This window comes from Sarcophilus harrisii, chromosome 2 (assembly GCF_902635505.1).
Source record: "Sarcophilus harrisii chromosome 2, mSarHar1.11, whole genome shotgun sequence".
NCBI lineage: Eukaryota > Metazoa > Chordata > Mammalia > Dasyuromorphia > Dasyuridae > Sarcophilus > Sarcophilus harrisii.
The window spans coordinates 424245685-424317773 of NC_045427.1; the positions used below are offsets into that span (position 1 = coordinate 424245685).

Here is a 72089-nt window from a genome sequence, read left to right on the forward strand (position 1 = left end):
TTTGCTTTTCCCATTTTTTAAACTTGTCTTTTACAAATGAGGTTTTGGGTTTCTCACTATTCTGCCCACCCCGCTTTGAATCTACTCCAGTTTGACTCCTATTAGGGGACATCCAGTACTCCAGGTAGGGTCTAAGTGTCACAGTTCAAAAAAAGCCCTGCCCTTCTCATTTTGGAGACCTCACCTCTATTCATCTGACAAGATGTCTTTGCCCCAGTCACTCCTTCTCCTCTTGCCTTGTTTTCTGGAATCCCTAACCTTCTCTGTTTGAGAAGGGGCAGGTAGGCAGCACAGTGGATAGAATGTTTGGCTTTGGAGTCAGGAGGACCTGAGGTCAAATTTGGCCCCAGACACTTATTACTTGTGTGACCCTGAGCAAGCTACCTAACCCTATTTGTCTCAGTTTTCTTATTTGTAAAATAAGCTGGGGAAGGAAATGGCAATACACTCCAGTATATTTGGAAAGAAAGCTCCAAATGGGCTCACAAAAAGTTGGACAAGACTGAAAATGAATGAATGATAGCAACAAAATTGATGAGGTTACGGTGATGACATATGAGATCCCTTATAGTTTTAAATTTATGGTCTTATGATCTCCAGTCTACCTGGTTATATATCCCTTCCCTGTTTGGCTTTGGAAATGTCGGACCTAGCCCCACTATTGGGACTGCTCTACATTAGATATGTCATCATTTAGGTGAATGATTCTCTTTTGGTTCTTGCCTTCTCTTCTGTCCTGCCTCAAGTATATCCAGTTAAGCAACAATGGCCTTTCTGTAAATGTATCAGGTAGAAAGTCTTATTATTTTTGGTACCGATTGGTTCATCTGATCCTTCAGTCAATAAATAAACATTTATTTATTAAACACCTTCTATGGTCTAGGTATTCTATTAATTCCAGGGATGTAAAGAGAAATACTAAGCAGTTCCTGCCCTGGGAAGGCTTACTATTTAATTGAATGGCCTCTTTTGAAAAAAAAACCTCATTAAATCTTAGCCACAGGCCTCAATACTAGGTCAGAACCTAATCTTCTTTGTTCTGGTCCTTTGGTTCCTATCTATGGTCCAAGATTCATCCTAATGACTTTCTTGAAAGGCAAATTTAATAGGGAACTTCAATATAGATTTTTCAAACCATCTCCTGAGACACCAGATCCCTCTAATACACGTATGGAAGCTCCATATACTGGGGTCTTATGGGAAAGTGAAATGGACAGTAGTCTTCTCTTACCTGTATTTATTTCTCAAGTGGACAAGAAATGATGATACAATGGAAAGTATAGGATCACTTTCCTCTTAAGTATCATAAGGTAAGTCTCAATCTAGGTCAGAAGCAAAAGGATGTAGGATGATACCCAGCTCTCAACCAGGTGTCTTTTTTTCCTATTAGATCGTAAGAGTGAGGAAGGCAGCATGATGCAAAGGAAAGTGCCACTGGATTTGCAGAGTCCTACCTCTCTCATTTATTACTTGTGTGACTTTGGGGTTTATATACATTTATACATTCTGGGTCTTAGCCTCATAAAATAGTGAGTCTGGACTGGATGGCTTCCTTCCATCTGTGAGTTTCTGATCTCCAAGAAGGTCAGGCCTATGTTAGTTTGACTCAGAATCACCTCCAGTGCCTATCTCATGTAAGTGTTTAATACATTGTCATAACTGTACCAATAGAACTTGAGGAAAATGACCTGGAGACCCACATCCAGGTCCAGGCTCCTCGAGCTTAGCCCTGCTTGGGGAGGATCATCCACCACAACCATCTTTGAATCCTCTGCCTTTTTCAGTTTCTGTCTCAGCCCCTCAGGAACATCTGTTTTGGCCGCCAGAAGGATGTTTCCTCCACCCTGTCAGGCACATATTGTTCTCCACAGTCACTTCTTGAGTTATTTCTGGCTCCCACTGAAAGTGTTGGAGAAACTCTTTCCATTTAAAAACAGCGAGGATAGTGATGAAGATCGTGCATTTCTCTATTCCCCTGGAAATGCTCCATCAGCCTCTGCCCAGGGGAGGAGGCAGCACATCCTATTAACCCTTAGTTCTGTTAACAGGGAAACAAATGAGAATGGAGCCTGCCCCAAGTCACCAGAGAGACTTTTTTTCTCTCTACTCCTCAGGGAAATTCTAAGTTCATGGCAGCTCAGACTTTTCTTGTTAACAATAATTACAACAGTAACAATAATCACTAATAGCAAATACCTATAAAGTAGAGTCAGCCAAGCCACAATGGAAAAAGTTGACCCCAGAGCTGGGAAGACCTGCTCTGACATATACTAGTTGTGAGATCCTGGACAAGTCACTAAATCCCTTAATTCTCAAGCTAACTAAGATCTTGGTTGTAGAGAAAATGCCAACCTGGATTAGTAGAGGAAATTTCATCACCTGAAGCACAAGTTCAGTTGCCATTCTTAACACCCTTATAGAAATTTAAGGTTTGTAAAGTAATTGATGTACACAAACTTTCTTAATCCTCACAAAAATCCTAAGATGATATTTTTAATATTTATTTTAGAGAAGAGGGAACTAAGGCAGAGTAGTTATATAATCCAGTATGTGTTGGAGAGGGGAACTTGAACCCAAGTTTTCCTTACTGTAAGCTCAGTATTCTATCCACTACATCACGTAACTGCATGTTTGTTACCTAGTGCTAGGTGATACCACAGTACATAGAGCACTGGATCTGACATCAGGAAGATGAGTTCAAATCTGTATTCAGACACTTACTAGCTGTGTGATTCTTGGGCAAGTCACTTAAACAGTGAGATATAGAAAGCATAAAGGTGGGTTACATTTTTTCACCCATGTTAGGAGGCAAAGTCCTCTGAGAGGGAGGAGGAAAGGAGTTGTGTAGGAGACTTGAGGAGGGCAGAGCAGGTTTGGAACAGCTGCTGTGGGAAGTGTGATAAACAGCTATAGGATAGATATTGACTCATAAAGCCCTAAGATCATAAGATCTGAGATGAGGGAAACATCTGGGTTTAAACTCCTTTATTTTACAGATAGCTAAATTGAGGCCAGAGATGTTACTTAAGTCACAGATGTGACTTGCCTCAGTTTTCTCATCTATAAAATGGAAATAATGATAATATCTTTATCCCAGAGTTGTAAAGTTCAAATAAGATAATGACTAGTGCAGTTCATGGCATATGGTAAGTGCTACATAAATATTAGCTAATGTTATTAAAGTTTAAGGGGGACAGGACCCATCCCACCTGTCATTCAATAATCCTATGCTGGAATTGAGGGCTATCTTCAAACATATGAATAAAAGTCTATTCTGTGGAAAGAGATAGTAAGTGCATTCTTTATGGCCCCTGGGGGAAAACAAGCAGTATAGATTGATTTATTAAATGCCTGCTACATGTAAGGTACTGTGCCAAGTACTGACAATATGAAGACAAGAACAAAAATAACCTCTGACCTCTAGGAATTTATTTCCTCTTGGAGGTAAGGGCTGTTTAAATATTTTCATGGATATGCATTCATAACATAGTAGGGGGATCAGGAAAGTCTCTTAAAAATAATGCCTGAAATGAGCCTTGACAGAGCTAAGGAATCTTAGAGGTAGAGATGAAGAAGGAGGAGTGCATTCGAGGCAGAAATAACTTGGGAGGAGGTGAAAGATGAAATACTGAATTTGACAAACAGAAGACGGGCAGTTTAGTTGGAAAATAGAGTATGTAAAGAGGAGCAAAGTGAAATCAATCAGGGAAGGTAGACTATATTGTAGACTTGTGGGCTTTATATGTCACAGCGAGGACATGGTAATTGTCTTTTATTTTAGAAACAATATGAAACTCATGAAGATTCTTGAGAGGAGGTATATAATCTTATAATGGCTTAGGAATGCTTTTTTGGCACCTATGTGAAGGAAGGTTTGGAGAGTAGGAAGTCAGAAGTAATGAATACTTGAACTAGGATGATGGAGGCTGTATGAATAAAGAGAGGTAGCAGATGTGAAGGTAGAATTGACAAAGATTGATGACCAATTATATCTTAGGGTTGGGAGAAGAGGAAGAGTGAAAAGTCAAGAATGACTCAGATTGTGGACATATTCCTGAAAGGATGATTATGGCCTTGAGAGAAATAGGAAAAGTTAGAAAAGGAGTTTCAGAAGGATAATTAGGAGCTCCATTTCAGACATACTGGGTTTGGTATGCATACTGGTAATTCAATTGAAGATGTCCAGCAAAGACAGTTGGCAATAGGGAATGAAGGCTAAATATTCATGACTTACCTTCAAATAGATGATACATAAGCTCATAGGAACTGATGTGATCATTGATAGATGAAATAGATATGAGAAGAGGATTCAAGAGAGAATCTTGAGGGACACCCATAGACGGGAAGAGAGATAGATGATGAACCAGCAAAAGAGACTGAGGAGCAGTGAGATAGGTAGAAGGAAAACCAGGAAAGTTTCATAAAAATGAAATGCAATGGTATTTAGGAGGAGGGACTGATCAACAATGTCAAAAGCTGAAGAGATCAAGAAGGATAAGGACTGAAAAAAGACCATTGAATTTAGCACATAAGAAGTCATTGAATAATCTTAGAGAGAACAGTTTTCATTGAGTGGTAAAGTCAGTAGCCTTACTTCAAGGAATTGAGACATATGTGAGAAGTAAGAGTAGTAAGTGAAGTATAAATGACTTTTTCTAAGAGTTTAGTTTTTTAAAACAACAATCATAATAACGGACATTTATATACAGCACTTGAAAATTTGCAAATTACTTTATGTTCATTATTTAATTTTAATTTAATATTAACTTTGTGAGGCAGGTAATACATGTATTATTATTATTCCCCTTTTCAGCTGTGGAAACTGAAGAGAGGCCACTATAGTTACTGAAACACAGAATATGGGATGATTACTTGAAGAGGAAGACCAAGTGATGATTTTTCTTTAATATGAGGAAGACCTGGATATGTTTATAAACCCTAGAGAAGGAAATTGTAGATAGTGATATATTGAATATGATAGAGTGAGGGAGAAAAATAAAAGGAGAACAATAATAAAAACAAGAGACAGAGATAAACAGAAAAAGAGTGCAACTTGCTAGGGAATTTGAGACAGGATTGGGATCAAGGGCACAAATAGAAGAATTGACCTTGACAAAGAGAAAAATCACCTTTTTCTGTCAAAGACTATGGCTAAGAAGAAGAGAATGATGTAAAAAATTTTGAGGTATAGAAAGCATTCAAAAATGGGTTCTATTTTTTCAGTAATGTAGGAGGCAAAATCCTCTTCTGAGAGGGAGGAGGAAGGGAGTTGTGTAGGAGACTTGAGGAGAGCAGAGTAAGTTTGGAACAGCTGCTGTAGGGAGTGTGATGAAGAGTTATAGGAAAGACATTGACTCATAAAGCCCTAAGATCATAAGATCTGAGATGAGGGGAACATCTGTGTTTAAACTCCTTTATTTTACACATAGGTAAATTGAGCCAAGGAGGTTATTTAGGTCACAGATGTGACTTAAGAAGCAGAAAGAGAACTTTAACCAGGGTCTTCTGGCTCCAAATCTGCCACCCTTTTTTTGTAATAACTCTTAATAGTACCTTCTTTTCTCCCTTCCCTACAGTCCCCTTTTATGTATTTTCAACCCACATTAGAAGGTGAGCTTCTTGTGAGCTCTTTCTTTTTGCATGAATTTGTATCAGTTCCTGGCTTATACTAAGCACTTGATAAATGTTTGTTGACTTGACTTGTAGCATCCTACCATCTGTCTCCTTCTGTACAATGACAATATTAAACGCTGTCAACTTCTCGAGGTTGTTGTGAGCTTTCAGTGTAGTAATGTATGTAAACTACTACATAAACATGGGCCATTGTCATCATCATTATTATCATTACTATTGGATAAAGTCCAAAAAGTCTAATCTTTTGATGATTCAGCCTGTTAAAACATCTCCCAGAATCCCAGACTTGGAAGGGATTTCAGAAATCATCTTAAATAACCCCTCCTTCATCAAGAATCTCTTCTACAGCATTCCCAACAGTTGGTCACCTAGTCTCTCTATGAAGGCCTTCAGTAACCGAGAGTACTACTTTTTAAGGTATCCCACTCTGCTTTTAGTCAGCTTTAATTATTAGGAAGTTTCCCCCTAATATAAATTCTAAATCTTCCAGTTCTATCCATAGCTTTTAGTTTTGCCCTCTGGGGCCAAGCAAGACAAGTGTAATCCTTTTCCCATATGACAATCCTCCAAATATTTGAAGATAGATATCATATCCACACCCCCTGTCTTATTTTCTCTAGGCTTAACATTTACTGACCCTTCAAGTTTTGCAACCATTTTTTGGTATAACACTCATTAAAGCCTTTTTTCAGTGTCCAGAAAGATTACAATTTACTATTTCCCTCCTTATCCATAGTCAAACTCCTGTGAAAAAATGAATAAATTAACCAAGCATGATTTCTCCCTTGGAGAAATTATGTTGCCTAGGCACGTCCCCCCTGCCCCGACGTTTCTGTTCCCAGCTAGAATGAAGCAATTAGGATACCATCACCTGGGCTGAATGTCCCTGAGGCAGGAGAGAGTGAGCCACAGGTGCCTTTGCTAGGCAGCCAGAAGCAGGTGAATGTGCGTAGGAGGGCTTTTCAGTGAGCTCTAAGGCTGGTTTCTTGTCTTTGGGAGCTGTCCAGCCAGCAATTGGCTTGGAAATAGGGTTCCTCAGGAATGCATGACAAATGACCAAGAAGCAGAGAATAACAGTCATGGTAACCACAGCACAGAGAGGGAGTAGACAGAAAGCATACAGAAAGAGGAAGGATAGTGGAACTGAAGAACTCAGGGAGCTGTCCAGCAGTCGGGACCCAGAGGGCTGGAAAAGAACCCCCCTTGAATTCTTAAAAACCAGGACTAGGTTATCCCTGTGATAAAGGGCAGAGTAGGCAAGGATGTAGTGATCTATAGAAAAGACCAAAACTGCAGAGAGGGAAAAAGGCAAATTTCTTTAAGTAAGATATGGTGTTAGTAGAAGCTCTGAGTTTTAGGCATTGGCAGAAAAACCCAACTTGGTATTTTTCCCATTGGGCAAAACCATTACTAGGCCAGCTTACTTTTGGCATTATCCCAGGGTGTGAAATTTCAAGGGTGCTGCCAGTAATATCCCAAGATATGCTCTTCTTTCTGCCCAAGTAGTGATTACTTCTTCAGCATCCTAGAAGCCTTTAGTTGTTCCAGGGTGTGCTTTTCCCCCCTTCTGGTGATTATGCCCTAGGTGAGATCTTCCCAACCCCTGAATCCTTGCCTCAGAAACAAAAAAGTCCCAGTTATAGCTTTGTTTCTCAGGCTATCTTCAATCAGAGCTGTTTCTGTTTGAAATCAAGGGCTTTCTCTCCTCCTTCCCATTATTTACCTTAGCTTGTATTTATGGGGGAATTTGCATGTGAATTTATAACCTCAAATCATTTTTGCAGCAACACCTTGTGATGGTCTAAATATAGATGGATGACTTCAGCCTGAAATTGGAGACAAAAAAAGGGGCCCAAATACTATTCTATGAAAGTTCTGCAATGAAGGGACAGCTTGGACCCTGCTCCCAGGGGAAAAAGATTTAACGGATTTGTAGAAGGATAGATGATTCAGCAACCCTATCCCATACAGGTTAAAATGGTAGTTGGTGTCATTTGATCAAATTCCACAGGGGGTCCATATGACACTCTAGTAAGCATTGTAAAGCTAACAGAGCCGAAAGAATAATTCATCCATTCATTCAAGAAATAATTCCTCAGTACTAGCTATCTTCTTTGTGCTGAAGGACAGAATGATGACTGACACACTGTCCTTATTCTCAAGATACTCATGGTGTAGAAGGGGAGGAAAAATATGGACATATATCTTTACAAATATAACATGCCAAAATATAATATATGGCCTTTTCAGATCCATCCTCTTCAATATAGCTTTAAAAACCCTACCAGAATGTTTTGTTGTCTTTAACTTCCCTTGACGGTCTCAACTCATTTTGAGTTTTAGCATGTCTTCCACTGTCCTTATAGAATTGTGGCACACTTTTGTGTTCTAGTAGGTAGGTGATGGAGTGAATAGAGTGCTAGATCTGAATCCAGGAAAACTGGAGATAAAGATGCAGTTTCACTTATTGACTGTGTGATCCTAAGCAAGTCACTTTCACTCTAAGCCTCAATTTCCTCACCTGTGAAATGGGGATAAGAATAGCACTTACCTCCCAGCATTGTTGTGAGGTTCAAATGATATAATGTATATAAGGTGTTTTGCACATCCCAAAATGTTCCATAAATACTATTCTTGTTCTCCCATTCCTTTTCCTTGTTTCTATTTTCTATACACATATTAAATGTGAAATGATTGGTGAATTCTCAGTTAATCAACACTAGTCTTTTTAGACAGCTCCTCTTTTCCTTCCTCATTGAATTTGTTCCTTTTTTCTGTTTTCAGAATTTCATTTTTTGAAAATTTTTCATTCTTCCACAGCTGATTTTGATTACAGAATTTTAGTTCATGGAATCCTACCTATTTTTCTTCTGAACCTTTTGAAATATACTTTTCTAAAATATGCCAATATATGCTTGACTTTTCACTCCTATTACAAAGTATAGAAAAGAGTAGTCATCTTCTTCCTCAAAGTTCATTTCATTTCTAACCCATAAATCAGTTTCTCCCTGTCAGTGAGAATAACATTTAGAATATAATTTCTTTTTACTCATTCCTTCTTTTTTTAATGATAAAATTTTTATTAAAGCAAGTCAGAGAAGTTAGCTCTTTTGTTAACCCTGCAAGCACTATACCATAAAATTCTAGGGATGTGGATAACCTTCCTGTATTCAATTGTCAATGATTAACAAACTCCCTCACTCTTACTTTACCCAACACAGTAATTCTGAAACTCTGGTTGTCATTATTCATATTCCTGTCTCCAAATCCCACTTCTGTCTAATGTCTTATCTACTTCTATCTCCTAGAATTGTTTTGAAGATTAAATAATATGATATTTGTAAAGCACTTTGCAAATCTTAAAGCTTATATGATTGTTGTTGCTGTAATTGTTATTATTATTTTTTGCCTCTTCCTGTCCCAACAAAAGTCTCACTCTAAAGCTACTCACCTCTTCCATTATTTTCTCTAGAATGCTTGCTTCATAAGTTAAAAAAACAAAAACAAAAACTTTCTTTCATCTTAAATGTTTTCCTTTCCTACTCCTTCCTTCTCCTGGTTCTCAGTAAGACTTAGTTTCCTCTTGATGATTAGTCAAGAGTATACCATTCCTTTTGTCTTGCAACCCCAAGCCTGTTTTTCATTGTCACTATGGTCCCCAATTTCTTGACCCCTTAATTCCTTCCCAGAACATTGCCCTTGCCTTAACTATATTCTTGCCATCTTGGTGAACCCAATTCAACAGTGTCCTCATCTCTTGAATTCCTTGTCTCCCTCATCCTACTAACTGATATTTTCCTGCCAAATTTAGTCTTGGATTTCTTTTACCATTCAGGGCCTTCACTTTTATTCATTTGCTGTTTAATGAAGTGGGAGAAAATAATGAAATCACACTACAAATTTATTTTACATAATCTCAACTGGGCCCTCACTATAAAAAGGCTCTTCTTTTATATTTCCCTCATTGACTCACCATTCTATTTACCCTAATGGCTGTTTAAATCTTTTCAATCCTGCTCAAATCTCTCATAGCTCTTCTCCCCCACCCCTATCATCTCAAATGAAAACTTTTCCTTATATCTAACTGAAAAATTAAGGCCATTCACTGAAAGCTCTCTCTTTCCCCTTCCTTCTCATTTCATATCATTCAGATGTCTCCTGCCACTATCTCCTCTGTCACATTTGCTTTATATGAAAAGGCAGATCTTCTCCATGACAAGGGAAATGCATTGACATGCACATGATTCCATTCCATCCTATCTTCTACATCAGATTCCTTCCTCTCTCACTTATTTTTATCTTCCTTTATACTGGCTACTTCTCTATTTCTTAAAAATCTTACACTGTCTCCTCCACCTCCAAAAAAAAACACCCTCATTTAATCCATTCATCCCCATTAGCTACTATCTTTATGGGTGAATTCCTTAAGATGTCTGGCTTATAATCAGTATATCATTTTCTTTATGCTCATTCTCTACTTAACTCTCTACATTCTGGCTTCTTATCTCATCGTTCAATGAAACTGCTTTCTCCAAAGTTATCATCAATCTCTTAATTGTTAAATCTAAGGGCCTTTCTCAATCCTCATCCTTTTTAAACTCTTTGTAGGTTTTGACACCACTGGTTATCCTTTTTTCGTTGATACTCTTTTCTCTAGGTTTTCATGACTGTGTTCTTGTTTGAATCTCCGTCTGTCTTTCTGATCATTTTTTGCTGGTTCTTTATTCAGGTTACTCCTTTAAAATTTTTTGTATTTATTTTTGTTTATAGAATAAATCAAGTGTTTCCATAAGAGTATAATAAAAAGATGATTGCATGTGAAACTGCAGATCTATTATGTACATCTTGTTATTCCTTTTAAAGATATACTAAGTTATTATATGTTTCTTTTTTCTTTTTTTCTTCCTTCCCCCCTCTCTAGAAATAATTACTATTAGACACAAATATATTATATGTATATGTATATATATACATACACATGTATATATATTATACATGTAAAATCATTCTCTATATACTCCTATTTATCAATTCTTTCTCTGGATGCAGATAATATCTTACTTCATATGTCCTTTGTAATTAATTTGACAGTAGGTGTCTCATAAGGTTCTATCCCGGACCTTTTTCCTTCTCTCTCTACTGTTTCACTTGGTGATCTCATCAGCTCCCATGAATTCAATTATCACCTCTTTATAGCTGGTTCTCAATCCTACCCCAGTCTTTCTCCTGACTTCCAATCTTGTATCTCTAGCTGCCTATTATACTTTAAAAGCTGGGTGCTCCTAGATATTTTAAATTCAATATGTCCCAAACTGAATTTATTATTTTTCTCCTCATCTACTTTCAAACTTCTTATTATTACCAAGGACACTACCACCCTCCCAGTTACCCAGGTTTGCAAACTAGGTGCCATCTTTCACTTCTCATTCTCTTCCCAATCCCATATCCAATCTGTTGTTAAGGTCTATTGATTTGGTCATAATATCTCTTGCATACTTCTAATCCCTTTTTTGCTTTTGATATTGCTACTACTCTTGTGGAGTCTCTCAACTGTAATGGTCTGGTGGTTGATTTCCCTGCCAACGTTTTTCTGCCCTCTACATATCAAGCCATACTGCTTCTCTTTCTCTATGATTGTCACCCAAATGCATGCTATCATGCATGTTCACTCTGATTTTTGGATTTTCTCATATGATGGTACTTATTTTCTTAATATAAACTATTTTCCCCTCACTTTTTTACCTACTCTTTTTAATTTGAATACATCATATTAAGAAAAAAATATATCACAGGCAGTGGCCCTCTTCTTACAAATTTTCAGTAATGCCTCTTTACCTTGGAACTTTTGATTCTTCTAGCTGAAGGCTTAAATTATGCATAGATATTTAATGTCATTGGTTTTTCTACTGGATCCTTGGGGAGCTTCTGAGTATGTCAAAAGCAATTCTTCTTATATTGCAGCTTCTCTCTTTGGTAGCAATCTTGATAAATTTCTCTTTCCATGTATCCTTCCCCTATCTTTTGTCTTCTTATCTCTCCCATCTTTTTCATGATGATAACTAGAGAGATCCTTCCTCCATCCTTTTTCTTTTAAAGTAATTTTGATTAGGTTTACAAGACATCAGCCAAATACATTCTTCACATTCTTTGTTAGGTGTGTTTCAGCTCTGGCCAGGATCCTATCATTCCTATGCTTTCAACTGTTCCAGAAATCCAAATACCATTCTCAGACACCATCTTGTTAGTCATCTGTTTGCCTCTAAAATCAGCTTTTCTTTTTTGCTATCCCTTACCTATAATGGGCAATCGCAACAAAAAACACCACCTGTGTCCTATGGGTTTTAGTTTCCTGCCCAGAACTTTTCAATCTTTGGTATACTTTACTGGGTTCTTCCTGGCAGTTGTTTATGCCACATAACTCACCAGAAGTGGGTGATAGAAAGATAGCCATCCATTTAGACACATTTTAGAAGATTCTGTTATGTCTCAGATACATAACCTGAAATGGACCTTTTTATTGTTGTTAGCAGATTGATGAATAGCTATCTCAATGACTCTTCTCTCATTTCTCTAACCCTTAATGGATGATCTACTACCTGAGTGCATGTGTGAATCTCCATTGTCACTTCTCAGACAACAAGCAGCAGAGCTTCTCCCCCAGGGAATTTAGCCTCTCCCTTTCCCCTTCACAAACAGCCTTATATTTCTTTCTTCCTTTTTTTTTTCCTGAGGCAATTAGGGTTAAATGACTTGCCCAGGGTCATACAGTTAGGAAGGGTTAAGTGTCAGAGGCCAAATTTGAACTCAAGTCCTCCTGACTTCAGGGCTGGTATTCTATCCACTGCACCATCCAGCTGCCCCTCATATTTATTTCTTAGTTTGAAATATGTAATGATCCCCCTTACATTCTTTCTCTAGATGATCTGAAGATGCTAAGCTATCCATTGCATCCTGGACCATCATCAGAAGTCTAGACTTTTGTCTTGTCACTGGATTATGATGACTCTATAACAGAGTGAGACTGAACACTTTGTACTATCTTGCCTTATTTAAATTCAATTTATGTACAAGTCAAGATATCATCTGTGATATCACTGGTCTTTTTCAAAAATGAAGGACAAACAGCAACAACAACAATTTTTCCATCCTCCAATTTCCTAACACAGATATGAATTTAATTTTTAGATAATGGTTTTCATATGGAATGCATTCTTTCCATATTTTTAATAGAACACTTCACTGTCCTGAAAAATTGGAGTGTGGAAAAGCATTCCTTGAGTCCCTTTGCCCCCTTTTCTAAAATGGAGACCAGGTGGCACTTTCTGAATAGATAGTAGTTACTTGACTGTAGAACAAATAAAACCATTATTTGCTCATTGCAAGTGCAAATCAAACCCACTGCCACTTAGACTAGAAAGAAGTGGACCCATTTTTGAACCTTTGTAGACACCCACACTTAATAATACAGCGAATGATCATTGAAGGAGATTGAGAAGGAACAATTAGCCAAGAAGGAACAATTAGCCAAGTAGGAGAACCAGAAGAGAAGAGTGTCATGGATACCAAGGATGCTATCCAGGATGAAGAGGTAATTGGTAATATCAAAAATTACAGAAAGAGCAAAGACTGTGAAAGGTCTAATAAAAAGACATTAGATTTAGTAGGTAAGATATCTTTAGTAGCCTTAGAGAGATTGGTTTCAATTTAGTGGCGACTAGTGGAAGAGACTAAAAAGTGAATGTGTGGTAAGATAATAGAGCAACTGAATGATAGACTACTTGTAGAAATTGATAGCATAAAGGGAAAGAAGCTTGTGAAGAAGATTGATAGCTTGTGAGCATAACAGGGTCAAGTGGAAATTTAAAGATGTGAAGATCTGAGCATATTTATAGGCATCAGAATGGGGGAGAGTAAGTGTGGAGAGATTAAGATGAGTAAAAGATTGGGAAGCAAAAAGAGAAGGAGAGGGAATGAGATTGAGGATATATATGAAAGGGGATAGTTTTGACAATGAGAAAGGCCTCTTGATTCTCAGAGTCTATAGTAAAGAAAGCGCATAGGGGAAGATACAGAGAACTTGTGAATAAGGGAAATGAGGGATTTAATGATCGATGGTCTTGATATTTCTCCAGTTATTATCATCAGCTAGGGCAGCGACATGGCATGAAGATGAAGTATTGGTCCTGGAGTCAGGAAGACTCATCTTAAAAAATTCAAATCTGGGCTCTGATACCTCCTAGCTGTGTGACCCTAGTTGTGTGCCTCAGTTACTCATCTGTAAAGTGAGCTAGAGAAGGAAATGGCAAACCATTCTAGTATCTTTGTCAAGAAAATTCCAAATGGAGTCATGAAAAGTTGGACATGATTGAAATGACTCAATACAAAAACATCACCTAAAAAAATGTAGGGGTTGAACTGAAGTTTAAGGAGACAAGGTTTAGAACAGTTGTTGAGGGAAGACTATAAAGCCAATTAAGGGAAGAATAAAATTAATCAACTGTTATTTATTAAGTGCCTATAACACATAATCACAAAGCTATCCTACCAATGCAAATGAAGAATAGATTTAAAGTCAATGTGTAAAAGGGAAATGAAAATATAGAAAATTATGAACAGAGAGAATCTGAGGTTATGGAAGTAGAATAGTTATGGATGATGGTGAGGTCTAAGATATGTGACTGCTTCCTTTACCCAACCCTCACCCTCAATCCCCAAATAACCTAAACCTAAACAATAATCATTTGTTTTCTCTTACGGCCAGAAACTTTGAGGTCTTTTACCTCTCAGATTGATATTTTTGTAATGGTAAATTGGTCTATCTTTCGTCTTAATTCTTACTAAGCCCTTAGTCATTGAATGAACATTGCCTTAGACAAACTGAGACCTGAGAAAGCCCTTAATTTAGAAAGACCAAATCCTGCATCCTGGTCTGTAATATTCTCTCTAAAATGTAATATTCTCTGTTGAGGTTTTCTTGAGGTCTCTGGGAGCAGCCTTAGTTTTAGTTCAGTAATCATCACACGAGTAGCCAGGTGTTAAAGTCCAAATCCTTTATTGTCTCTTTCAAAGTCTTATCTCCTTTACTTGGGCCTCGGCTAGTTTTCTGGAGGCCTTCCAGAGTCTTGGTGTCAGTGGAGAAGCAAAGGAGGAGAGCCTGCCACCAAGGTGGTGTGAGATGGGATGAATCTGTCCGAGACCAAGGGCTTGTGCTCCAGCCTTCAGCCTCCAGCCTTCTGTTCACTTGTCTCTGAATCTCCCTGGCTGAGGCTTCTAGTTTATATGCTCCACACTGAGTACAAACCAATCATTATATCACTAGGAAACCATTATTTGTTGTAGGATTAATTCAATGCTAAACTAGATTTAACCATTGTCTCAATTCCACTCAGTACCTTGTTTCAAGTTCTGGCCCATAACATCTCCTTGTAGGATTAAATCAATCATACTGAACCATACTAAATTAGATAACTCTTGTCTCTATCAATTCCACTGACTTAGTGTAAGTACTGACTTGTAAGAATCCTTTGTTTCAAGTTCAGAGTTCTGGCCCATAACACTGGTCTTTTTCTAAACAAATTGGCTTTTGTCTTGCTGCTGGACTAAATGATTCTGGAAGAAAGAGTGAGGTTGATGACTTTGCACAGCTCTGTCTCATTTAAATCCAAATCATGAGCAAGTTAAGACACTCGCTTGTGATATCATTGGTCCTCTTTGAGAACAAAAGGTTCTCAACAACAGCAACAATAACAACAATCCTCAACTCCTGTGCCTTAGACACATTGGAGATGGAGGTCACAGGAGTTGAGGCAGTTGATGAACACTGAAATCTTCCATGAGAGTGGGAATTGGAGTGAGCTGGACAGAGAACTCCTTGGGAAAGTGAGTAGAATGCCCTAAGGCTGATAGATATTTGGGTAGGTGATACAAGCAGATGGAGTGATACTCAAAGGAGGAAAGGTTGTTGAGGGATGGGGATCTAGCAGAAGTCTAATAGTGACAAGAGGAAGCAAGAAAATATCAATTCCTCTTCCTGACTTGACATGTTTTGAAGACTAGCACCCTCAAATGTAAATGGACTTTCTGTGAGCACCAAAAGATACATAAAAGTGCACAAACAGAAAAGAAATAAGACAAAGTGCAAGAGTTGTGGTTTCAGGAGCTAGAGGAGGATAGGAACTGAGGAACATAGGGTTGAGTAGAATAGGTATGTGGATATAGGGATAGATAGCAGGAAATAGATTTTTTTTTTGTCATAACAGATGGTGACTGTGACTCACAAGGATTAGGAGAGTAGGAAGGGACAGTTTGCTAGGTACAGGGTAGAAGGAGCTTCTCACTTGATTCAGGGCAGTAGGTGGTACAAAAGATAGCATACTGGGCCTGGAGTCAATAAGACACATCTTCTTGAGTTCAAATCTGGCCTGAGACACTTACTAGTGGTGTGACCTTGGGCAACTCACTTAATTCAGCTTGCCTCAGTTTCTTCTTTTGTAAAGTGATCTGGAGAAGGAAATAGAAAGCTACTCCAGTGTCAAGAGTTGGACATGATTGAACAACGACTCAGTTGGCTGGAGCAGAGACTGGAGAGTTAGCACATTTGCTTCATTCTTTTTGTCTCTCTCCATAAACCTTTTAAGGGGCCAAAAGGTTAATATTAGTAGTGGTCAAAGGGTTGTATGGTGAAGGAGGCCTCTAGTGTAGGATCATGGCCATTTCATTCTCCCATCCTTCTTCTGACATTTTCAGTGAAGGATATGGACCATGTATTATAAGGTCATAGTTTGAGAGCTAGAGATCATGTAGTCCAAATGCTTCAATTTACAGGTGAAAAAACTGAGGTCTTTAGAAAGTAAGTGACTTTCCCAAGATCACCCAGGTAAGAAGTGACAGAATTAAGATCTAAACTTCAATGACTTTAGGGAGTTAAGTGGTGCAGTGGGCACAACCAGGCCTGAAGTCAGGAAGATTCTCCAGTTCAAATGTAACTTCAGACCCTTGCTAGCTGTGTGACCTTGGACAAATCACTTCACCTTGTCTGCCTCAGTTCCTCATATATAAAAGGAGCTGGAGAAGGAAATGGGAAACCCCTCCAGTATCTTTATCAGGAAAACTCCAAATGGGGCCATGAAAAGTCAGATATGATTGAACAACTTCCACTGCACTAACTGCTGAAGTTAGGGTTGTGTTGTTGATAGCTAACCAACAAGCATTTTAAAGTTATAGGTCAGGTACTGTGCTAATAATGACTATATGTACAAATAAAAATATAAATATAAACAAAAAAGACAGTCCCTAAACAAAAAAGATAGTCCCTACCCTTAAAAAGGCTTATATTCTGATGAAGGAGGTCATATTCTAATGGATTAGATGGTGAGTGAGAATGAGTGTGAAGTGACTACTTATTTGGAAGAAGCTGATATAATAAAGGACATGGTAAGACACTTACCGTGGAGCAACCAGGACCGGTGTAGGGCTACCCTTAGCAAGGGCATCTGTTGTCTCTTCAGTAGTTCCTCCTCCCTCTTTAGAGTCTGTGGCCCCCTACTTGACTATACTGATTAAAAGTAAAGTAGGTGCCAATTCAGTAGCCAACAGTAAGGAAGAGTACAACCAAATATATTGTACACATAGACCTTAGGATGTCCAGTGGAACAAAGAAGGATTTGGGGATAATAGATCTTGGCAAATTGGGAATCAATATCTATGAGTATAAAAGGAGCCAAGAGATTAGATCAAATGGCTTACTGTGGCATCTGGATCACATGAATGGAGATAGTACTCTGGAGCTGGAATCAGGAAAACCTGCGTCAGATTAGTTATGTGATCCTGAAAAGCCTCAGTTTTCTTATATATAAATTGGGGGTAATAATAGCACCTTACTCCTAGGGTTTGGGGGATAAAATGAGATGATATTTGTAAAGTTTCCTGCCAATCTTTTAAGCGTATTGTTATCATTATTGTCTCACCTTTAGTGACATCTTTTGTGGCAATCATTATGCTGCCCTTATCTGTCTACATCCTTCTTCCTCTCTTATTGAGTATAGGATAACTGTTCATTCAACAAAGACATATCTAGTACTTATTACATAGTAAGGGACTATGCTGGGTCTGGGGGTATGAGCCAAAAATTAAATAGCCCCTGGCTTCAAGGAACTTATATTCTCCAGGATAGGAAAGACATGTACAACAATAATTTCAGTGACATGAGTACTAAGGGGTAACCAGGCAAAAAGCAAAAGGAGATTTTATGTGTGTGTTTTTGTGTGTGTGTGTGTGTGTGTGTGTGTGCATGTGTGAGAGAGACAGAGACAAAAAAAGAGAAACACAGAAAAACAGACACAGAGAAAGCAGGGTAGACTTCATAGATATGGCAGCATCTGATTTAAATCTGGAAGGAAAGAAGGATCCTCAATAGCTGAAGAGGAGAAGGGGAAGAATATGGGTGGTAGCCTAGGCAAAGCATGGAGATGATGAGAACAGGTTGGACAAGAATAGGTGCTGGAGAATCCATCAATCTGGCCAGACAATATAGTATGTCAAGGGAAGTATTATGAACTGAGTTAAAGCAAGTTTGTAGCAAAGAATTGAATGCCTGGAAACATCATTTTGTTGGTAACAGGGAGCCAATGAAGATTTTTGAGTAGAAGAGTTTAATTGAGGATTTTGATCAGAGCAGTGGTTTAGGAAGATTCCTCAGGGAGGGCTGTGAAAGGAAGATTGTAATAAATGAGACTGATGGCAGGAAAATCAATTAGGGGGCATGTACAGTTGCGTTGGCAAGAAAAGACAAGAATTATGTGAAGACATTTTCTATTTGCAGGTCAAACATTTTTATTCTTTTATTTAAATATGGTGAAATAAAACTAACTTAAAAATAAACATAACCATTTAATTTTTTTCTGGAACTTGAGGATTTCAGGGTCTGAGGTATTGATAAACCCAAGATATTGTTCAGGGAGGGATAGGTGTCAATCATAGTCAGCAGGTCAGCACTGAAGAACTGTTAATTGGAGGCATCCACGTGCTTAGTGTTGATCTGAATTCAAAGTACAACTCTGGATCTTATTGGCTGTGTGACCTTGAACAGATTATTTAACCTTATCTGTAAATGAAAGCATTGGTCTAAATCAGTGGCATCATACTTTAAAAAAAGTCCAAAACTTAAAAAACTAAATATTATTATCATCTATATCCTATTGCATTTAAAATTTATTATATGTATCTATATTATATAATATACATATATTATATAAATAATAAAATATATTATACATTTTAATTTAGTTCAGGCCACACTCAGTAGTGTTGGAGGAAGGGGAGGTGAACTCCTCTGGTTCAAATGCTTTCTAAGATAGCCAGGCGGTATAATGCCCAGCTTCTTAAACTGTAGTTTATGACCACATATAGGGTCTTATAACGATGTAGGAGTCAAGAAATTATGATTTATTATCAATAAATGTTTGATTTGTATAGCTATTATATATATTATATATATATACCTTGGGTGACATAAAAATTTCTTAGGCAAAAAAGATTCATGAATGGAAAAAATTTAAAAGGCCCTGATGTAGTGGATAGAAACAGAAAATCTGAGTTCATTTTGCCTCTGATACTTACTAGCTGTGTGACCCTGGTCATTTCACTTCCCTTAGCCCCAATTTCCCCATTTGTAAGTTGGGAATAATTATAACGCCTGCCTCACAGAGTTGCTGTGAGGATCAAATGAGATAACATATGTACAACATTTTGTACACTTTGAAGCCCTTTATAAATGTGAGCCATTATGGTGATCCTAAGTAATGGACTATTTTTCCTAACAATCTGTTTCCTCTAAGACCATCCTGGAGTGGGCGGCCAGGGCTGACAACCAGATGACAGATTGAAGCCAACTAAGTGAGCATCCTCTCATCCAGCTTTCCTAGGGTCACAGAGGGAAAGGGAGATGAACATTTCAAATAACAAGATCAGGAGGAAATTCCAAGAGAGAAGCGAAGAGCTGTAACTTGGGCCCCCGTAGGGAGTGCAGGTGTAATAGGATTGGGCAATTCGAAGTGCCGGAGGAATTGTAGGTCCAGGGCCCCCCTGAGGACCTCCAGGGACCATGTGTTTAGAGAGGCTGAGTGACCCACTCTGCATTAGAGGGGGGGTGTCCTGGCTAGCTCCTGATCACCAGCATTAAGTTTACAGTTTCTGTTCTTTTCTCATTTCTCCCCTTAATGACACTTGTAGCTGGAAATGTTATTTCCAGAGACATTATGGAAAAACACAGCAACCAACAAATATATTTTAGAGCAAAATGTGCCCCTATGAGCATGGGAATCCACAGGCCTTTTCATATAGAGCTGGGCACTGACTCACTGACAAGTGAGCAGAAGTCCATGCAATAGCAATACATCAGCAAAAATGCCTCAGGTTGGCTGGTCTCCCCCTGAGAAGAGGACATTGTCTCTGCAGGCTGTCATGGTGCTTCTTATACATCACATCAAGGGAGACAAAGGGAGAATTGGAAATTCTGGGAAATCACTCAGCCTAGAGAATGGATTTTGAGATAATTGGGAAACTGAAACCTTTTCCTTTTAAGAGACAATCTGGTATAGTGAATGGAAACATGCACTGTGAGTTTAGATGTCTAAGTTCTAGTCCCTTTTCTGCCACTGATTTGCTGGATGATGTTGAACAAATATTGTCTGGGCTTCAGTTGCTCCTTGGTAAAAAATGAGAAGATGCGGTAGTTCGTTTCACAGGATTTAAGATATAAACCTGGAAGAGATCTTAGAGGCAATTAAACCTAAAGCTCTTATTTTGCAGATGAGGAACCTGTGGCACAGAGAGGTTTTGACTTGCCCAGCATATGTGTCTGAAGCAGAGATTGAACCAAGTCTTCCTGACGCCAAGTCCAGCACTCTATCCATTAGACCAAGCTGTCTCTCCACAGTCTCCTGTAACATTTCTGTGTCCGGAATGTTTCTTCTTGCCCAACCATTCTATAGTACTACCATTCATTTGGGTTTTGACAGTGCCAAGAACCACCTCTTCCTTCTGGTTTAGGTGATAGGTTCAAAGTGGGAAGAGAAATGATATTTAGTCCCATCTTCCCAGGGAGAGTCTTGGCACTCACTAAGCGTGGGCATCATTAAACATTTAAAGCTTAGTTTGTCACTACACCTGTTACAGGTGCAATGTAATGATGACAGTTGAATCAGATTCATCATTTGTTCTTTGTAGAGCCAGATAAAATTGCCATCGCTCATCCTTCTGTTGAAAAATAAGTGTGTTTATGAAGGATGTATATATATGTATGTGCATGTATCAACGAGCATGTATTAAGCATCTACTAAATGCGAGACACTGGGATATGTCCTATTCTCAAGGGGCTTCTTTCTATTGCAGAGAAAAGCACATATGACAGAATAAAGGTAAAGAAAATAAAGACAAGGGGGTCTGACACAGAGGATGCTAACAATTGGGACATCTACCTTCATGTAAAAGGTGGTACTTGAGGTTGGTCTGGAATGAAGAAAGGGATTCTGGGAGGCTAGACTGAGGAAGCAGTGCTGTCTAGGCATAGGGAATAATGAATATAAAGGCGTGGAAATGGGAAATGAAGGCATAGAAAACAAAGACAAAATGTTATGTATAAAGAACAAAGAGGATTTTGTTTTGTCTGGACAGAAGAATGTACAAAGGAAATAATGTACTGTTGTGTGTGTGTGTGTGAGAGAGAGAGAGAGAGAGAGGGAGGAAGGGAGGGAGAGACAGGGGGGGATGGGATAGGGAGAGAAGAAGAAGAAGAGGAAAAGGAAGAGGAAGAGGGAGGGAGGGAAGGAGGGAGAGAGAGAGGGAGAAAAAGAAAGGGAAGGCAGAAGAGAGAGAGGGAAGGGAGAGAGGGAGGGGGAAAGAAGGGAGGAAGAGAAGGGAAGAGTAGGAAAGAAGGAAGGAAAGAGGGAGATAACAATATTATGCTGTTCTGAATGAACACCATCAGTCCAGAAAAAAAAATTACATGTTCATAGAAGATGAAAGTTGGAAGGGACCTCAATCCTGTCTAGCCAGACAAGACAATGAAAAGCATCCCCAATTATAACCCGTCCATCCTCTATTCAGGTGATAAAATAAAACAGATCTGCCTGTGCCATCCTCATCCCCCATTCAATAAACTCCAGTGGCTCCCTGTCATTTCCAAGATCAAATAGAAAATCATTTGCTGGCATTTAAAGCCTTCATAACCTTCTTCTTCCCCAACCATTCTAGATTTTTATACCCTACCTCCCACTTCCCCCCAAGAATTCTGTGTTCCTGTGACCCTAGTCTCCTTGCTTCTCCTCAGAGAGGATACCTCCTCTAACACTGCATTTTCACTGGCCATCCCCTATGTCTGGAACTTCACCAGTTCTTTCCAACCATTCTGCTAAATTACCTGAGTCGTAGCTCTGGACACATAACATGTTCTTTTTTTCTTGGATATTAGGATTGTAAACATTGGCAATTATGAATTAAGCAAACGATCCCTTTGTTCCCTTATGCCCATATTCACAGTGCTATGACTCACATATACCAGGTGGGAATGGGAATGTCAGGGAGAGCTATACAAAGGCTATTTGGGGTTCTGAATCACAGAAAAGAAGAAATTTCTCCCACTGCTTTCATAAACAAAAGTTTCTTATTTCCAAGACTGGTTTCTTCCATTTAATCAATTGAGTAGAAGATGACATCCAATCTGGTTATGGCAGGAGTGAAATTCTGCAATTGGATGCAGAGTTGAGCTAGAGTCCATGACCAATGCTGCAAGAGGTGGGAATGTTTTAAAAGAGAGCTGACATTTGTGAATAAATTGGCAGGAACAAGTCATGATATAAGAGCTGGCATTTAATAGTTATGAATCCATTTTAAATCTTCATCTCATCTATATAGTCCAGTGCAACACATCTGTTCAATATAATAATTGTACTGTGCTGGGGACCAGGCAAAATACAAAACTTTGATAAGACATATTTCCTGCTTTATGTAGGCAAGAAATGAGAGAATATTGGACTTAAAGAAAGGAAAACCTGAGTTCATATTTCACTTCAGATAATAGCTTTGCAACTCTGGGCAAATCAATCAAATTCTCTGATCCTCAGTTTCCTTATCTGTAAAATGGGAATAGCCTTTACCTAAGAAGGTTCTAGTGAGGATCCACTGAGATAACATATATACAATGCTTTGGAAACCTCAAAGTGTTTTATGAATGCTAACTATTTAATTATGGTTATTATTGGAAATGATATTATCTTTATCATCTACTTCAACTCCTGAATCAAAAATCTTCTTTCCAACATCCCTGACATGGGTGGTCCAGTTTGTATTTGAAAAGCTTTAGTGCTAGGGAAGTCATTACTTCCAAAGGCTGACCATTTCTGTGACAGAGAGCTTTCTTTGTTAGATGGTTTCTCATTATGTTGAATCCAAATTACTTCTACCTATCAATCACAGTTCTATCTGCCCAATGGAAACACTCAATCAAACAGGCAAGAAAACCTTTATTGAATGTGTACTTGGTGCCAGTCATTGGGGATATAAGTACAAAGAATGTAATAATTCTTCCTTGCAAAGAGTTCATATTCTAATAAGGGAGATAACTATGTATATAAATGTATAAAAATAAATAATTATCAAGAGAATACTAAGCAATTATATACAACATAGCTTGTGAAAGAGTGAAAACCCCCTTGCCTATGAGCATCCTTTGGATATTTAAAGTTAATGATTATCATACTCTCCCAAGTCTCCACATGAATTCTCTAAGATTGCAGACGAGCTCCCCTTGTAGACACAAAGGATTTTAGATTTCAATCCTTTGTTCTGGTCATGTCTAACTCTTTGGGATCACATGTGGGTTTTTTTGGCAAAAATTCTGGCGTGATTTGACTTTTCCTTCTCCAATTCATTTTACAGATAAGAAAACTGAACAACCCTGGTCAAAATGTCTTGTCCAGGGTCTCATAACTGGTTAGATTTGAATTAAGGAAGAGGAGTCTTCCTGATTCCAGGCCTGATGCTCTATCCACTGCATCACCTAGCTACTTAGGTTTTTAGTTTCTTCCCCCTTTTCCTTCTTTATTAGAATTATTCACAATTGTATTTTAAGACACATTTTTGAGGGCTCCCATCAACTTGGAATTAAATTCCTTCCAATCAGAATCTCAGTCATTTGGATCCTACATCTCCTCACACTAATCTTGTGGGGGTAGACACTGTAAGCAGTATTATATCCATTTTGTAGATAGAGAAACTGAGGCTCTAATTAAATGACATAAAAGGTTACACAGCTAGTGAGAGGTAGAGTTGGTATTTGATCTCTGGTTATGTGACCACTACACAACTCATACAATCCTCTTGCCAGGAACAAATTTGTGTTCCACAAAGAGCCTTGCTGGGTTTCTGCCCCCTTTCTCCCCCCCAGCCCCCTTTCTGATGTTCAGTGAAGCTTTGAAGCCAGCAGGGAGTTTTGCTTTGCTTGGAATTTGAGGCATATCAAAATTAGATTGTTTTAAAAGCTTTTTTTTTTTACTTCCAAATCTACCTTATCTTTAAGCTATTTTCATTAAGAATGCTAATTGTTCAGACCTTGACTAATTCAGGCTTATTTTGATCTTACAGGATTATTCTCCTCAGCAACTCTCTATGTCAGACACAGCAAAAATTAACACTGAACTCCTTCCTGCAAACATCTCTGGAAGTCTAATGTCCTCAAGTTCTGTTATAAATAGACATTTATATGGATACATGATGATGAAAAGAGATTTCTCCAAGAATAATCACAATTAGCAACATTTGAATAAGTGGGCAAAAATCTTTCTCAAATATGGACAAGGTGCAGCCAGAATTTGATAGCCTCAGGACAATGGTAATTGGTGTTTACAATTCAGGGAAGGCCCGCAAGATCAGTGCTTTCTTTTTAAATTTAAATTTAAATGTTCTTTTTATTATAAACTTAATAAACATCAATAAACATGAATATTTCAATATGAAAAGAAAAAGAGAATTGTATATAATGGTGGATTGGTACATATTTTAAAGTGTGTATTACATTTAATTTGACAATGACAAAGCTGCTCTGCTTGTCCTTGTCCCCTTCTGAGCTTCCTTCTGTATTGTGGATTTTAAAAATGTTTCCTTCCTTCCTTTTCTTTTTTTCTTCCCCCCTCCCTCCCTTCCTCCCTTCTTTCCTTCTTTCATTTTTTCCTTTTTTCCTTCCATCTTTTCTTCTTTCCTTCCTCCCTCCCTCCCTTCCCCCTCCTTTCCTCCCTTTCTCCCTTCTTCCTTCCCTCTTCTCTTCCTCCCTTCCTCCCTTCCTCCCTTCTTCCTTCCCTCTTCTCTTCCTCCCTTCCTCCCTTCTTCCTTCCCTCTTCTCTTCCTCCCTCCCTCTCTCTCCCTTTCTTTCTCCCTCTCTCCCTCCCTCTCTTTCTCTCTCTCTCTCTCTCTTTCTTTCTCTTTCTTTTCTGCTTCCTCTTTCCTTTCCTCCCTTCTTTTCTTTCTTTCTTCTTTTCATGCCATCTTTTCTTTCCTTCTAGTCTTTCCTTTCTTCCCTCTTTCATTCCTTTCTTCTTTCTCTCTCTTCTTCCCTCTTTTCTTCTTTCTTTTCCTTCCCACAAAAGTGTTCCATTTAACGGAGAAAAATAGCAAAGCCAAACAAATAAAAACACTGGCTATGTTAGAAAAAAAATGTCTCATTCTGCTCCTCTTCTTTGCCAAGAGGTGGAAATCACGCTTCATCATCAGTCATTACATCAAACAAACATAAAAGTCTTTCAAAGTTATTTTATGGTATTGTGGTTATGTGGTCATCATGTAAATTGTTCTGTTTGTTCTGCTCATTTCACTTAGCATCATTTTTGCAAGTTTACCTAGATTTCTTTGAATTTGTCTTAAATGATTGATTAAAAAAACAAAAACAAAAACATTTATTGGGGTAGCTAAATGGAGCAGTGGATATAGAACCAGCCCTGAAGTCAGGAGAACCTGAGTTCAAATACAGCCTCAGACACTTAATACCTACTAACTGTGTGACCCTGGGCAAGTCACCTAACCTGCCAATTGCCTTTCAAAAATATAAAAAAATTAAAAAGTATTTATTTAATTCTTACTATGTGCCAGGTGTTTGATCATCAGGAGTATAAATTCAAAAGAGTGACAGTCTCTGCTCTCAAGATATTATAAATTTCCATTGGAAGAGACAACAGAATAGACTGGTGGCCAGGTAAGGATGTAGTCACAGAGAAACCATAGGGTGGCTTCTCCTTCCACAGGCAATGAATTGATTTGAATGCTGTTGTTTTTTGAATGCAGGAAAGATATATTTTACATTTTTGCAAGAATGGGTGACTAGCTTAGTAGACACTATTGTTTTCAAAAAAGGAAGTGAGAAGAGATGATGATAGAGAAGGTGGAAAGATGGTCTTCACATGGAGCTATGGCAGAAAGTCTTTAAGGGCCTGGTCTGGGGCTGGCTAGATATAGTGAATTCTCACAAAACGCTAGAGCCAAAAGGGCAGGAGCTAAAGGTCCAGATAGGAGGTGAACTTGACAGAAGTTGCAGCTCTGGGCAAAGTAACTGGGACTGGCTAGATATAACCAGTCTCTTTTAGAGACCATTTCATTATTTTAATGTACTGTATTTTTATTTAGATTTTTCCTTATTGACAGGTAACCACTTTGTTCCAGTTGTTTGTTACAACAAAAAAACAGTTTTAATTTGTCTGTATATATGGGCTCTCTTTCTGTTCTAATTACTTTGGAAGGTGTTTCTTTTTAGGTTGGTCTTCAATGAGTCTTTCTCTTTCACCTATCTTCTCTCCCCTCCACTAAGCAGTCTACTTTATGCCTAGAATCCCTTCTTTTTGGCCTTGCAGAAACTTTTTTCTTTCTTCAAAGCTCAACTCCCTTTTTTTCATGAAGCCTTCTTTAATCATCCCTAGTTGCAAGTGAATGTGCAAACATCAAATCTTGGAACAACAGGAAGGAAATTTTAAAATGTTCTTTTCCTCCTCAATTTAGACCAGTGCTCTCGATCTTTGCCCCCATCACATTGGGCCTTGAAATATATTTAGCTGTGTATATTCTGTATCTTCTCTGATAGACCTTAAACTCCCTGAAGGCAGTGCTTATCAAATTTATAGCCCCCAAACTCAGACACAAGGCCTTGTGTAGACTAGATGCTTAATGAATGTTTCATGAATTGGATGAAACTATGTTACTCAAATGTGTTGATGGATAGTGTTGACTTTGGGGGTCAAAATGAATGAATGAAAAACAGTGCTGTGTTCAAAGCACTGTGCTAAGCAAGGGGGATACAAATAGAAAAGTAAATCAATCTCCACTGTAAAGGAGCTTACATTCTATTGCAGTTGAGGGGGACAACATTCAACTACAAGTCAGATGGAAAGGTTCTTAGAATCCAGTGACAAAGGAGATGCTACTGTTTCCTCATTAATATTATTTCCACTGATAAAATCCTATGAATTAATTTCTTTTGTTCACCTAATTGACAGTACCAAAAGTTTTGGTGACAAAACCCCTTTTTCTAGATCTTCAGTAGTTGTGGTTTCTTATATAACCTACAGGAACAGTTGTGAGGTTGCTTTCCGGAATGACTGTGAGGAGTGAGCAGGAAGGCTTTTTCTTCCCAAGTGGGGTTCAGGGTCCTAGACTGACTTCTTTGGGTTTCAGGGGAAATGGTCATGACCTGCTCAGCATATGCTACCTCCTGTTTCTCTCTCAGGGTGCCTTGCTGCCATAGTTTGACTGGCTGGCCAGCCCCATGGGTAGTAATTGTTGAAATCAGCTGGTTTCTTCTCTACAGGAGCTGTTTCCCCAGATTATGGCTATGAAGGCTGGGCTGGAAGTAAGGTCAGTAGTTGGGGAGGGATGGGTACTGCTGCCATTCCCAGAGTGCTTGTTCTCATCTGCCTGTGGTTGGAACTGCTCACCAGTTATTAATAATGAGGAAAATGGGCCCCTTCTTCATAATGATTTCTTTCCTCAGTGATGTCGGGAGGCAGTGGGGCTGCTTTGGAAGCAAGTTTGGCGGTTGGGAGGAGAGGGCTACGGCTAGTTCCAAGACTCTTACATTCAAGGTTTTGTCTCCAGTGAGGTCTGAATAGAATTAGTTTGCAAAGAGGCAATAGTGACTTAACTTGCCTGGTACATACTGTCTCCTTTCTCTCCATCAAGATAGGAAGGTTCTACTCCTCTTTCTGGTACTTCCAGGCTGTGTGACCATGGTTCTCTCAGGTCCTTCAGGCACATCTGTAAGCCTCTATGTGCTAATAAGTTTTACATTTCCATTGGTGGCAGGAGTTTCCTGCCACCACGTCTGGATATAACCACACATCTACTCCTTCAAAAAAATTCCCATTGCAGTCTTAGTGTGACATTGTGCTTTAAATCTTAGAAAATTGGTACTTCATGTATAGTTCTCTCTGTTACCTAATTCACAGAGTTGTTGAGAAAATAGGAGAAAATATGTGTAAAACTTTAAAAACAAATAAGTATCACTTATTAGCAACAATGTTAGAGTAATTAAAACTCATTTCCCATCCCAATTTCATGTGGTAGTCAGCATGACATAAAGGATGGACACTGAATTTGAACTCAGGAAGACCTGGATTCAAATTCTACCTTAATACTTAATGATTGTGTGGTCCTATATGAATTGCTTAGTTTTTTCATCTTCAAAAGGAGGAGGTTAGACTTGATGATCCTTTAAAGTTTTTTTTAGTTCTAAATCTATGATTCTATGATCCTGTGGTTATCATAGAAAAGAAGTTATCTAAAATAAATATAAAACACAATATGCATCCCATAATATAATCATAACATAACACAATGCTATATAACACATGTATACATACATGTCTCTTTTTAGGTTGGTCCTCAATGAGTCTTTCTTTTTTACCTATCTTCTCTCCCCTCCACTAAGCAATCTATTTTGAATTCTACTCTGAGAGAAGATAGGTGAAAGAGAAAGACATTTCTACTTTGAAAAGGGTGAAGAGTGTATCTTCAAGAACAGGGACTTTTCTAAAGGTTGCTTTGCTTCTCAACCACCAGGATTCATCCCTTGATTGACTCCAAAATTGTCCAGCTGGTTTCTTGATATTGTCCCAGGACTTAGACATCTGAGCTAATCACTAGACTGCCTATGTGCTACTAGTTCTCTTCATTTAGTGTACAAATCCTCTCAAGTTGGTGAAACAATTCTTCATGTCGTTTCACATGCCTTCACACTGACCAATTAAAATTGGGCATGCTCTGTACAATTTTTAATTGGTCACTGAGAGTATGGGCCACTCAAGATGTTATGTCCTTTATAACCTATGAATGGTCAAGCCAAATTTTGCACCTTTTAAAATCAATGACTGGGCTGTTCAGAATAGTTAATTAAAATCTGAAAAGTGGAAAATGTAAAATAAGCTTTGCCTCACACCCATATAGACATGTAAGTGTATATGTAAATCTATATACATATAGTTTACATTATTGCATCTTACATGTACCTGCAATATTATTCAGTGTTAGGTAAAGTTAGTAGTTAGTAAAGTAAAGTTAAATTAGTTAGTAAAGTGCTAGTTATACAGTCAGTAAGCTACAATGAATGTAGCTTTGCATTTAGGGACAGAGCACCTGAATTTAAATCCTACCATCACATGGAGGCAGCTAGGTGGCTCACTGGATAGTGTGACCTTAAGGCAAGTCACTCAATTCTGTTTGCCTCAGTTTCCTCTTCTGTAAAATGAGCTAGAGAAGGAAATGGCAAACTACTCTAGTATCTCTGTCAAGAAAATACCAAATTGAGGTTATGGAGAATTGGACACAAATGAAACGATGGAACAACAACAAAAACCACCACTTGATGTTCTAAAAAATAATCACAATTTTCAAAATTCAATTTTCTTATCTAATAAAAAGGGTAAACTGATTAGTCTTAAATGCAGCTTTTTAAGCTACAAACCTCTATTGGTGCAGGGAGTTTCCACTTGAGAAGTTTTCTTATACTGATAGAATCAAAGTTATGAATTTAAAAAAAGGGAAAATGATAATTTCATTCCCTACTCCCCAGGGCTATTGTCAGCATCAACTTATAATCAGCCACTATAAGGCTGGCCTTATAAAGGCAAATCTTGAAGTGATTGCCAACATCACCAAGAGAAGTATTTAAATTTAATCCACTTCCATGAAGAGATTAATTAAGAAAGATATAGTGCATACCCTACAGTCCCTGCTGCTGGGGATGATGAGGTTTGGTGGATCACTTGAACTCAGGAATTCTGAACTGCAGTAGAGAGGGTGTGCAAGTGAGAGAATAATCATTTATATAACATCTACTATGTGCCAAGAACTTAAACAAAAGAAGTATTATTTCATTTGTACCTTACAATAACCACAAAAGGCAGATGCTGTTATTATAGTTGAGGAAACGAGGGAAACAGAAATTGTGTCTTGTTAAATGTTACACATTTAATGTGTATTTATACTAATACTGGCATGTAATAATGGCATGTAAATGGCTAGTAAATAGTGTCTGAAGTCACGTTTGAACTCAGGATTTCCTGACTCAAGCCCAACTCTATCCACTGTACCATCAAATATCTCTATGTCTGTAGGGCTAAAGGAAATTAGGAAGCCGCACTAATACTAGTGTAGCAATAGCGTAATCCTCTGGGAAAGAAGGCAGGTCTAGGTCAGGTTGGAGCAGATCAAAGCCTTTGTGCTAATTAGCAGTAGGATCACTTTCTTGTGGCCACTGTGATTCCACCTTGGGTGATACAAGGAGAATCAATCTTTAAAAAATTACTTGAGGGCATCTAGGGCAAGAGAATTTGTTCATTAGTTGGTCAACTTGTAACTTAAATTTATGCCCCCAATTCATCTCCATTACCTTGGGATCTATGAGGCAAATCCTTACTAGACAGAATTATTCATTGTATTTCTGAAAAACATGTAACATTTCACTAGCTAGCAGTTTTGTTGAATATTAACTTTAGATATGACCCAAAATGTCACCTAGTTTTTTATGTTTCCCCCCAAAATGAGTATCTTCCCAAATATTTCCAATATATGCCATTATTCATCCTCTGTTTAAATGTTGGACAATTTGCTGGAGAGAAACGCTAAAACATTGGACTCTGGGACAAAAAAACCTGAATTTGAATCCCAGTTTGGATCTTTTCTAGTTATGTGACTGTGGGCAAGTCCCTTAACTTCTTCAATGTCCTTATCTGTAAAATAGGGATAATAATTTCTGCTTTAAGTACATCAGAGTTGCTGTGAAGAAAATTTCTTGCAAACCCAAAAGTCTATAACTGTGTGGGCTGTCACCTGTAGCTAGGGGCAGCTAGATGGCAAAGTGGATACAGTGCCTGGTCTGGGGTCAGGAAAACACCCTCCTGAGTTCAAATTTAGCATCAGACACTACCTATGTGACTCTGGGCAAGTCACTCAGCCTTGATTGCTTCAAGTAAAGTTCCCTATCTTTCATGGCAGACTATTTCATGGTTGGACAGTCTTAATAGTTAAGAAGTTCTTTCTTATGTTGAGCAGCAATCTGCTGTTTTATAACTTCCAGTTACTGGATTTTGATCTCCCCTTTACTCTTTTGTTCCTTATATATTGAATCATTCATCTTAGTTGATGATTAAATTCAAAATAGAAAAGAAAAATTTTAAAATACTCGAGTAGAGCACTTTAAAACACTATTGAAATGTCAGCTATGCATGTCTATTTTTACTAAGCTCCCTTGTTAAAATGTGGTGTCCGGAACTGAATATGATACTCCAGATGGGGTCTGGGCAGGGCAGGGGACAGTGGGACTATCACCTTTCTCATTTTGCATCTTGGGCTTCTGTTAAAAATGGGCTTGTGACATTCTGTGGGGTTTTAAATGATTTATTTAACTCAACTTCTATGCTGTTCTTCTCAGCAAGTCACATTATCTTAAAGAGCCAAATGCAGTTAGTCATAAATACGTCAGAGATCATTTCTAAGCAATGTTGCTCGTTAGTGGGGGACCCTTGCTCTTTCAGACATCCCAGTACTTCACAGTCCCCTCCCTGGTAGAACTCATAGTCCTAAAAGAGTGAGCACTTTCATTGCTAGTGAAGGAGTTGAGTTGGGATGGGGGTGGAAGAGTGTGAGAGAACAGTTAGATCTCAAAGCTGCCTTGAACGTGTTTATTTCTAGTTCTTTGGAACAATTGTTTTGGGCTCTTTGATGATAAATTTCTGTTTCAATGTCACTGCTAGACAATGAATTGACATCATAGTTACTTTGTCAATTATTGCTAAAACCAAATCTGCTTAGCTAATCCTTAAAAAAAATCTTCCCTTGCCTCTGCTAGCTCCTCAAGCTATTATTCTATCACTTTCCTCCTTTTTTACTGCCAGGTCCTCTTGAAAGAGGCATCTCCTCTCTGCTCCTATTGCCTTACCATTCACTTACTCTGTCACTTCTCTCTATCGCAATAACTAGGGGCAGCTAGATGGCACGGTGGGTAGAGTACCAGGTCTGGAGTCAGGAAAACACCCTCCTGAGTTCAAATTCAGCATCAGACATTTACTACCTATGTGACTCTGGGCAAGTCACTCAACCCTGATTGCTTCAAAACCAAACAAAAATATTTATATGCTACTCCAAGTTCCTCTATTGGAACTATTTTCTCAAGGTAATAAAGAACCTCTTAATCATTCCATATAAAGACAGCTTAAAGATTTCCTCCTCTTCTTTTCTGCATCAATTGACTTTGTTGGGACCCTGTTCATCTGGATACTCTCCTTTTTGATTTTTGAGTAACTGCTGTAATCTTGGCTCTCTTCCTACCTCTCTGACCACTCTTCTTGGTTTTCACTAGTTCATCATCTTTCTCTTACCTTATAAATGTAGCTGTCCTCCAAGGCTGTGTGCTGGTTCCTCTTCTTTCTTTATATTCTCAGCAAATCCTAGAGGTTCAATGAATCACTTCTACAACTCTCAGTACTACAGAGCCCTAAATTTCCCCCCAGAATTCCAATATCCCCATCTCCAACTGCCTATCATCAATACATGAATGTTTAAACTCAACAGCTCCAAAACTGAGCTTACGCTTTTCTCTCCAAACTGACAACTATTTCCATCTGAATCCAATATTTATGAAAATGAGATCATTATTCTTCTTATTCTCCCAGATGTAAACCTCAGTTTGAAGATCGTTTTTATTTTTCTCCTTTATTGTCCACATCCAAAAAGTTCCAATCTTATTAATATTACCTCAATGTCTCTTTCATCTCTCCTCTTCTCTCCATTCAGACTTACATCAATCAAGAGCTGTTCTATTGTTGTTCATCCTTCATTCTGGAAGAGATAAATGATGTCAGAAAAGTGATGTCTAGAATTGCAAGTGAATGGATTTAAATGAGGCAGAACTGGGCAAAGTCATCAGCTTCATTCTCTCCTCCAGTAGAGTCCAGTAGTGGACTATTGGAATAGCCTCCTAATTTGCCTTCCACCCTTGAATCGCTATTCTTTTATACATCCTTCATATAGCAACCCCTCCTCTCTAACCCCTCCTCCCTGGGATAAAGCCATGGTTACCCTGCCCTAGTTATGGTTCTACCAGAACTGAACAATGTTTTAACTATTGTTTGATCACTGTAGAGGATAGTGAGGTGCTTACTTTCTGTGATCAAAACGCTATATTTCCATTAAAAATGCCTTAGATTGTAGTGTTAGTTTTTTTTCCTTAGCTAGATCAATGTTGCCCTATATTGAACCTTTTTGATCCTTTAAAACTCCAAGGCATTTTTCATAGGAGCTGCTGACAAATCAGGTCTTTTCCATTCTGTCCCTGAATAGGTGATTTTTTTTTGAACTTGAGTCCAGGACTTTATATTTGTCCCCATTAAATCTTGTCTTGTTAGTTTAAGTCCATATTTCGGTCTGCTGAGATCATTTTGGATGCTGATTCAAATGACCTATTACAGAACTTGTTCTGAGACCTTTCAATCTCCTGGCTGGGTTAGCAGTATTCCAACTGTGCCATACTTCCCAGGTGCTGAACATGCAGATGCATTTGGAGAAATGTCTCTACTTTGCTTGAAATAATACAGAAAAGCACAAGCTGAGATTTTAAGCCTGAAATGCAGCCTTATGCCAACAATGCCCACAATACCCACAGCCAGCTCTTCCGAGCTCATTCAGCCACTTTCAAACACGAACATATTATGTCCCAAGGTTCCTTTCAAATAATCCTATTTTGAAACATTTATATACACACTAGGGAGAGAATGGGGATATTTTGCATGTAATGGGAAAGGCACATGAATAAAACCATGGTGATTTATCTTCCATTCCCAAAGTTCTTTTGGGGGTCGATGGGGCTCGGTTTGGGCCCAGCTCAGAATGAGTTGCAGGGTTTTGCCAGGGTTTTGTTAGGGTCTGTCAATCATGCTTGTCAGTAAAAGGAGGCTGCACTGTATTGAATACCTTGATACTGCTGAGGTAAATGATGTTCTCTCCTGAGCTCTGAGTATTTTCTAGGCTGGGGCTCTGAAGTCTGCTGGGGTAGTAAATAAAAGAGCCACTTCAGAGAAATTCTTTTCTTTTCTTTTCTTTTTTTTTTGGGGGGGGGAGTAATGAAAGTTTTTTTTAGTGCTTTATCCAGAATCATCTCTAATAACTGCACACAATGTAGACAACAACTGTATGCTGTAAGCCATCTGAGGCATGTGCTTAGTTTTAATGCCCAGGTGTTTTGTCCATCACCCAGCAAGCGTGGATCACCTCTTCCTCTCCCATCTTCCAGAGGGATATACTTGGGGATGTGACATCAGCTGTTGGAGCAAAAGCCACAGATAAACATAATGCTCAAAGACATTAATGACATGGCATTATCTAAAGTTTGGGTTCAGACTGGTGGATTTGGCATCAGAAGACCCATGTTTGAGTCCTTTTTCTAGTGCTGGCTGGCTTTGTGAACTTATGCAAGTCCTGTGACCAAGCTGTAATAGAAAAGTTCCTGGTTTTAGAGGGAAAGAACTCTGGTGCTCCCATCTCAGTTCTGTTCATTCTTATCTTTGTGATCTTATTCAAGTCATTTCTCTGCTTTAAATCTCAGTTCTGAAGGATCATAAGATCATAGATTTAAAGCTTCGAGGGACTTTTGAGTTATGTAATCTCACTGGCTTCATTTAACAGAGATGAAGTAATGTGTTAGCTTAAGATCAGTGACATAAGCAGTAAGTAGCAGAAGTGGGCTTCTAATTCTGTTTTCTGACTTCAAATCCAGATCTTTCTTCACTATACTATCTTGATGATTTCTAAGAGCTTCTCCAGCTCTACATTCTAGGGTGTCTATAATACTTTCAAAGTTTTCATATCATTCCCCTTACAACCACCCTATGAGATCTATAGTGCAGGGATTATTATCCCCCTCTCCTCTCTTTTATGATAAGGAAAATCAGGCTTAGAATGAAAACTTGAATTTAAACCTGAGTTCTGCTACTCCTATGTGACTTTGGGAAAAATGATTCAACCTCTTTGGGTTTCAGTTTCCACACCTGTAAATTGAAGCCATTCAATCAGCTGAGCTCTAACACCCCTTCTGCTTCTAAAGCTATGATGTTATGAGTGTCCCCTGGTCTTGGAATTCCTCCCCACTTGCTAATACTAATCTTTGGGTCTCCTAACAACATGCAGCATTCCAACACTCATCCATCAAGACGGGCTATTAACCCTTGATTTTACAGGAGAGGCAAGCATCACTAGGTACCTCTGCGAAGACTAGGAGGTCTTGGGTAACTGTTAGGCCTTAAAAGATAGTTATTCTGAGAAAAAACTTCTTTATGGCACTAGTCAAAAGGGAAGCTTTCCTCAGCTTGAAGTGGCTCTTATGCTCCTTCAACAGAGGTGAAATGTTCCCAGGTGGGAAATCCCTGCTCATACTTTGTAAATGGCTCATTCTCTCACCCTGCTCATTTTCCTACTGTCGAAACAAGAAGTTTATTTTTGGCTTCAACCAAAGCATGCCTGCAGGTTCAAAAATATTCCATGTGGAATGTGTGGGGTGGTTGGCAGGTTTGAATATTCTGGGACTGATACACAAGGATCTTGGGTGGGGTGGTGGGAAGAAATAAGAGAGCTGTTCCCTCAGACATGGGATGGAGTGCTATTGCCTTAGGAACAATCTATATAGCTTCTCAAGAAGCTCTGAAGGAGGGCTAATCTGAGAGAGAGACAGACAGAAAAAGAGGAGGGAAGAGGAGGGAGAAAGAAGAATAGAGAGGGAGGGAGGAGAGAGAGGGGGAGAGAAAGGGAAAGAAAAGGGGAGAGAAGGAGAGGGAGAGGAAGAGGAAGAAAGAGGGAGTGGGAGAGGAAAAAGACAGACAAGAAGAGAGAAAAGAAAGGAAGAAAGAGGGAAGAGAGAAAAGGAGAGAAAGGGAGAGGGAAAGTGGGAGAGAGGAAGAAAGAGTGAGAAGAGAAGAGTGAGAAAGGAGAGAAGGAGAGGAAGAGTCAGTCAGAAACACACACACACACACACACACATAAACACACACCTATATGCAGAGATAGAGACAGAGATACATAGAGAGACAGAAACTGAAAGAGCATAGCAGACCATAGCTGAAAGGGACCTTAGAGATGAATTAGTGATGTTGGACCAGTCACAGAATTACAGAGCCTGACAGAAGGAGTCTCATAAACCATATAATCCTTTTACCCTAGAAACAATTTATACAACTTCTCAAGAAGCCCTAAAGGAGGTCTAATCTGCACGAGGCAGCTCTCTTTGGCACCCCTTATCTCAATGGCACCCCTGGCAAATGGTCATCTTGCTGAAATGTTTACATTACCTCTCAAAGGATCCTAATCCACTTCTGGAAAGAAATTTTTATTTACATTCAACTGAAGTCTGTCCCTTTGAAAAGCATAGGTGTTGTCTCTTTATTAGGAAGCAACGTGGTTAGGAAGTTTTTCTTTACATCTAACTTAATGTTTGTTTCTTTGAAAGGTACAGACATTAGTTGCTTAGCCCTGGCAGAAATACAAACCTTTTCTATTCAATGCAATTCACCACTGAAATCTTGCTGTTCTCTCCATTTTCTTTCTCCAGAAACAACAAATGAATAAATAATTCCTAACGTCCATTCTGGCACTACTGTCTTTTATTTTCATGTTTCCAATCCTACTCTCTCATTTCACAGAACCCAGGTCTTCTCTACATCCTAGTGATCTTTTTACTTCTTGTGTTTATAAACGTTTTCACTACTAGAAACTGGAGAACAGGGAAGAGAAAAAATTGGGGTATAAGGGGCAAGGTATGAAGTTATAAGAAGTCTTAGAAAACCTTTTTGTGTCAACCCAAGTCTTCCTTGAAATGCACATGGATATAGGCCAGATTTTTCTTAGTTCTTCTCTGTCCACTCAGCAATCAGTTTTTATTTTGGGGAATCAGACCTGCCCTCAACCTCATCTCCTTTTTATTATCTGGGTTTGTGTTCTAAGATTTCTTCGTTTCATAAGGAAGACAAATAAAGTCCTATTCTTAGACCCACTCCCATTTTCCAACTCCCTGAAACCATTTTATTTTAATACAGAACTCTGTTACTTTTGGAAAGAAAAGAACTCATTTTGAAGGACTAAATATTCTCAAAGTAGTACTTAAAAAGAAAAAATTAGATTTTATTGCAAAATAGCCAGGTTTTTCTTGCCACAAGAATACCTTCCTACTAACATAGATGATGATCTTTCCATGCCTTCATAAACCATACTTTTTTTTTTTAAATAAAAAAGATTATTTTTACATGTCTTTATTTTCAAATGTATCCCTTTCCCCCTTCCTCATACAGTGAACCACTTTGTTATACAAAGAATTAAAAAGAGATAAAAAGGAGTTTAGCAAAATTAGGTAATACATCAACCCACTGACACTGTATGCAAGATTCCACAGCCATAGTTCCCTACCACTGCAAAGAAGGGAAGTACATTTTCTCACTTTTTCTCCAGGGATAAGGCTGGTCATTGATATCAGTGCAATTTTGTATTTTTTAAAATTACATTTTCATAAATTGCTTTCCTGATTCTGCTTCCTTCACTTTGCTTCAGTTCATATGCTTTCCTATTCTTCTCTGCATTCTCTCTATTCATTGTTTCTTATGATATGGTGATATTCAAGTACTTCAATGTTTTTAGCCATTCTCCAATTCTTTGCTTTCAGAAAGCAGTTTCATGAATAGCTGTGGCTGAAATTTTCTTCCACCAATGACAAGTGATATGGTGATGAGATCTTCTGAAATTAGTCTAGTCATTGGTGAACAGATACATACACACACATATACATACACACAAACTCAATCCCTTTTCGACTGGATAAAAGGCTCCACCAGACTTTGTTCCTTCATGCTGCCATAAAGCATTTGGGAAGGATCTTAGGGAAGAATTTGTAAGCACACACACTATATATGTTCATATCTGTTCACATATAGTAGTATACACACATATGTTCAGATATATAAGTATATACATGCATGTATATTTGTATGTATAATCAGGGTTAGAAAGGCTCCACAAGACATTAAGTCCAACCCAATATAAAGTCTCATAACATCCTTCAGTAGTGGTATTTAATCTTTTACACAAAATATCTTCAATAAGGAAAACCATCACATCACTTCCAAAGGTAGCCACTGCACTTCTAGATTTTTCTAATTGTTAGGAAGATTTTTCTTCCCAGGAAACCTAAATCTGCCTCTTTATAATGTCCACAAACCACTCCTAGTTTTGCCCTTTGGACTCAAACAGAACATGGCTTCTTCTTCTTCCATGTGAAATTCTTTCAAATACTTGAAGATAACTGTCACATATCTACTGAATCTTCTCTTCTCAAGGCTATAAATAGTCCTTTAACTACCGGCACAATCTCAAGGCCCCTCACCATCCCACTCTTGCTTATCTTTTTCTGGACACTTTCCAGTTTGTCTATTTCATTCTTGAAAAGTGGCACTAAACTGAACAAAATACTCCACGAGTGAAGTGACTGAGGAGGTGCATTCATTAGTTTCAGTTGTGTGTGACTCTTTATGATCCCCTTTGGGATTTTCTTGGCAAGGACCCTGCAGTAGTTTGCCATTTCCTTCTCTTTATTTATATAAGTTATTTAACAGATAAGGAAACTGAGGCAAAAAGGTTTAAGTGATTTGCTTAAGTTCACACAGCTAAGACACTTTTGAGGCTGGATTTGAATTGAGGTCTTGCTGATTCCAGGAGCAGCACTCTATTTATTGCATCATCTAGCAGCCTCTGTGGAGGAATACAACAGAACTATTTTCTTACTTAATAGAAGGCTCAACCACACCTTGTGCTTTTCTGTGATATAACATCAGGATGGATGTTAGTGGAGAATTGTTCTAGACATGATGCCTTTTTTAGTGGAGCACATATATTTTGGGTTTCCAAGCCACACTGTTGACTTCTATGAAAATTACAGTGCACCAACATTCCCAGATATTTTTAAAGTCTTTGCTTTTTAGCCACCTCTCTCTGATCTTGTATTTGAGAAGCTTTTTTTTTTATCCTAAGTACAGGACTTTACATTTATTCCCATTAAAATTTATTTTACTAGTTGGTCCAAACTTTTAATCTATTAAGCTCTTGGTTAGCTGCCACTCCTAGCTTTGTGTTGTTTAAAAATTAAATAAATATGCTATCTCTGCCTAGGAGACTTTAGACCAACTTCATCTGCCTTAGTTTTTATATTTTTATTATTTTACATTATGTATAATATTTGTTATTTTATATATTTATTATTTTAATTAACACATACAAGATAACAGAAGACAGTGTGATGGTAGCGGGTAGTAAGCTGATCTCAGAGTCAAGACAACCTGAGCTCGGTTCTGCCTCTAGCACATATGGGCTGTGTGACTCTGGGATGGCTCTTGATGCTCCACCCAACTTCTGAAGGCTCAAAGTTACAGAAAAGGTGCTAATATGTACCTGTAGTGGAATTTCCTCCTCAAGGAGTTTCCTGTATCAGGGAAAAATACAGGTCTAAATCTCTTGCTTTATCTATACAAAATAATGACAGTAACAGCAATAATAATGACTAGCATTTATATGCCACTTTAAAGCAAAAATGCTATACAAATGTTATCTCATGTGATAATTCTGAAGTAGGTACCATCATTATTTCTACTTTGCAAATGAGGAAATTCAAGTTGAGAGGTTAAGTAATATGCCAGGGGGCAGGTAGTTGTGCCTACTACAGTGCACAGAATGCTGGGCCTAGAGCAGGAAGGCCTGGATTTAAAACTGCCCTCAGATACGTACTAATTGTACGATCCCAGGAAAGTCACTTAACTCTGCCTCAGTTTCCTCATGTGTAAAATGAGCCTGGAAAAGGAAATGACCAACCATTCCAGTATCTTTGCCAAGAAAACCCTAAATGGGATTACAAAGAATCAGACAGAGCTAACTGATTAAAAATAACAAGTGAATAATTTACACTTTTAGTGAACTTTTGAAATCTCCACTAGATAATCAGAGTTGATGACCAGGCTCTGGAATTCATAGTTAAGTTAGTTTTGCAAAGTTACACAGGCTTTCTGCCAGGGAAATCAGGAAGGAGAAGTAGGAAAACCTTTAGGACTGATGGCTAGAAGATCTGAGTTCCAGTTCAATCTCTATTATTAACTTCTTTTGGTAACTTTAATCAAGGTTCTTTCTGTACCCAATTGGGTTTCATTCTTTTTCTCTATTAAGTGAGGGGATTAGATTAGCTGACCTTTATGCTCTCTTCCAGTACTGACATATTAAGATTTGAGGCTGCTATGTCATAGTACCAGGATTGTTTATCAACTCTCCTTTGTTGAGAGTTTTCAGTTGATAGGTAAAGATTCCCTCCTATGCCAGACTCTGCTGTGGCCTTGTAGAGAATTGTTGTTGATAGATATATTTTTTAGCTTCATGAAGCAAGAAAACGATTTTGATAGGATGCCAACTGGCATATACGGAGCAGAACATGGTTAGAGACAATAAAACCGAAATTGTTTTTGGATTGATGTGTGTTTTAATTTTAATGAGGCTGATCTTCCTTTCCCCTCCTGCCCCAACCCTCTGTCCAGAGGGGGAGAGAAGTCATACCCCTAAAGGATGATGAAGGGATGCAGTTTCTTGACAATTCTAGGCTAGAGAAAAGACAATGAAAATTGTAAGAACTATAGAACCAAGATTGGGCAATGATGACTTCTCCTTGGTGGGAGTCTGCTGGTCCACTAACAGAGTAGATGGTAAAGGTAGGCAGTGCAATAAAATAGTACCAAACCTGGATCCAAAGAATCAGCCTTGATTCTTGTCTCTGGTATTTACTAGCACCCTTCCCTTGTGATCTTTATGCTTTATGCCCTTTTCCTTTCATGGTAATGGCTTACCTCAAATAAATTTTAGCCATTTTTAGTGAGGACAAACCAGTTTCTTTGAATCAAAGTCACTGAATCTTTATTTTAAATTTTTTAATATTTTATTTTCCCCCAATCACATGTTAAAACAATAAAGAAATTTTTTTTTAAAGTTTTGAGTTCCAAATTCTGTCTTGCTTTCTCCCTTTCTGAGATGATAAACAATACAATATAGATGATACATGTGCAATCATGTAAAACATTTCCAGATTAGTCATTTTGTATAAGATTAGGAGAAAGAAAATAGGAAAGAAAGTGTAAAATAGCAGGCTTCAGTGTCTACTAAGACAGTGTCAGTTCTTTCTCTGGAGGCAGTTAGCATGCTTCATCTTGAGTCCTTTGGGATTATCTTGGATCATTTTATTGGTGAGAATTGCTAAGTCATTCACAGTTCTTCACTGTACAATATTGCTATTACTATGTACAACATTCTCCTGGTTCTGCTCATTTCACTTTGTATTAGTTCATGAAAATCTTTTTGCGGTTTTCTGAAAACACTCTGCATATCATTTCTTGAAGCACAATAACATCACAATCATACAATAGAATTTGTTCAGCTATTCCCTAGCTACTCAATTTCCGATCATTTATCACCACAAAAAGAACTGCTATAAATATTTTTGTACAAATAGGTCCTTCCCTCTTTTTGAAATCCATTTGGGCCATATCCAGATCACTCAATCTGCAGAACAGGAAGGTCCCACAGAGAACAACCAGTCCAACCTTCTCATTTGGCAGAAGAGGAAACTGAGGCCCAGAAATGTGCAATGATCAGCATGCATGCTTAATGTCATTCAAGTAGTAAGTAGTAAAATCCCAAGATTCAAGTTCAGATCCTTTGACTCCAAGGATAGTGTCCTTTTCTCTGACTATTCTGACTCCTTTTTATTTGGCAAATCACTTCATATTTCAGTTTTGTCTTCTGTGCAATTGACTAGGTTGGGTGGGTGAGGAAGTAAGCATTATAGGAGGCTGAACTACATAATCTCTAAGACTCCTAATACTTTGTGATGTATCACATTATAGGAAGGGGCATGGATGGCTCTGGTATGAAGAATTCAAGGGGTACTATCTCTCTATCTATTTATCTCTATATTTCTATCTCTCTATCTATCCATCTTTCCTTTTTTCCTTTCTCCCTCCCTCTCTCCCTTTCTTCCTTCCTTCCTTCCTTCCTTCCTTCCTTCCTTCCTTCCTTCCTTCCTTCCTTCCTTCCTTCCTTCCTTCCTTTTTATCTATCTATCTATCTATCTATCTGTATCAGGGAATGGAAACCCATCTTCATATCCATAAAGAAATGAGCCAGAGGATCAGAGAAGTCAATGGCCTAGTTAGGAGGATATAGTAAAGAGTGCTGGACCAAGAATCAGGAGCTTTAGCTTCAAGTTCCAATGCCATTGACTGATAGAGCAATTCTAGCCAAGTGCCTTCCCCTTTCTAGGATTCCATTTTCTTCCTTGTAAAATGAGGGCATGGAAGGCTAGGGATAGATCTGTACTCTCTGGGTGAGGACAAGTCCTAGAGAGGATCACAAGGGGAAGGTGTTTAGCATATAATGTGATAGACTCTCAGACAGAGAGCAGTCCTTAGTCTGTAGAGTCACTAGGACTTTGAGGAACTGAGAACTTGGAGACACTGATGGACAATGACCCTTTCCCACATAGGTAGCTAGAGCATGATGGTTTCATAGTTCCATGCACAGTGGAAGGCTTACCCTGGTTCTTGGCATCCTTGTGACTCTGTACAAAGCCTCCATGGAGGCAACTTTCTATCTTCTCAGACCTGGAAGATTTTCTACTTAGTGTTGATAGCAGCTATCACCCCCAAGTGTCCTCTCTAAGGAGAAAGAGAGAGAAAAAGTAGGTTATTGGTGCTATAAGGTCTAGCTGTAACTAGACCTATCAACTCTGTATTTGATGTAAATACTCTTACAAGCTAAGTAAATCTATTTTTATAGTCCCCCCTGCCTTTTATCTGTATTAGCTAGGGAAGCTAGGTGATGATGCAGTGAATAAAGTGCTGAGCTTGGAGTTCAAATCCAGCCTCAAATGCTTACTAGTAGTGTAACCCCTAGGAGAGAGCCACTTAACTCTTTTTACCTGAGTTTTCTCATCTGTAAAATGAGTTGGAGAAGGAAATAACAGACATCTTTAACATCTGCCCAAGAAAACACCAAAAGGGGTTACAAAAAGTTGGATATGACTGAAATGACTGAACAGCCACAAAATTACTTGTGTTGAGTCAGTCATTTACACCATTCTAATAACTGAGGTTAAAAAAAAAGGCTGCCAGAAGTCTGGCTCCTGATTGAACTAGATGCTCCCTAAAATCACTTTCAGTTGACAGTTTATGGTCCAACCCTCTTTGTCTCATGAAGGCCAGTGTAGGCAAGTGTAATCCATGAGTCAAAGTTAGTATCAGCTAGAGTTTTTCATTAAATTCTTATTGTCCTAGTTCCACAAGGACTAAGCTTTCTCACATAAAGGGCACATAAGAGCCTTTTGCTTAGCTAGGAAGGAAGATCTAAGTTTGATTCTCAATTTTTTTACTAATTCCTTTTGTAACTTCAGTCAAGTCACTTCCTATCTCTGACTGAGTCTCAACTTATTTATCTATAGATTGGGAAGATTGGATTTACTGGCCTTTAAGATCCATTTCAGCCCTGACCCAAGAGAAGGGATGTTCCCTCTGAAGCCAGATTATGCAGTGATGTTTTAAAATTTTAAATAACTTTATAATAATACATTTTTATTTTTCAAAATACATACAAAGATAGTTTTCAGCATTTACCTTTGCAAAATCTGTATTTCATATTTGTCTCCCTTCCTCCCTAACTCTTCTCTTCCTTAGACAGCCAATAATCCAATATAGGTTAAATATGTGCACTTCTAAACATATTTTCACATTTATCATGCTTATGCAGTGATTTAGTAGAAAATGGTTTAAACACCCCAAGACCCTGTGGTTTTACTTAAGAGAAAACAAGGAAGGCCCAGAGTATGCTACAGGTCAAAGACTTTGAAGTCTGTTCTCCCTAGATCCTATGATACAATCTCCTTACTTTCCCAATAGACAAACTAACCCAAACTGATCTTAACTATTGGAAGATGGAGGAATTTTCATAGCACAGAAAAAGAATCACTGAATTTGTAGAATAGGACTCTTAGAGATTACCTAGTCCAACCCTCTTCCTTTATAAAAGAAATAACTGAGCCTCAGAGAGAAATTTTTTTATTTTTTCTCATTTTTTCTTTTTTGATTTGATTTTTCTTATGCAGCAAAATAATTCTACAAGTATGTATGCATTTATTGGATTTAACATATATATGTATATATATATATATATATATTTTTTTTTTTTTTTTTTTACCATGTTTAACATATATTGGATTACTTGCCATCTAGGAAATGTGGTGATGGGGAGGGGAGAAAATTGGAACACAAGGTTTTGCAAGAGTTAATGTTGAAAAATTATCCTTGCATATGTTTTAAAAATAAAAACTTTAATAAAAGATAAAAAAATAAGGATGTCTCATGTAGAAAGGATTCCTAAAAGCACAGAAGATTAGAATAAGAAAGAACTTTAAACATCTTTTAATCCAATGTCTCCATTTTACAGGTCAGAAAACTACGGTTCAGGAAAAGGAGAGACTTGTCAACAAACTCCTTAATAGTAAGTCTAGGACAAGTACCCCCTTCTTCTATTGTACCTCCCTGACTGATATTTTAGTTGTTTCTCATACTTCCTTACCAGAGCTATTTGACTGAGCCACATACAGTGCTCAGTATACCTATTATGACCCAAACATTTGAAATTTCAAAGACCTTCCTGCATGTGACATTTTCTGTCCTATTTCTGTCTTCTGGTTGATCCTGAAACACTTCTGACAAGTTCTATCAGGGGTAAGTAGAAACCAAGCTGGATATTTTTAATTCCTCCAAGTTATGAATAAAAATGGCAAACCTTGCTAGAGGAAAAATACATTTATATTTTGAAAACATCTCTCTTTGGGCCAGCATTGGCAACTCATCTCATCTCTAATCTGATCTTCAGTTTCTCAAATTCTCATTTTCTCTATCTCCAATTGCAAGTGAAAAGATTACCCCAAAAAGGAACTAATAGCAAAGTAAATCTAATATTAAACTTCCAAAAATTTTCCTTACTCACATTTTAGAATGATTTCCTTCCATGTTAGTTCAAGTTCTTAAAAAAAAACTCATTTTTAAAAAAGAAATATATTTTCCATTTGTAAGCATACAATGAATCATAGAGACAGTTAGCTGAAAAAGCCTCTGTCTCGTGTGTAACTCTACGAAATATGAGATGTTAAAAGACTTAGACTTCACCCATTATACTGAGATCACTCATATGGACAAGAAACAAAATGGAAAAATCTAAATGATATAGTTTAAAAGAAAAGAGTGGGTGGCTGATGATCAGGGAGGTAAGTAAGTTTTTGCCTTGATTTTGAGCTATTTGGTGGAGATGCTTGGATCAGAAAAGAACTCAGAAATGTCAAGTAGTTGACTGGGTTAAAACATATGGTTGGGATGATGGTCACGGGAAAGATGCAGTACAATGGAATCCATTTGGAGATGTCAGCAGTGCTGTTGGTCACTCAGAACTATTCGTCTCCATTTTTTGCTACAACAAGCTCATTGACAAGAGCTGTCACTGAGGCTTCTCTATCATCCATGGAACTCACAGGAAACTAGTGAAAGGGCAGATTTTGAGTGTACCCTCTATAAATTGAGGTTTGCAATCCTGACCTGTAAGATCAATTCCCTGTCACAAAGAGGCTGCTGACAGAATGGTGCTTGGCAACTATGGCACTGAAAATCACATCTAATGCCTGTATGTACCAGAGTATTTGTCTGGACTAGGTGGGGATTGTCTAGAAAGAAGAAGCCCAGAAAATAGATATTCATCATGATGATGACGGATTATATTTACATATCTCTTTAAGCTTCATGAAAGCACTTTATATTTTAAAAACATAGATCAAGGAGACCCAGTAGACACAGTTCACCTAGATTTTATTTGGCATGTCTCCAAAGATCAGATGAGACTAAAATGAAGAGATATGGACTAGATAATTGTATAGTTAGGATTTAGGATTAGTTGAATGACTAGACCCCAAGAAAGTCATTCTTTTTGGCTACATATCAACTGTAAGAGATTTTTCTAATGCAGTGCCCCAGATATTTGTCTAAGTTCTTTTTATGGGGATAAAAATAAGCAATTATGTAGTATCTACTTTGTGCAAGGTATTTTGCTAAGCAGTTTTTACAAATATTATCTCATTTGATCCTCACAAAATCCTGGGAGAAGGATGGAGTAAAAATGGGAAAAATTTTTAATAAACCACGAAAAAATGGAATGAAAAAATTTCCAGTTCAGGACAACTTGGAAAGTCATTGGAAAAGGTATGCTGCACTGGGGTGAGAGTGGAGCTCAGTCTGATACAGGCTGCACCAGCACAGCCCTAACCCCAGCAAACTAGGAACAGGCCTTGGGATAACTGAATAAGTGGCAGCAATGTTGATTTCCAGATCTTTCAGCTCATAGCTACCAAAGAAGAATGTCAGCAGGAAATATCTGTTGCACTAGGGTGAGAATGAAGCACTGAGCCACTGAGTCATCATTATCGTCGTCATCATCATCATCATCATCAACAGCAGCAGCAGCAGTTGTTTTTGGAGTTCTTAGCTCACAGATGGGGATAATAATCTGTCATACGGAGATTACAGGAGTTTTTCTCCTAACAATGAGGCAGGACTCTATTACTTTGCCCAAACATCTAGATCTCAATCTTTGTGACAGTCCCAGGGCAAGGAGGATTTACAGAGTTACAGTGTAGCTGGGACATTTCTCACAGTTCCAGAACAGAAAAGAGTGCTTGTGGTTACTCACTGACCAGACATAGGCCAGGAGAAGAATAAACACATCTGTTCTTGGGTCATAACACCTTGGAGGAACTGAAAACTTACGTCCTTAGAAATATCTTTGAAAACAGCTGCACGAAACTCCTGAATCTTGGGACAATGCATCCTCCACTCTGGAAACAAGCCTACTTTAACAGAGTTAAAAGTCAAGTAAATAGCAGGGAAATGAGCAAATAACACAAAAAGATTCTTTTCATAGAAAATTATTATGGTAACAAGGTAAACTCAGATGATAACAAAGTCAAAACTTCCATATACAAAGCCTTGAATTAAAGTATGAATTGATCTCAGGCAATGGAAGAGGTCAGAAAGGATTAAGAGAGGTAGAAGAAAAGAGAAATGAGAGTGATGTAATTAAATAATGAAAAACAGTTTAACAGCTTGGTAAAGGAGACACCAAAAAATACTGAAAAATGGAATCCACAGATCTCCTCCTGAAACCAATCCCAAAATGAAAACTTCCAGTAATAGTATAGCCAAATTCTAGAATTAAGGATAAGGACAAAATATTGTAAGCAGCCAGAAAGAAACAATTCAAGTATCTTGGAATCAAAGTTAGGATAACACAAGATTTAGCAGTTTCTATATGAAAGAATTAGAGGATTTAAATATGATATTCCAGAGGGCAAAGGAACTAGGATTACAACCAAGTAGCACCTACCCAGCAAAACTGAGTATACTCCTTCAGGAGAAAAATTGGATATTCAATGAAATAAAAGATTTTCAAACATTTTTGATGAAAATACCAGAGCTAAACAGAAAATCTGATTTTTAAATACAAGGCTTAAGAAAAGCATGAAAAAGTAAACAGGAAAGGGAAATCACGAGGAACATAATGAGTCTGGATTGTTTGTATTCTTACATGGGAAGATGAAATATGTAACTCATAAGAATTTTGTCATTATAAGGGCTGTTATAATGAAGGCATATATATGGACAAAGGATATAAGAGTTAGTTGAATATGAAAGGATGATATTTAAAAATAATAAAAATAAGGGGTGAGAAAGGAATAAAAGGTAAATAAAAGAAATGGGAGAAAGGGAAAGGGAGAGGTAAAATGGGGTAAATTATCACACAAAAGAGGCAAGAAAAAGCTTTTACAGTGGAGGGAAAGTGAGAGAGCTAAAGAAGAGTGAATGAACCTTCATTCATTCAATTCAGATACTCTCAACTGAATTGGTTCAAAGAGGGAATAACATATGTATTTAATTGCATATAGAAATCTATTTTAATCTATAGGATAATAGGAAGGGAAGGAGATAAGAGGGGCAAAGGATGATAGAAGAGAGGACAGATTGGGGAAGGGTGTAGTCTAAAGCAAAACACTTTAAGGAGGAACAGGGAAAGAAGAAAGAGAACAGAATAAAAGGGGAGGAAATGTAGTTAGCAAGAGTAATTGTGAAAAAATTGAAGTTTTTCTAATAAAGGTCTAATTTCTCAAATATATAGAAAACTGAATCAAATTTATAAAAAATAAGAGCCATTCAACAATTTATAAATGACCAAAAAATAAGAATAGTTTTTGGATGAAAATAACTATCTATAGCTATATTAAAAAATGCTCTTGGAGAAATGCAAAATAAAACAACTAACTCTAAAGTACTACTATATATCTATTAGATTGGCTAATAGGACAGAAAAGGAAAATGACAAATGAGGGAGGGGCTGTGGGAAAAATGAAGCATTAATGCACTATTGGTGGAGTTGTGAACTGATTCAACCATTCTGTAGAACAATTTGGAACTATATCCAAGTTGTTATAAAATCATGAGTACACTTTGACCTAGCAAGACCACTAATAGATCTATATTTGCAAGGACATAAAAAAGAGAAAAGGACCTATGTGTATTTATAGCAGCTCTTTTCTAGGGGCAAATAATTCAAAATTGGGAGATGTCCATTATTTGGGGAATGGCTGAATAAATTGTGGTATGTAATTGTAATGGAATACTATTATGCTATAAGAAATGATGACCAGGATGCTCTCAAAAAAACCTGGAAGGATGTCTATGAGCTAATGCAAAGTGAAATGTGCTATGCACAAAGTAATAGCAATATTGTAATATAATCAGTTGTGAATTACATAACAATTCTCAGCAATTTAATGATCCAAAACAACTCTGAAGGACTTATGAGAAAAAAGGCTACCCATACCCAGAGAAAGAATTGATGACATCTGAATGCAAATTGAAGCTTTAAAAAAAACAAAACTTTATTTTTCTTTAGTTTTTTTTTGATCTATGTATTCTTTCACAACATAACTACATATGTATAACTTATATTGAATTACTTGAATTCTCAATAGGGTAGGGGTTGGGGAAGAAGGAAGGGAAAGAATCTGGAAATCAAAGTTTTAAAAATGAATGTTATTGAATTACTTGAATTCTCAATAGGGTAGGGGTTGGGGAAGAAGGAAGGGAAAGAATCTGGAAATCAAAGTTTTAAAAATGAATGTTAAAAACTTTTCATGTAATTGGGGAAAATAAAATATTAAATTAATCTTTTTTAAAAATCCTGGGAGATAGACATCATTATTATCACAATTTTTTGTTGTTTAGTTGTTTTGGTCATGTCTGGGTCTTTGTTATCCCATTTGGGGTTTTCTTGGAAGAGATACTGGAGAAGATTGTCATTTCCTTTTCCAGCTCATTTTACAAATGAGAAAACTGAGGCAAACAGGGTTAAATGACTTGCCCAGGGCCACACAGCAAGTAAGTATCTGAGGTTAGATTTAAATTCAGAAATATGAGTCTCCCTAACTCCAAATCAGGCAGTCTATCCAACTATTTTACACTTGAGGAAACTGAAGGTGGAAGAGGTTAAGAACCTTACAACAACAACATAATAATAACATTTATATAGGGCCTACCATTTGCCAGGCACTATTCTAAATGATTTAGAAATATCTCATTTTTATTCTCACAAGAACCCTGGAAGGTAGATACTCTTATCATTGCATTTTACAGATGAGAAACTGAAGTAAACAGGGTTAAATGACTTGTCTAGCTTCCCACAGCTAGTAAGTATGAGGTCAGATTTGAACTCAGGAATGTGTCTTCCTAACTGCAGGTTCAGTGCACTATCCACTAAGCCACCTGGTTATCCAGCCATACCTCTACCTATACTTATGTAAGTATGCTCATATCTGTACCTGTCCTTATACCTACATCCATACCTCTGCTTATACTTTTATATTTACTTGTTCGCCCTTACTTGTTCACACATATAAGAATACACATATCTTATACTTACTTTTATATTCCTCATAGTTGTTTTTAATAGTTTTGTAGAACACCATAACACTGATTAATCTAGCCATTTATCCTGTATATAATTTATTTGTACATAGTTATTTCCATGTTACCTTCCCCATTAGATTTTGAACTCCTTGAGGACATGGGCTGGCTTTTTGACATTCTTTATATCTGAAGCACTTAATATATCTGAGGCACATAATAGGTACTTAATAAATGCTTATTGACTGATTATTTGGCTGTTGAACACAAGGGCTATGTTTGGGGCCAAATGACTACTCCAATGAGTTGATGATAATGATGATATGAATGGCATGCAGTATTTCATACATCCAGGATTTTAGAAGAAAAAATTTGAAAAGGTTTGGACAAAGGCTAAGTGGACTCCAATGGCCTAGTGCTTTGAAAGGGAAGATCACCCAGGAAGAATGTGAAATGCTCAAGAAGGGTCAGCTGCTGAAAGAGAATGAGGGAAGTGCCAGGGAACTCATTGACAAACTCAGATTCTAGAAAGATGTACAGAAAGTGGGAGCAAGGACAAGTAATTGAGCTTGAAGAAAAAAATGGTGGTGGAGGAAGTAAAGGGAAAGGAGACGATCAATGTTCAATGTGGATAGGATGATGATGATAGCAGACAATTGTGAGAAGACTAAAATATCCTTATTTTGCTTCTGTTTTTTGTTTCAAGGGATCTTGTGGTACATTACAAAGAGCACTGGCTTTGGAGTCAGAACACCTGGGACTCAAATCCATGAGTAAGTCACTTGATCTATCCCCATTCCTACCTCAGTTTCCTCAATTATAAATAAGAAAGGATAAACAAGATGACTTTTGAAGGTTCCTTTTAGATCTGTGATCTTATGAATTTTTTTGACTTGCGTAGAAGAAATGGTAGTAAGTAATGGAAACCTAAAATAAGTAAAGATACAATTAGGAAATATATCTGCCCTTTATAAGTCAGTAGGCTTGGACAAACTATATCCTAGGTAGTGAAACAACTAGCAGCTAGGATTCATGACTACTTTTGTTGGTCTTTGGAAGATCTTGGGAAAAAGGAAACATAACTTATTTGTACAAAATTTACAGCAGCTCTTTTTGTGGAGGCAAAGAACTGAAAACTAAAGAAATGCCCATCAATTGGGAACTGCTAAACAAATTGTGGTATATGATTGTGATGGAATATGATTGTCCTATAAAAAATGACAATCGGGTTGATTTCAGAAAAATTTGGAAAGACATAAATTGATACAAAGTGAGCAGAATCTGAAGTAAGTTGTACATAGTAATAGCAATATTATATGAAGCTCAACTGTGAATAAAAAACTCATGATGAAAATACTATCCATCTTCAGAGAAAGAAGTGATGGAATCTGAATGAAGATCAAAGCATGCCATTTTCCACTTTTTTGTTTTTTTCTTTTGGTTTGTGTCTTCTTTCACAACATAACATGGAATATGTTTTGCATGGTTACATATGCATTACCTTTATCAAATTGCCTGTAATATCAGGGAGGGGGAAGATGAGAAGGAGGGAGAAAATTTGAAATTTAAAAATTTTTAAATGAATATTAAAATTGTCTTTACATGTAACCAGAAAAAATAAAATATTATTTATTTTTTATTTTTTTTTTAATTTTTTTAAATTATTTTTTAATCTTGGAAAATGGGAGATGTGGCAAAACATCAAAAATGGACAAATGTTTTCCCAATTCTAAAAAAAGGAAATGGTAAATTCTGCTATTTATAGAGCAGTGAATATGAAGAGAATCCAGGTAAAATTCTAGGAAATATTATTCAGGACATAGTTTAAAAATGTTAAGAAAGGGAGTAGAGAATGTTAAAATCCAGCATGACTTTATCAGGAACAGGTCATGGCAGAGTAATCTCACTTAATTTTTTGACAGGATAATTAAAGTGGTAGATGAAGGAATGCTATAGACAACATCTGAATCTCAAGAAAGTTTGACAAAGTCTTTTATGCTATGCTTGTGGATAAAATGGAGAGATATAAACTAGATGATAGCATAAGTAGGTGGATTTAGAACTGGCTGAATGACTATAACCATTTTTTCCCTTTTATTCTCAGAACCTGGCATTCAGCATGGCACTTGATAAATTAACTTGGATTTAGAGACAGTTTTCCTAATGGATAGAATGCTGGACTTGGAATGAGAAAGACCTGGGTGGGAATCCTGCTTCTGGTATTAATTAGTTTTATAACCATGTGACCCAGCACTTAAACTTTTTGAACTTAAATTTCATCTGTTAAATACAAATATTTATATAATCTTCCTCATATAGTTTTAATGAGGCTTAAATGAGATAATGTATATAATTTTAAATTTTAAAATGTTGCTGAAATAATTGAATGACAGCTAGTATTATTTGTTAAATTCCACATAAATATGGCTAGGTGGTACAGTGAATAGAGAGGTCTGAAGTAGGAAGATTATTTTCCCGAGATCATATCTGGCTGTGAACATTCACTAGCTGCATGGTCCCAGGCAAGTCCTAATCCTGTTGCCTCAGTTTCCTCATCTATAAAATGAAGTAAAGATGAAAATGGCAAGCCATTCCAGTAGTTTTGTTAAGAAAACTTAAATGGGATTATGAAGAGTTGGACATGACTGAAAAATGACTAAACAACAATAACAAAATGTAAACAATAAGGTTCCAATGTTAGGATTCTTACAAGGTTCTAAGTCACTGAAATTGATAGAGACAATAATTATCTAATTTAGCATGGTTCAGTATGATTGATCTGATCCTACAAGGAGATGTTATGGGCCAGAACTTGAAACAAGGTACTAAGTGGAATTGAGGAGACAATGGCTAAATCTAATTTAGCATTTATTTAATTCTATAACAAATAATGGTTTCCTAGTGATATAATGATTGATGTATACTCAGTATGAGATATATAAAGAAGAGGTCTCAGGGCCAGGAAGGACAAACCCACTAAAGGCCAAGCCCACTAGAGGCCAAGCCCACTAGAAGCTTTTGGAGCCTCAGCCAAGATTCAGTCCAGGAGATTCACAAGCTAGAGAAGGCAGCTTAAGTTCTCAGAACCAAGATTACAGAAGGCCCCCAGAAAACTAGCCGAGCCCCAAGTGAAGGAGACAAGACTTTAAAGGAGGCAATAAAGGATTTGGACTTTAATACCTGGCTACATTTAGGGTGATTACTCAGAACTGAAACAAAGGCTGCTTCCAGAAGCACCCCAAGAAACCTGCTCCCAGAGATTACATTTTTAGAGAACATTACATAACAAGTCAGATTAGCTATCAGGGATAAAGGATAGAGTCATTGGACTGGAATTGCACTAAGTCAAGTTGAGTGTGCATGACTGATACTGTGAGGGAAGGAAAGACTGTCCCAGGGTCAAATTAAATCATCCAATTCTGCTCCCAGAGCTAGGAAGTTATGGATTTTACAACCTGAGGTGAATAAAATTCCCTTTGTAAAGCATTCCCTGCTCTTCCTTGTTCCTCTGCTCCCAACAAGTGAAAATGGTCTATTTCTTTTAGATCTCTTCTTTGTTCTTACTTTGTATTATATTTTGTATAATATTGTATCATAATTATTTGTGCATAATGAAATTGTTTCATGAGAGACAGACAGAACTTTTTTAGCTAGCCAGGTAGTTAGAGTGCTAGACTTGGAGTCAGGAAGACTTGAGTTCAAATATGGCTTCAGGTATTTACTAAATGCTTATCCTGGGCAAATTACTTAATCTTTATTTGCCTTAGTTTTCCCATCTGAAAAATGGGAGTAAGAATAGCATCATTTCTCCAGCATTGTTGTGAGAATCAAATGAGATATTTTCTTTTTTATTTTTAAATTAAAACTTTTAATTTTTCAAAACAGTGGACAATACTTCAACATTAGCCCTTGCAAAACTCTGTGTTCCAATTTCCTCTCTTCCCCCATGCCCTCCCTAGATGGCAAGTAGTCCAATATATGTTAAATATAGTGGAAATATATGTTAAAGCCAATATATGTATACATATTCATACAATTATCATGCCATACAAGAAAAAAAATAAGCAAAGTAAAATACAAGCAAACAACAAAAAAAAGCAAAATAAAATACAAGCAAACAAAAACAACTCAGGGAGTTAAAAGAGTGAAAATGCTATGTTGTGATCTACACTCAATTCCCACAGTCCTCTCTCTGGGTATAGATGGCTCTCTTCATCACTAAACAATTGGAACTGATTTGAATCATCTCATTGTTGAAGAGAGCCACGTCCATCAGAAATGATCATCATATAATCTTGTTGTTGCCGTGTATAATGATGAGATAATATTTTCAAAGTACTTTGAAAACAATAAAGTGCTCTATAAATGCTAGCTATGTATATCTTCCAAAGCCCATTCCCAAGCCCATATCTTGTTCACAGTTGATGCTTAACAAATATTTGTTAAATAAATGTCACTTTATAAAAATAACAATTAATGCTTGTGTAGGGCTTTCTAATTACTTTGCTCACAACCACCTTGGAAGGTAGGAAGTGAAAGTGTTATCACCATTTTATTGATGAGCAAATGGAAAAAGGTAAAGACCATTTCTTTCTTCTTCACTGTATTATATCCTTTATTCATTTCTTGGTTTCTTTTTATTTGTTCTTTATTCTTGGAGTGATGTCCTGACTTGTGTGTGATTTCATTCCAGAGTAATTGAAGTCCATTGGCAGGACAAGAATTAAGATGACTGGTGATGGCCCAGAATGCAATGCATGACTGCATCAGTATCTCAAAACTTTTTTGATGTCTGACTAAGATCTAAACATTCCATAGCACCTACTAAAGCAACTAAAGTTGCCTTCATAGCTGTTGGAACAAAGTATTTTCATCTGCCAATTCCACCAGGTGAAGCCTTCATTTCTTCCCCCTAATTCACCAACAGCCTCTCCATTACTCTCAATCTGGTTTAGTCCATATGCCAAAAGTGTTTTACTAGTATGTGGCTATTGTGCTTACTACAACTTCTTAGAGCCATAAGTGAAAGTTGGGTGGCAGATGGACACAAAAGGTAGATGAGTGGCCCTGAAAAGGACTTTGTGACCTTCAAACCAGTCCTCCCTGAACACTCCCATACTCTCTTTTTGGATTTCTACAAAACACGTGGAGGAGTTAGGGTTTATATCAGCACTTGAGATACAAGAATGTAGCTTAGTAGAAACCTTTTCTTAATATCTACTTTACTATAAAACTAAAACTATATATTACTAAACTTTAATAGTTTAGCAGTATAATAATTTGACATATCATGTTACATATATTAATATATATGCATATCTATCTATCTATCTATCTATATAGTATTTTGTAGTAACAGTTTTGTTGTTGTGGTACAGTCATTTCGGCCTGTTTGATGTTTTGTGACCCCCTCAGCAAAAATACCAGAGTGGTTTGCCATTTTCTTCTCTAGCTCATTTTACAGATGAGGAAACCAAGACAAACAGTAAAGTGACTTGCACAGGGTCACACAGCTAGGAAGTATCTGAAGTTAAATCTTCCTGATTCTAGGATTGGCACTCTATTCATTGAGCCACTTAGTTGCCCATTTACAGTTGAAAATTTAGTCAACTACTAAAAAGTTTATTAAAACTATTCACAAGTGGCAACACAGATATAGAGTTGGAAGGAATCTTAGAGCCCACCTAGTCCAACAATCTTATTTTACAGTTGAGGAAATGAAGGCAGAGAAATTGAGGGACTTGCCCCAGATCACACAGGTAGCAAGCAAGTAATGGGATGGGTCATGATTCAAACTAAGGTCGTTTGACTTCAAAAGTGACATTCTTTCCATCACACACCATTTTCTTTTAGCAAGGAATGGAAGAGAATGTGATTCCCTTTACAGAGATTTGTTTATAACGGGCTCCTGGATTTCAGTGTCATTATTTTTCTTTCCATAAAACAAGGGGCAATTGAATTCAGATTGAGGTTGTGTAAGTGGTCTAGCAAAAAGCAAGGTACAAGCGACAATTTAAGGCAAATCACATATCCTGGCAACATAAATTGATGCTCCCATCAGAAGTTTTACTGTATAAAGGCACAACTCTATGCAAATAAGCTGGAAATACCCCCAGTTCCTGTGATTCAAGTCAAAATCCTGCTGCTAATTATACAGGCATTTTGCTAAAGGTAGTAAATAGGAATCATTCATGTGTCCTCAGAGGCTGTTGAATCATTCAGTATTCATGGCAAATATATCACTGAGCTTCATAAGAGAATCATTTTAAAACAAAACCTGGTCAGCTGTTTAATAATTTACTGATACTGACAGCGGGGAGAATATCTAATAACCAAAGAGATTGGCTTTCAGATGGAAAATAAATTCATGTAAGAGGAATAAAGAGGGAGGGGGAGGAGAAGGAAAAACTATTACTATTATTATTGGTAAAGAAATATTTAGTTACTTTGTCAGTTTCAGATTGCTTTATGAGTCCCACAAAAACTGAAGGAAATTGGTTATTAAGAGGTTGCCAAGTCCCAGCATTAAGTTCACTTATATTCCATAATATTGATAAAACACCAGCATCTCTTTAAGTTCAATTCAGCCAATGGTTATTGAGTGTGTGCTGTGGTCTATGGTTAGCTCTTATGGCAGTGGAGAATCCAAACCTGAGTAACTCTCTCTATTGTAGGACTGGTGATTTAGGAAGGAGACTAAAATGTACAGATACGCTAAGTCTATGAGAAAGCTGCAAAGTGAATATTCTATTAGTGTTCACAGAAAGGAAAAGAATCATTTTTGGCTGAGTTTGGGATGAGGGAAGACTTCATGAAAAAGGTAATATTAGAATTTGATTTGAAGAATGAGTAAAGTGTCAACAGTTAAGAAATGAGAGTGGAATGGGGAAAGAAGACAAAGAGGACATTTCAGGATAGGGATGAGAATGAGCACAGGGGCGGAAAAGAGTGAGATGTGCTTGAGGAATGGCAAATGGGCTGATTTGATTGGAGTGCCAGGTACTTGAAGGACAGTGATATGAGATAAGATCAATAAAGTAGATTGGAACTAGATTAATAGTAAGCTAAGGTATTTGAATTTTTATTTGATGGGCATTGAGGACAAATTGAAGGATTTTCTTTTGGGGGAAGAAGTATGTTTAACTGATATTTTTTGTTTTTTTACATTGTCTACATTTTCCAGTGCTTTCCTCCAATCTTTCAGAGAGCTCTTCATCATAACAAAGAATTTAAAAAATGAAGGAAAAGTGTTCTATTAGATCCCACCTTCTTAAACTGTGGTTCACAACTATCAGCAAATGTTTGATTTGTATACCTATTTTATATACCTCTATATCTGGGGTCACATAAAAATTTCTCATCTGGAAAATTTTCTTGTCTTGAAAATTTCTATTCAATAGAAAAAGTTTAAGGAGCCCTATGCTAGAGCAACTAAAACATGAGAAAGTTTCATATTTTTTACAGCATACATATAATCCCCTATTGTTACAAAGAAGGGATTAAGGTACCTTCTCAGATATCTTCTTTGGAGAGATGTTTGATCATAATAAATTTTACTTTATAATTATAATTTTTTTTTGTAAGGCAATGTGGGTTAAGTGACTTGCCCAGGATTACACAGTTAATAAGTGTGAGACGTCTGAGCCTACATTTGAAGTCAGATTCTCCTGACTCCAGAACTGATATTTTTTCTTTTGCACCACCTATCTGCTCCTGATCATTATAATGTTATAGTATTTGGTTTCAATTGTCTTGTTTTATTATTGGAAGTATATTCAGGAGGTGGGAGAATCACTGGATTTTGCATTAGAGAAGACTAAAATCCAGGCCCCAATTTGTAGGATGAATTAGAGGAAGGAATGAAAGACTGTATAAACAAGATTTACAGTTGAAAGCTCAACCCTCTTCATTTTATAGAAAGGGAACCTGATGCCCAAGAGAAGTGAGATTACTAGACCAAGGTCACAAAGTGTTAATGTTTTTGATCCAGATCCTCTGATTCCAAATCTATCATATTTTGTTGACCTCATAATCTCTCTGCTATAAGTGGAGAGACTGTTGTAACAATCTGAATGGGGTACCAAAAAAAATGGTAGCCATGGGAACATAAGGGAGAGAATAGATGTTAGGAATATTGAACACAGATTTATTATCAGTAGGGCTTGGTGATTGCTTGGCTAGGAGGAGTGTGGATGGCAAGGGAGAGATAGGAATTAAAATGTGAATGAGGTTTCAAGCTTGGATGACTGGGACAATATACAAAAATAAGTATTAGGAGGAGAAAATTTGATGATAAAGATGAGTTTAACTTAGACTTGCTATTTTCTAGATATTCATAGGAAAAAGAAGTAAAGAAGTTTACCATAAAATCTGAGATCAGATATGAATGTAAAGGGAATCATCCTCATGGGGATACTTTTTTCTGTATTAAAAACAAATCTATGAATAAATTGTTTTTGTTTTTGTTTAAATTAAAAAAAAAACTTCTTTTCAGTGACTTTTTCTTATAATGATTTCTCTACTGATGATTATGGGTGAGAGATAATGTGGTATGGGGAGAGGCCAATGTGGCCTGGTCAAAATAGACTTTGGTCCTTGTCTCACTTTTTGGTCTTTTATTTTTGTATTTAGGTGAAAGGGATTAATCTGGAAGCTCTAACCGTGTAGATTTTGAAAGGTTATAAGATCCTGGCTCTAGGATTGTGGGAGCCTGGTCAATTGTAATGCTGGAATTTTCAGTTTGAATCCATACTACATTTTGCAGTGGATTCAGTACTTTTTGGAGGTCAGATTCACAGTAGTTGAGTCAAAAACAAGTCTTGCATTCAGACACGAACTTGATTGGATTAATACCAATTATTTGTTATTATTGTTGTTTTATTCAGTTGTTAAGTCACAAACGATCCTTTGTGTTCCCATTTGAAATCTTCTTGGTAAAAATACTGGAATGGTTTGCCATTTCCTTCTCCAATTCATTTTACAGATGAGGAAACTGAGGCATCCAGGGTTAAGTGACTTGCTCAGGTTGTATAAATGGCCTGGCAAAAAGAAAGGTATAAGAAACAATTTAAGGATCACGTAACTAGTAAGTGTGAGATGTCAAATATGAACTCGTGTTTTTGTGACTTCAGGCCCAGCCTTCTATCTGTCCACTGTGCCACCTTACTATGAAAAAGCTGAGCTTAATTTGAATCCATACTCTCCGGAGACTGAGGTGGAAGAACAGTGTTCCCACATATGAAGAATTTTTACTTTTGTTGTTGTTATATCTTTTAAAAAACTATTTCTAAAAATTGAAAGAAAAAAAAGAAAACCTGAATTTAAATACAGATCAGAGATATCATCATGTCTTATTAGTTCAAGAGTTTGTGATTTGGCTGGTAGGGGTACTTCTCTTAAGTGATTCAGATGGTAACACGAGGACAGCCCCTATGGGTTATGGTGGTCAAATAATCAATTACCTTTTGGCAACAATCCCCTCTGAACCTAGGATAATCCTTAAATGACAGATACAACATGGTAGAATTTGTCCAAGTTTTCACGCAGCTGGCATAATCTTAGAAAGCCCTAAGAAGCTGTGCTGCCATGGTAAGACATTGAAATAAGCTTATATATATATATATATATATATGTATATATATATATATATATATGCATATTTTTTTTGGGGGGGGAGAGGCAATTGGGCTTAAATGACTTGCCCAGGGTCACATAACTGGGAAGCGTTAAGTGTCTGAGTCCCTCTGACTCCAAGGCTAGTGCTCTATGCACTGGGCCATCTAGCTGCTCCTAGGCTTCCATAATATTATAGATAACAATAGCTCACACTTATGTGGCATTCCAATGTTTTATAAAGCACTTTCCTCAGAACAAAACTTGTGAGATGGGAAGTGCCAATATGATTGCCATGGAGAAACTGAGCCTCAGAGAGGGAAAATGGAGTGTATATACAACTATTAAGCATTAGATCTGGAATGTATTATTTATTTTGAAAGTAAAAACATTCTTACTGATAGCTTTTCCTTTTACATCATCTTTGCTTCTTAATATGGGACTTCCATTTCCCTCCTAAGTCACTCCTTGTAACATGAAAAAAATGAAAAGTAGTTCAATAAAGCTAGATGCCACCAGAATCCTTGACCCTGTCAGATGGTTCAATACCAGAAACAGATTACATTTTTATTAGTGAAAATTACTTTAAGGATGCATTGCCATCTGTTTTGCCACTGTACCCTAAGAACCTTGGGACCTTTTTTGTCTGATTTGCATGTGAAAGTTCCTATATGTGTTGTTTCCTACATTAGAATTTGAGCTCCTTGAGACCAAGGACTCTGCTTTTCTGTTTGTATTCCCAGAACTTGACTATTGTTTTGTTTGTAGAAAAAGCTTAATAAATGCATTTTTAAAAAAAACTAATTTGCTCATTCATCTGAGTCTGACATCATATGTCAGATTTCACACATACAGCTGTTACCCATAATTGGGGTTTAAATCCAAAATCTTCCTTTTCCAAAGTTCAGCTCTCTTTTCAGTATATTGTTTCTATCTCTCTAAAAACGTGATGAGTTCTATTTTGTACATGGTAGGTTCAAGGTACCAATGGGACACTAAAGTCAAGGTGTTCTGCATGTCATTTTGAGCTTAGGAAAGGTCAGGAGTGAAGATTAGATGTTCAGAGAGGCTCATTACTAGGCTGATTTTTTAGATTCCACAATTCACACACATCAAAAAAAAATAGTGGAAAAGGATTCTTGTATTTCTTATGGCATCTCTGCTCTTCCTTGCAGAAAAAGTTCACAAGGTCCACAAGCCTGGAACATGTGGCTCAGCACTCTCCCATTTGGCAGGAGTCTGTATTATAGGTAGCAGAATGCCACTGAAGTTTGATTTTGTCTTAGAGAAAGGCTTCTATGAGATCCCAGAATGAAAGATTTGGGCCAAATGATCTCTAGGCTGTCTTCTAGTTCTAATATTCTATGTTCTATGGTTTTTCTTTAGGGGACATTCTAATATTAGCAAAGAAGAGATTTTTAAAAGGCCTAAAAGAATTTTCAAGGCAAACTTAAAAAAATGAAGGGTTCTACTTTGAAGTGCCATGACAAGGGCACCAAAATAACATTCTGGAAGTTATGATTATATTATTATAGGTCTGACAGTATTACTCGCAGGCTCCACAAATTTCAGTGCTTCCCTATGGCCTTCAGGATAAGAGATATTCCTCTGTTTGGAATTTAAAACTCTTTGATGGCGCTAGATTGTCTTGCCAGACTGATGTGAACTTATTTTTCACATGCTCTACAGTCTAGCCAAACTGTACTGTACGCTGCTTTCCAACTGTGACATCCCATTGCAAATTTGGAATGTTTTCCTCATGTGTGCCCTGTCCCTTCAAGGTCCTACTTCAAGGGCTATCTCCTACACAAGATCTTTCTTGATTCCCCCCACTTCTTAAAGTTCCCTCCCAAAGAACTACATTTATTTTGTGTATATGTGTTATTTTCCCCTAGTAAAAAAGTTCTTGACAGCAGCAATGTCCTTCCTTTCAAACTATCTTCCTTCCTTTTTTTCCTCTCTTCCTTCCCTTCCCTTTCTTTCCTTTGTCTTCCCTCCCCTTCCCTCTCCCCCTTCCCATCCTCCCTTCCTTCCTTCCTTTTTCTTTCAAAATTTTTCCCCTGTACCTAATACATAGTAGTCATTTAATAAATCCTTGTCAAATTAAATTGAACTCTTAATTTTTAGACTTTAGATGATTGGGACCATAGTCCCACAGTTTCTTAGGCCTCAAAATACACTATCACAATTCTGTATGCATGTTTACTCTCCATCAAAACACTGCCCTCCAACTCCCCTCCTCTCAATACACTCAACCATGCTAGAAAAAGCCTTCCTAATAAGATGGATCATTGGTTTGCTCCCAGACAGCAATTTCTGTATTCTAGCATTCTGAGATTGTACCCTCACACTCATTTCTAGAAACTCGTCCACATTCTATGGTTTTGTTATTAACTTTTTTTTAGCTTGTAGAAATAATGATTTATCAACATTTTTTATTTGACATGCGGGTGGTTTAGATAGAAATGAACAGGCTGGACTGTCATGCTAATGAACTATTTAGAGCAATAGTTTAGGGCAGAGAAAAGCTGAAATCTTTGGTCTAAATGTGCTCTGAGTAATCCATTGTAGCTCCCGCTGAGTGCAATGGGAGACATGAATGAAGTGCTGAGGACTAAAGCCAGTCTTGATCATTTTGGGTTAAATATCTTCTTTTAAGATAGTAGTGAAATATTTCCTGAACAGATGCCGTTTTCTGTAATTTAAAGAACTAGTTTTTATTCTGTTGACTTCGCTGCAGGGTTGCTCAATGACACAAACACACATCTGTGAAATCCTGCCATGGATGTAAGTGAATGAAGTGTTTGGTAAAAGAAGAGAAATGGTGGGGTATAGAAATGTAAAGGAGTGGAGTTTTAGGAAAGGCTCCAGCATCCCCTCCCACACCCTCCTCTTCCCAAGGTGCATGTAAAACTTTCTTGGTTACAGGCTTTTGTTAGTTAGTTAGAAATCACTGCATACTTTGGGATGTATAACTCTGATTGACAAGGTTATATGTAGACAATATTGATTTAAAAATCTGAATTCAGGACTTTGCATTTGCTATTATGAAAACTCTGAGGAATCCTTGAGGGACAGTGCCCCTCACAGATTGAATGCATAACATAGGCTACTTACCAGAACCTGAAATTTGCATCATGTAACATTTAGTACCTGGACCAAAGAAGAGTGGGACAGAGTCATTTCTCTGGCAAAAGAATACTCCCTATTAATCAGTATCCCAGACTGGTATGCAGACATCCCATTAGGGACAGATGGGAGATAGATGTTCAGGTAGGGGCAATAAAGCAAGACAGGCCAGCACAAGGAGACTTTTCTTGACTCCTGGTACTTTGTACATTCTAAAACAACATCTCTCGGCTTCTGTTTGGACCAAACATTTTCCAAGAGTTGACCAGCATAAAAGGTTAGGATATTTTGTACCTACTTAATATCTATGGTTTGTGGGTTTCTTCAAGCTACAATGTATCTTTGTCTTTATATTCCCAGCATTGAGCACTAGTGCCTGGCACACATTAGGCATTTAATAAATGTTTGTTGAAGACCTTTGATCCTATCTTCTTTTTTGATGTTAGTCTAATCTCTACTATATAACCTGAACTGGACAACTTCTACTTTTTCTGACTAAGTGAAGTCACAGAGAGCAAAGGGCTTCTGAAAGGTTGAACTTGTACTCTTCTTTTTCATCCATGGATTACTTTTGTACATCTACAGTGAACCTTCTTTTGTGCCAGACCCTGAGTGACACTCTCTGCCTTCATTCTCCCTTGTATCATGGGTATTTGGTATATTTGGCTTCTCCCTTCACTAATCTGTAAGACCTTTGAGATCAGGATCTGTGGAGGTTGTCTTTGAAATCCTCAGGGCTGGAAACAGGATCTTGAATGTTAGGTACTTAATAAATGTGTGCTGAACTACATAGTTTTGAGTCCCTAATCCCACTAGGGAAAAGAGATATAAAATAACATAAGCCAAGATGTAGTAAAGGCCACACTATGTGGTAATAATATGTAAGTACTATAAAAGGTCAAAAAAGGGAGATCATGGAGAACTAATAGAGGAAAGAGTTAAAGGAGGTATTATGGAGGAAGGGGGGCCCATGAGAAAAGCCTGGAAGATTTAGGTAGAATCTGGGTAGGCAGGCAGGAGGGGAGAGAACACTGTAGAATAAGGATTCTGAATCTGGCATTTATAAGCCATGGACAGATTTCAGGGGTTTATAAACTGAGGGAAAAAAACAAAAAACAAAACAAATAAGCCATATTTGTTTCAATATGATTAATTTCCTTTAAGAACATGGGTCTGTAGTTGTGTGATACTGAACAAATTATTTAACTCTGATTGCCTTAAAGAAAAAAGAACATGATTATAATAAGGGATTCAGACATTTCACCAGATTATCAAAGGGGACCATGACAAGAAAGGTTAAGAACTGTGATATAGGAGAGGCAGCTTTTTTATATGTATATGTGTATACACATCTATATATTTATATGTTATATAAAACTTGCATATAGTATATAGACATTATATACATTTCATAGCTATATAAGTATATTCTATATATAATACATGCAAAAATATTTAGTGTATCATATTTATGTAATATATAAATAAATTTATACATTGTGTATATATATATATATAATATAGTATGTATATATATATGTAAGTATATGTATTTATTGTTTCTTTTTCCTCTTCATCATAGTGATCAAACCTGTTCTTTCTAGTGTCTTGGTTTCCTATCCTCTTCTTTAACAGCAAATATGCTTATTTTTTTACCAAAAGGTGAAAATGTAAGTGGTTTCTGGAGCTTAGAAAGTTATGAAGATCTGCTCTGGGTGACATTTTCAGAGTCACAGATTACCTTTTGCTATTGACAGTCTCCTTTATGAGAAACGGAATATCATTGTTTAGCATCAAAACTGTGGTTTCAGTGATTTTTGTGTGTACTAAATGCGAGAGAGAGAAAACAATATGCTAGAGCCCAGCTCAAGCCTTTGACTTTAATTTTCAGTGTGAACATTTACATCTCAGAAATGGATAATTGCTACAAGTATCAGATCTTGACTTATTCATTTTTTTATTGTCTAGACTTAAGAAAGTGATGGAGAAATATTAATAATGCAGTTTAAACCTAAAAGTGCTGAATCTATATTTTTTGATTAGAGATTCAGTTGTTAATCATTTATATCACTGGGGATAGATGACTCATTCCATAGGGTCTAATTGTGATTAATTTACACAACACAGTATAAAAAAGATTTGGAGGTTTAAGTAGTTGTAAGTTCAATGAATCAATGGTGAGAACAGTGATCCAAAAAGCTAAGCTTCATTTAAAAGAAGAGTTGAATGAGGGAACTAATAGTCCCACTGTATCCTACCCTCAACACAGTTGGAGTCATGTGTTCAATCCTGATCCTGAATTTTGTCATGGCAGTGACAAGCTGGAAAACATTCAGAAGAAGGCATGGAAGATATTGTGAGAGAATACTGCAGAATATACCATAGGAGGATTAAGACTGGAGATGGTCTACCTGTAGAAAATAAGATTTAGTGGAAGAAAGGATAGTGAAGTCTTTGAGCTTCTGTCAAACTTGTTCCTTTTGGTTCCAGGAGGCAGAACTATTAAAAATGGGTTAAAGTTCAAGAAAAATAGTTATGTATGATTTTTCTCTCTCTCCCTCCCCTCTGTCTCTCTCTGTCTCTGTCTCTCTCTCCATTAGTACAATTGGAGTTGTCTAAAAATAGACAACAAGTGTCAGGTTCAAAAGTTCAAGCAAAGGCTGGATACCTCCTTGTCCTATATACTATAAATGAGATAACATAACAATAATTACTATCTACATAGCACTTTATGGTTTGCAAAATCTTTTCCATATGTTCTCATTTGATCTTCATAATAACCCAACAGAATAGGGCTGTTATTATCCCTATTTTGCAGACAAACAAACTGAAACTGAGAGAAGTGATATGGCTTGCTCAGGGAAATATCTGAAGCTGTAATCAAATTAATTTTCTGATTCCCAGTATAATCCTTAGGATTCCTTCCAACTTTGAAATTCTGTGATTCTGTGAAAGAAATTGGTCTTATTTCTTTAGCCTTATCCTTAACATTGTTTCACTGTTACAGATGTGGTGATATTACAACTTGAACATATCTTAATTGATTTAGGGTATGATTATTTGTATCATAGAAAAAAAGTTTTAGGACAATTACAATGCACACTTTGAGCTTCTTTGACAAAAAGATTACAATGGCTTACTAGATTGTGAGATACTTGAAGGAAGGGGTCATTTTGTATTTCTCTATCCATATCAGCCAATATATGCCCTTATACATAATGTCTTCATACTGTCTGCTGAATGATTGAATAAGTCAATATATTTCATGGAATTTTTCTTTTTTGCTTAAGTATTTACAGGATGTGAGTAGGATGGAAACTAACAGAAAACATGAGAAGTATATAGAAGAGAGGCAGGAACCTTTGGTGTAATGGTAAGAATTCAGGGCAAAGCTAGATTCCATTCCTGCCTCTCCTCATTCAGTGTTACTAAGTGCCTCTTCAAGGCAATTTACAAGACATAAGGATTAGCTGTGAGGGGCAGGATAGGAGTTGAAAAAATGTACTTATTCTAGCCAAATTAGGAATGAGGGATGCTTCTGTCACATACTGATTATTTGACCTTGGGTATGTCACTTAACCACCTGAAAGTCTCAGTTTCCTTCTCTTTAAAGTAGGAGATTGAGTTTAATGGTTTATTTCTAGCTCTAAATCAATGATTTTATGACTAGGTGAATTTTTATTTTGGGGGAATGTGGGATGAGGACATGAGTCAAAGAAGGGAAAAAGTCAAAATTTTGCTACCCATCAAGAAAAAAAGAAAAAACTGTTGCTCCCTTGCATATCCCAAGACTTCCTAACAAAAGAACCGAAAATGTGCTCATTAAGTGATACGATGCTGACTTTGCTTAGTCTCCCTGATGGAGGCTTCATCAGTGGGTAACAGCTCCAGAAGAAGGCAGTAGTAGTCCATTGGTAGAGTGGTCAGTGGTAGCTCTGGAGGCAGAGTAACAGCTTCAGGTGGAGATTTCTGAAGAGTCAGAGGGAAGCACCAGAGGTATACTAACAGAGAAAAGAGCATGGGAGGCTGTCCAACTTTGATACAACCAACTTAGAGCTTGAATTATTCAAAGGAATGTTTCTCTTGCTCACAGAGATGAGAGTGTGTGAGACATTTTATCCCTTCATAGATGATGCTGGTGGTAGAAGATAGAGATTTTCTTTGTTATTTACTTACTGCACAATAACATCCTGTCCTAATGAAATGCTTCACTACTTTTGTTATGGTTTTTAGTCTATTGATGAACTAAATGGGAACCCATGTGATATTCTTGTTATTGTTCCATCATTTCAGTCCTATCTGACCCTTCACAATCCCTTTTATGGGATTTTCTTAGCAAAGATACCAGAGCAGTTTGCCATTTCCTTCACCAGTTCATTTTACAAATGAGGAAACTGGGGCATCTATTTGCCACAGTTGATAGAGTACCAGCCCTGAAGTCAGGAGACCTGAGTTCAAATATAGTTTTAGACACATAATACTTCCTAACTGTGTGACCCTGGGCAAATCACTTAACCCCAACCTCCTCATCAAAAACAGAAATAAAAAGCAAAAAAAACCCAAAAAAAAAAAACAAATGAGGAAACTGAGGTAAAAAGAGTTAAATGACTTGCTTTATGTCACACATCTAGTAAATGTCTGAGGTCAGATCTGAATTCAGGGAGAGGAGTCTTTTTGTCTCTATATACTTTGCCACTTAGCTTAGGCAAGTTCAAATCTGGCCTCAGACACTTAATAGCTATGTTACTGTAGGCAAATCACTTAACATCTGTCAGTCTCACTAACTTACTTCTCAGGATTGTTGTGAGGATAAAATAAAATAATATTTGTAATGCACTTAGCATAGTATCAAGTATATAGTAATTGCTTAATAAATTCTTGTTCCCTTCCCCTTCTTCCCATGTCTATTCTAGTACTGTGCTTTGCACATAGTGAGCACTTAATAAATGCTTCATTCATTCATTTGCTAGAAATACCAAATGTAATTTCTCCCTATTATTTAAGTCTGGAACTCCAACTAGGATTTATCCCAGTCTTTATTTTCTGTTTAGGAGCTGAATTCATCTATTATTCTGGTTTTGTAACAAGGATTAATGTCCAGCGAACACTCAGGAGGATCATCACGTTTTCACTTATGACATAATCAAGGTCTGGATTTTGTTAATTAACTCTAGGAGTAAATAAATAATTCATTAACACATCATGGAATTTCATCCCTATCATAAGCAAACATTTACTGAGTACTTACTGGCTGGCAAGTTAGCTTGGGTTTTCTAGAATGAGGAAAAACTTAAACATAAAAAAATCCAAACACCAACAACAAACATTACACATATATGTATACCTCTGTTACAGATTTTTATATACACCTGAAATAAACACACCTAGATGATGCACAAAGAGGATGTAATGGAAAGAACATTAGATATGGAGTCAGAAGACAGATTTAAATTCTAGATCTGACCCTTACCCAGCTGTGTTATCTCAAAGAAGCTGTTTCTTCTCGAACTTCAGCTTTTCTCTCTGCTGTCTCCCTTCAGATTCTCATGGTGTGAAATTCTTTTGGTGATACAGTTTCCCAAAACTCTTAGAGCATTTCTAAACTACTTCAGTTTAGAAATGCACTAAGAGTTTTGGGACACACTGTATTTGTATCATCTTCACGTTTCAGGGATTAATTCACATGTTCTCATGATACAGTAGGTTAGCTCATCACATTTTTAGTGCCTGAGGATCTACAATAATTAGAAATGCCCAGAAGGTACCCCTCATTCTGTTTTGAAATAACAACAAAACAAGTATCTTTTGTAGGACAAACGTCTCTAGTTTCTTCAGCTAAGCATTGTATGACCTTATATCCACTTTCTTCATCACCCTCGTCTCCTTTTAAGTACACTCCAGCTGACCATATCCTTCCTAAAATGTAGTTTGTCAAACTGGACATAATCTGCTCCAAGGAATCTGATAAGAGCAAACAGAACAAGATACTGTGAGGGAGATTTTTAGTCATTTTTTCCATTTTGTCTGATTCTTTGTGACCCCATTTGAGATTTCTTTGTTATTTTCTTCTTTAGCTCATTTTACAGGTGTCCAAACTGAGGCAAACAGGCTTACGTGACTCACTCAAGGATCACTATTTACTAAGTATCTGAATTCAGGTCTTCTTGCCTCTAGACTCAGCATGCTATCTATTGACTGCACCACCTAGATGTCCTATTTTCAGGGACTGTCCAACAGTTTATAATCAAGCCTCTATGAGGTAAAACAAACAAAGAAACAAAACACCCAAATCCAAAAAGCACAAAACCAAAGCAAACATTTCCTATTCAATGATGGAGCAAGAACTACTGGGTTTTTCAGAATCACAGAGCATTAGAATCAGAAGGGACTTTGAGGAAAATTTCATCCATTCTCATCACTGTACAGAGGGAACAACTGAGGTTCGGAGAGAAGAAATGTTCATGGTCAGATTAGCTGTATGTATAGCAGAACAGGGACTAGAACCTGAACCTCCCTGGGTTATAGCACTAACTTTAGGGAATCTGAAGTATTGTGTCTTATTTGATAAACTCTTGGGCACAAGGCTGGCACTTTTCAACCATCATCTATGCCTCAGGAAGAGTCCTCTGCTCCAGAGTTTTGGAAGGTGAAATGCCTTGCTTTACTAGTGAATTTCAAGGAGTTTAAACAAATCCTTTTTTGACTAAGGCTACATTGGTCAGAGTTTTTCTACCATAAAATTTGAGAGTACGATCAGATTCAGAACCTAGTCCCTATTCTGTTAGTATCTTTTTCTAGACAATTTCAGTGACTTCCCTCCTTCTCTCCTTGACCCATTCTTCCCTTCCTGCCACACAGTCTTTGTTCCAAGTCTCTGTGAGATGCTGAATTTTTTCATCTGCTTCTGCTATAGGATGATGATGCTACAAAAAGAATTCTGCTACAGCATGATGAAGTCTTAGCAGGGCCAGTGTCTCTGATTAGGTCCATCTCAATTTGGCTCTCCTTTATAAGGCCAGAGCCTCCTTTTGAAAGTCCTGGTTTTGGAGAACGATAGATCATTGGGTAATGTAATTTTTCCTCTATAAAAATAGACTTGGATCAAGAGGTTAAGTTTGAGAAATACTTACAGTGCGCTCTTATGCATTTCTATTTGTCTGACCTGATAGACAGCACTAATACATATTAATATTCCTGCCATAAAACATTGCTCAAGCCAGAGTGACTGACTCCAGAATATTCAGCTCCACATAAAGAGTCACTCTGCTAATATAAAGGTTAACTTGTATTTCTGAATTATTGATGGTTGCTTGTTACTAATTTTTTCTCAGAAAGAAGGAAATTATTAATGAAGATGATACATAAGAGATCGCTGCCAATGTGTCTGACATCTATTAATGATTTCATCTTGCAACCAGATTAAAAGAGACAGCTGGTATATGTATTTATGCACATAGCTTGCTCCAAATGTGCTGACAACATTGTGGGAGTGGGAAGCAGACAAGGAGTGACTGGGAGATATTGGGTGCAGGCAGCTGGTCAGGGGTCCCCTCCCTGTTGATGTGCCCTGTATTGGCTTATTGTCAAATATTTAGCATTTCAGATGCCAACTGGCTTTGAGTTATTTTCCCCTATTGTGTGACGTACAGTAGACATCTGATATTAACATTTTTATGACATCTCTCCAAATCCTTTATACACATATAAAGATACAAGGCAGGTCTACTAGTACCCTCCCTGCCCTAGACATTCTCCAGTTCTTCTCAGAGACAGACACCTACAGTAGACAAATGTACACTCCTGGCTCAGGGGTGATTGGATATCACTACACAGAGGAGATCTGCTTGTTAGAAGGCAAAATTCCCAATCTAATAAGTCTGACTCATAGTTTTGTTTCACAGAGTAAGTAGCCAAAAAATTATAGAACATTAGAGCAGGGTGGGATGGTAGAAACGGCCTGAGATTTGGAGTCAGCAAGATCCTAGTTTAGTTCCTGACTCTATCACTGCTAATTGTAATAACTCTCAGAAAAGTTGAACCTCTCCGAGCCTCAGTTTTATAACCTATAAAATGGGTGTAATAACAATCACTAGAATTTCTACAGCATTTTAATGCTTGCAAATTGTTTTATATGTATCTTTATTTGACACAACAAATCACTGAAGTTGATACTCCAGGTATTATTGTCATTTTACAGATGAAGGAAGAAAAGCTCACAAAAGTCACCCATGGCCACCCACCTAATGCCAGAAGTGCGGTGTGACTCTAAGTCAAACACACTATCCGTGAATGTAACCTAAATGAGGTTATTCTAAGGAGAAAATGAGATAATGTATGTAAAATGTTTTGCTACCATAAAATTTAAACATAAGCAATTGTCATAATTAGAGGTAATCCAGTAGAATCTGTTCATTTGATATTTAATCCTGAAGGTAACAAGGAGACACTGGGGTTAAGATGATGGAGAAACTGAAGCCTAGAGAGGTTTGCAGAAAGTTTCCAAGGCTAGTAGTCAGACGTAAATTGAGGACCAGAACCTCCATTTTCTGAACCCAGAAGCACTGTGAAAACTCACCCTTTGAAAAATTGAATAACAAATTAGTATCAGTGCTATGATTAAACCCAAACACTGAATGATTAACATTTATTTTTTTTAAAAATGCACTTGTTTCTGATCCAATCTGAGGAAGCATAAATACCTTAATGTTGGCTGATAAAATTAGTTTCCAGGAAAGGATTGGTGGTTGGGAAGGGGCCTTATCTTCCTCCTCTTTGCATTCCAGCTCATATTTTCCTTTCCTATGGCATTGAAATGGATATTACACTTGGTTTCAGCTCCAGTTCAGTCCCTTCACTGAATATGTAGCCCCCTTTGCTGAATGTGACTGGAGCTAACACTCAGCAATATATTATAGAATCCGCTTGAGCTCCACACACCAGCAGCAACACAAATTCTTAAAAGTCTCTGGGGTATGTGTCCATGTACACAAATAATCAGTTTTGAGAAATATCTGAGAGATGGAAGTGCCAATGTAAGAACTTCCTTTTTTCTCTTTTCCAGAAAAA

At 37.3% G+C, this 72089-nt stretch overlaps 1 long non-coding RNA gene across 1 annotated transcript; it reads right to left on the minus strand.

Annotated features, from left to right (window-relative positions):
- Positions 1–32843: 32843 nt before the first annotated feature.
- LOC116421150 lies at positions 32844–42937 on the minus strand. The gene is made up of 2 exons (XR_004231456.1): positions 42814–42937; positions 32844–33000 (listed from the first exon to the last, which is right to left on the minus strand). It is a non-coding gene; the product is annotated as an uncharacterized LOC116421150 (long non-coding RNA).
- Positions 42938–72089: the final 29152 nt, after the last annotated feature.